The sequence below is a fragment of the Podarcis tiliguerta genome (genome assembly GCF_965153285.1).
Source record: "Podarcis tiliguerta genome assembly, chromosome: 7".
NCBI lineage: Eukaryota > Metazoa > Chordata > Lepidosauria > Squamata > Lacertidae > Podarcis > Podarcis tiliguerta.
This window is the reverse complement of record NC_139540.1, coordinates 85,249,772-85,301,990: the sequence shown is the minus strand read 5'-3', so window position 1 is coordinate 85,301,990 and position 52,219 is coordinate 85,249,772. Positions and strand designations below refer to the sequence as shown.

Sequence of the window (52,219 nt, the reverse complement as noted above, 5' to 3'; positions counted from 1 at the left end):
CAGCCTTGTCGTACTCCTTTCCCAATTTTGAACCAATCAGTTGTTCCATATCCAGTTCTAACTGTAGCTTCTTGTCCCACATAGAGATTTCTCAGGAGACAGATGAGGTGATCAGGCACTCCCATTTCTTTAAGAACTTGCCATAGTTTGCTGTGGTCGACACAGTCAAAGGCTTTTGCATAGTCAATGAAGCAGAAGTAGATGTCTTTCTGGAACTCTCTAGCTTTCTCCATAATCCAGCGCATGTTTGCAATTTGGTCTCTGGTTCCTCTGCCTCTTCTAAATCCAGCTTGCACTTCTGGGAGTTCTCGGTCCACATACTGCTTGAGCCTTCCTTGTAGAATTTTAAGCATAACTATAATATATTAAGCAGTATAAAAATCAATCAATAATGGCACAGAAGCACATGACAGAACTGATAAGTGTTCCCCTCTATAGTTCTCAATTTACTTTTCACTGAACCTCCAGGAGACCTCATTAAAACTGTTTGCACAGTCTCTGAAGGTTGGCTTCTTCTCAGATATTTAGGGTTTTGAAATCCAGAATCCCCAAATTTGGACAACTTAGGCAGCTGTTTGCTTATATTTGCATTCCACCCAGGCACAATTTCATAAGATGACACAATGTGTATAGAGAAATGTTACATTTTAGGCTTTTGTTGTCGTTGTCCTTCTACACCATGCATGCTGGCTTCTTGGCTTTTCAAAAGAGATGAAGAGTTAACTTCATGCCATTCAGACTTAGCAGAGTCGAACCTATGTGCAGTGATTGATCTGAATTGCTCTCTATCCCAAATCCAGTTGGTATCTCCGTAGCTGTGTCTACATATAACACAAAGATAAGCTCCCCAGAAGGAGATTGCAGTTATTTTGCTTCCCCCTGGTCCTTACAACTGAAAAATGATCTAAACTCTATGTACACATCTACATGCGCCCCATTATATTTTAAACTTAGAGAGGCCTATGAACATACATCTTATTTTAATGAATTGTCTTTTGTGCAACTTCAGAAGCTTTTACAGAGTTACGATTAAATTCAATAAACTCTGCTTATGGAGATAGGAGACACAGAGGCAAACCAACAAATGAACGTGTTTGCATTAGGGAATGTCCTGAAATAGAGGACCTTATGCATTATATATTGTGCTGCCCCTTATATAATGAAGCAAGAGAAAGATTTTTAGCACCTATAATGACAAGGTCCCCTGGCCAGAACCCCTCCAACATGATTTTATATCTCCTCGCAGACACAGATAAGTATGTGACCTGGCGTGTAGCACTCTTTGCAGCTGCCGCTAGGAAAATTAGAGCAAATTATATAGCCATGGTAGCCACCAACCATAAAAGAGATGAATTTATTTGACCCTATCTACATCAAGCTATATTCTATCTTTATCACCAAACTCCAAATATAATTGCACATTGTATTAATTAACATTTTTTTATATATTAGTGGCCATGTGATAATTTTAGCTTATAAATTTTATTGTTTAATGTCTTAACTTGTATATTAAGGTACTTTTATAGCTCTGTTTAGAGTAGGTATGTCTTGATAATATAAATGTTTTAAGTTTTTTGTATCAATCCAGTATATTTTCTTTTAATTGTTGAATGATTCTGTGTACATTGTGGCAGCCTTTGGCTATGTGCAATAAAACTGACTGACTGGTCCTTACAACTGAGTACAGCAGCCAAGCCATTCAGATGATTAGGCAAAAGAGAGCTCAAGCACAGCACTTTACCTGCTGCACTGCACTAAGCAAAGCAGCTACAATATCTTCTCCAGGATCCAGGACATTTGCACAATCCCAATGCACCATAATTTGGCTTACTGTAACATGTGAACCCATATGAGAAGTCACATTTCAACAAGGACCTTTGCATACTAAGTCCAGGATGTGTAGTTAGAAACAGTGTGATTTTAGAGGGATACAATGGCATGGATGGGGCCTACGCACATTGGACCCTGGGCTCCTTTTCGTTTGGGGGCTCTAATTCTTTTTAAAATGGGGAGGGGTGTTGCCCCCCTGCCCTACACAAGTAGGATAGCCAGTAAGAATTGTTGGGGGCTGGGGGGGGTGTCCAGCAACTTTATAATAGTTAACAGTGGGAAGAATGAAGCGCAGATGGGCTGATTTAAAGGGAGTGATAAAGAGAATGTTGCTGTTCTCTAGGTAGAAGCAGTGGCCCAGTCCTTCCTGCTAGGGTGCTCAGAGACAGTGAGCAGGAGAGAGGAGCAAGGAGCCAGTGGCGTAGCGTGAGTTGTCAGCACCCGGGGCAAGGCAAGTAATTTGCGCCCCCTAACCCGTGGAGCCAGGTAGGGGCAGAGAGCTGCGAGTGCGAGCGCCCCCCCCAGATGTTGCGCCCGGTGCGGCCAGCCCCCCCTGCACCCCCCACGCTACGCCACTGCTAGGAGCAGAAGCAGTAGACCTCAGAACAGCTGCTGCTGTGAGGAGGGTCTCCCCCTGCCTTTCCAACTTCTGCTGTGGGGAAGAGGAAGAGAGGTGAAATTGCTATTTACTGCTCATTGTATGGTTGGCTTCTTTTCCTCAAAACAAAAAATTACGCTTAAGTAATCTGTAGTGTAGTTTGACCCCTAGTATTTCCTTCCAACCAAACTACATGGGATGAAGATGTTGCAGTTCAACGCGGCCTGGAGCATCCCTCTTTATTCAAGATGGCAGAGGAAGAAGGCTCAAAGAATGGAATGGAATGTGAGTAACAGCTCTGAATAATGTCAAAGAATATATTGTGCTCCTAAGTACTTTTTCAGTGTTCTGGTTGTATTTTCCATCACTGAGAAAGACATATATACAAAAAAAAAGTGTTATTGAAAGCTCTGTGTATATGAGCACTACAAATATTCCAGTTGTGATGACCTTTCCACATTATAAGCAAATGTGGGAAATGTGAAAATGTGGATTCTTCGCATTTATCTTCACTGTGAAGATGTAGGGCAGATTCCTTTTCCTAAGCTTGAGTTTTTCAGCAAGGGGGTCTGAGGAACTGAGGTATACAATAGTGACAAGAGATGAAATTCTAGCCCTTACTGACAAACTAAAAAATAAGTAAATATCAACCCAAACGTAAAATTGATGTTTTAACAGAACTATGTAACTTCTCCCTAAGATCAGCCTCAGAGGACTGGAAAGGAACCAACATTAACACCAATTTTTAAAAAGGTGTTCAGGGGAAATTAAGGAAATTACACATCTGTCCTGGGTAAAATGATGGAAAGATAAGATGACATTATGAAGCATATTCAAGAACAAGTCTTGCTGAAGAAGAATCAAGATGGCTTCCACCAGGGTAAGTCCTGCTTCACTAACCATTTAGAGTTTTTTGAGAACACCAATAAGCATGTGGATTGGGGTGATCTGGTGATCTGATTGGGGTGACCTGGAGGGCTCCTGACAAGAGACCCTGGGAGCGTTGGGGGCGCGTGCAAATAATCACCCACAAAAAGCTCAACAACTCATGGTGATCGCTTGAAAGAAGCTCAACAACTTTTGGAGCGGTCTCCCCACAAAAGCTGCTGATCGCCCGGATTTTTACTTCTTGAAATATGGCAATCTTATTATAAAGGATCTTGAGTTTAGGTTGATAAAGGAATCTCTCCAAATGGGATGGATAGGTTAAAATGGTAAATGCAGTTCAGTATAACAAAGTGCAAAGTGATGGAGACTGGAGCAAAAATCCAAACTTTATATATACGCGTATGGGGTCTGAGCTCATGGTGCCTGACCAGGAAATTGATCTCCACGTCATGATGTATAGCTTAGAGAAAGCATAGACCTAGTTTGTGGCTGCTGTGGGAAAAAGGCAAATTCTTTATTTGGGATAATTAGGAAAGGGATTTTTAACAAAGCTTGTCAGTATCCTTTAAAGGTTTTATACAAATCTATGGTTTGACTGAGGTTGTTGATATTTCTTCCAGCAATCTTAATTCCAGTTTGGGATTCATCCAGTCCAGCCTTTCGCATGATGAATTCTGCATATAAGTTGAATAAACAGGGAGATGATATACAGCCTTGCCGTACTCCTTTCCCAGTTTTGAACCAATCAGTTATTCCATATCTAGTTCTAACTGTAGCTTCTTGTCCCACATAGAGATTTCTCAGGAGACAGATGAGGTGATCAGGCACTCCCATTTCTTTAAGAACTTGCCATAGGTTGCTGCGGTCAACACAGTCAAATGCTTTTGTGTAGTCAATGAAGCAGAAGTAGATGTTTTTATGGAACTCTCTAGCTTTCTCCATAATCCAGCGCATGTTTGCAATTTGATCTCTGGTTCCTCTGCCCCTTCGAAATGCAGCTTGCAGTTCTGGGAGCAAGAACCCTTCTCCCCTTCATGCATTTCAAATGTGCCATCTGTAGTACAGTAAGCATGATTGCTCTGCTCCCTCGTGCTCATTAAACTCCCTACATTTTGCATTTCTTCAGAATATAGAACCTTCTTTCTCATCTTGAAGGATAATTGTGTTCCAAGGGCTCATCAGAGACAGCAGCACACAAATTGGTCATATCCACACGGTGGTTAAACTGCAGGAGGGCCCCAGCCCTGGTCATGGGTCCTTGTTGACATAAAGGGCAAACATATACAGCAGAACTTGCCTACTGCCCTGTGTGGAAGCCCCCAGAAACCGCTTCAGTGGCAGTGCTCCATGTGCTGGGCATAACCTTTGTACTGAACGCCGTTGTACATGTGAGTCGATTCAAGTACATGTTCTCTCTGATAGCCAGTTCTGGCATGGAGATTCCAGTCATTTGGCCTGACTCACGATATGCTCATCGCGTGTGACTCTAGAGGAGCGTTTGGTGGCCTCCACATGGGATGAGGAACAAAGAAATGAGCGCTTAGGTACCACAGGAAAGAACAGGAGCGAGACTTCTCATCCTGCCATAGGTAGCTTAGCTAAACATATGCAGGAGGAGTAAGTGGGAATGTTTTGTCGTAAGCAATGTACCAAAGCTTCCCAATAATTCCTGAAATAAAGTTGCATATATGAAAATATTAAACAAAAAAGAAAAAGATATCAGCAGTTTTCCCTGAGTAATTCCTAAGAAGCCAGCCTTCCACTCCCCCCCCCCCCCGCCCAAAGAATCTTCATTGTCTTTGTACTAAAATCCTAGATCACAGTTAAGGCACAAACTAATCAGCTCTGTTTAAAACTAGGTCAGCGCTGCCTATAAGTGAAAAATGAAGAGGAATTTAAAGGGGCTCTAGGCTAGTCAAGGACCTAAGACAGCTAGCACATATTATTGTCTCTATCTGCCTTTTCCTTTTAGCAAAGGTGCTTTCCAGTTTTTCGTACCTTCTTGCACTTACTGTGGTGGAGGCCAGGGATTCCTTTCACCCTCCTCAGAAGGTTTTTGGCTCTTTTTGCCATGTTCACAATCTGCGGAGCATAAATTTTAAGTCAAATCTTAGACTACTGCAGACCCCGGAAGATGATGAATAACCACTGATCTGCAATCTCAACATTCTCCTTGTTAGAGATGGCAGATTTTTCAACAGAAGTCCAGACTGCAATTTTATCCAGTTGTTACACCACACTTTTGTCCCCACGTATTAGCCTCACAAAAGCCCTTTGACATAGGCTAGACTGAGGGAAATTGATTGAATCAAGCTCATGCCGTGCATTTGGCAACTTAATGAGAATTTGAACCTGGGGTTTTCCTATTCAAACTCAAAACACTCTAGATAATGTGTCACACTGGCCTTAAAGAAGAGAGAGTGCAATATAAACTCCACTTTTCACCTTTAGGATAATATCCTGGATAGACTTTGTGTCATAGCCTGTCTGAAAACCCAGCTGACAGGATTCAGTTTGCTCTGCAGCCTTGTCTGGGAAAGGAATATCAGATTTGAGAGAGCAACATACTACAAAATAAGCATCAGGATTTCCTTTTCTGTTATCAGCCACACTGGAAAAGGCATGGGTCCCTGCTTTTTCTGAAAAATGCATGAACTAGCCTGCTGTCTGTCCCCATCAATTTAATTATTCAGGAAGAGCGTCCTGGGCATTCTCCAATGTAGCCATCAGACTAACTATCCTTTGCGACATAACTTATTAAATCGTGTGCCCTCACTTTCCACAAACCACCACCACCAATTATCAGGTGAGTTGTTCTGGCCATTCATGTCCACTTTAAAGGAACTAAACGGAAGATTGACCATTGTGAATTGAAGGTGGGTGGAAAAAGTAATATCTGCTTATATCACTTCATTGCTGCTAAAGTTTTTACAGGTGCTTATAGTGTTTCACCTGGAGAAGGAACTGGCAAACTGCTCCAGTATTTTGCCAAGAAAACTCTTGCCAAGTGAGAGTTTCTAAGGCATGCTCTGGTTCATGGGGTCACGGAGAGTCGAGCACGACTAAGACAACTAAACAACAAAAACAATAGTGTTTCACAGACCTGCAAAAGTGGCCAGAGTTGACCAGAAAAAGGTATGTTTGCACGCTATGAAAAGCAAAGCCTCTCAAGTCAGTTGCAGCTCTCCTTAAAGCTGTTGTCTCTCTCCACCCTTAACGTGTCTTACTGCCTTCTACAAAAGCTGTGGAGGCTTCATGTCCTCTTTTTAGGAGACCTGCTCCATCCAGGCACTTGGAAATCAGACCAGCCAGACAAGCAGAGTTTGGTGGCCTCTCACAGAGAGTAGCAGGTCACTCTGCGCAAGGACTGTGCCATTCTAAGGAAGCCACAGCCACCTTCATGATTTAAATGTGATTATGGTGATGTGGGGGGCGCTTGTATCTCCTGGTTTTTATTGTGGTGAAAATTGAATAAATGTTTTCCAAATGTCATAAAAATATAACTGCATTTTCAGTTACTGGAAAGAGTAAGAATGTTTGTCCCCGGAAGTGGGGTTCTCAGAGGAGAGATGGGAGGCAGCTTGGGCCCTCAGAGAGAAATAACATCAGCAGAAAAAGTGTCATGAGCCCTGGCCAAGTTTTTCTCAGAGTAGACCCATTGAAATGAACATGACAAACTTAGGTTCATTTGTTTCAATAGGTCTACCCTGAGTAAAACCTACTTGAATGTCACCCATTGTCTTATGAGGGGGTAGGTGGTAGGTGGATTTTCATATGAAGGATATTAATAAAATTAATTGAGCTATAATTAACATATGTCAGCAGCATGCTGAAATCAGCAAACAAAGCAAAAACCCACCCAAACCTCTTTCCTTGTTCTTTGGAGAGAATGAATTTGTTATAATACTTTTATTCTTGCCCTTCCAAACCAAAAAAAAGAGAGGAAACATCACACCCATCTCCTATATGGTCTCTACTCTTTTTTGCTGCATTTATGGTGCATTTTTATGGTCAGTGTGTCGGGCTGCTGGCAAGAAAGTTGGTGGTTCAAGCCCACCCAGGGACAGCTGTGGGCAGGATACCTCCTGCGTTGCAGAAGGTTGGGCTAGGTGACTCTCAGAATCCCTGGCCGCAGCTGAAGACTTTGGGCAGGATTCAGCTCATGAGCCCCGACAGTGGAGCTTCACGGAAGGTCTTCCACTCTCCCTGTAGTGTGTTCAGTTCAGAAACAGAAAGAAGAGGAAGATTTAAAATCTGCCACCAACCCAAAATGTGCTACTTCAACACTCCCATTATCACCACCACAAAGGCTTAATTTAGTAAAATGTGACTCTGGGAAAAAGCCATAGAATCCAAAGTGGATGGTCCAGCAACTAAGGCAGCCGTTGCCTCTACTGTTATTTATTTTTTGTAAAGGCTTTTCTCTAAGTGTATGAACATCACGCTCTGTGGAGGTGCAAAAAGTAAACATGAACGTACTACTAGAAATGGTTTGTACAACAGACTCAAACGGAAGTGTATAATAGCTTGTAAATATATGAATTGACCCATACCCAAACCCACACAATAATGACGATGACAGTGAATAGATTTAACCTTGCATTGAAGGTTTTATGTTTTTGGTGTTTTTTTAAAAAAATATTATATTGTTTTTTGAAGATCAAATGTTACTCGTTTCGAACAGTTCTGTTTCCTCTGTTACACAAACACACACACAAGTATAATTAAATATTTGGAACTATATAAAAATAGCAAGAATCAAAACTTACACCATTAATAGGTTAAAAGGTAAAGGTAAAGGTACCCCTGCCCGTACGGGCCAGTCGTGTCCGACTCTAGGGTTGTGCACCTATCTCGCTTAAGAGGCCGGGGGCCAGCGCTGTCCAGAGACACTTCCGGGTCACATGGCCAGCGTGACGAAGCTGCTCTGGCGAGCCAGCACCAGCGCAGCACACGGAAACGCCGTTTACCTTCCCGCTATAAAGCGGTGCCTATTTATCTACTTGCACTTAAGGGTGCTTTCGAACTGCTAGGTGGGCAGGAGCTGGGACTGAAAGACGGGAGCTCACCCCGCCGTGGGGATTCGAACCACCGACCATGCGATCGGCAAATCCTAGGCGCTGAGGTTTTACCCACAGCGCCACCCGTGTCCCAATATTAATAGGTTACCCTGACACAAAGAAACAAATAGGCTTTTATTTAATTAGACAAGTTCAATGCAGTGCTAAACGACAAAGAATTCTGTAGTGGCTCCCCGTTTGTGGGATGTTCTGCCTAGGGAGATTTACCTGGCGCCTTCATTAGACACCCCTATGTGCCAGGCAAAAAAACTCCTCTTTAGCCAGGCCTTTGACTGATGGACATCTAACATCCTTTTAAAGTGTGTTGGGGAGGGGGCGGGTTATTAGGTTATTTTTTGTTTTTTTTAATGTATTTGGTGTTTATGTTGTAACTGCCCTGAGACCTGTGGGTATAGGGTGGTATACAAATAAGAAGACGACTAGGAAAACATCATAGGTAATACCTGAAACACAATGATGGTAAGTGTATACCAGTTTTTCTATGCTCAGACTGCAGTTATGTCATCCTTAATAGGACTTTTCTCTCTCTCTCTTTCTCTCTCCCCCTCTATTCCTTGGTTTATATTGCTTTCTGTACAACCTCCCCATTACTCTGCCTCCATCACCTCTCTCAGATTCGGATGTTCTGGCTTCGGATGTTCTAGCCTGAGGGAGGCTAGTCTTTTAGGGCACGTCATTTTAAGGGGTGAAACTTAATTTTTGCAAACTTCTTCAGTGACGGTTCTTTAAAATATGTTTTTGGGTGTGAGGAATTAAAATCTGCTATTAGTTTTGTATTTGGACAACATTTAGCTTCGTGAGTCTGTTTGATAAAGAAGCACATAAACTGCTTTCGGAAAACCAATTTTGATTTTATCATCTGGGTTTTAATTTTACCATCTGAAAATGCCAGTTAATGCTAAATAATAAAAATAAAAATAAATAAATAAATTTTATTAGTACATAATATGACTGCAAGTACTTGGCAAATACTTTTAATGATTTCTATGTAATTTCACACACAGCTTACATACGAAGCAAAACTAAATCATATTAATTTAACCATAATATCTTTTGGAACCCCCAAGTCATGTTACAACATTTTAGCGCCTCTCATTTTTAAAATTTGAAAGTTGAAAAATTCAAATGTCCTACTGGCCTGTGGTCTAAAAACTCACAAATTCTCTTCACAAGTTAATCTAAAAAAATAAAAAGATATACAAATCCAATTACGATATATATACCTTATCGATTTTGGCCACTGTCTCCAAGGAGTCTGTTACTGGTTAGGCAGCCTTTTATAACATAGAATAATCTCCTGTGAGCATATAAGAATGTAATGTCAGAAACACGATGACTGCTTTAATTTGTTTACATATTATTTCCTCCAGTGGAAAGGTGATTTCGCCCCATTTTGTAAGAACAAAAACACATCCACTCCACTTTGTAACAAAACTTTTCCAGTGTCTGTTCCAGTATCTGCATGCAGACTAACAACCAGTGACTTTGTTGTTTTCAGTTTGTTCTTCTTGTAATAGGTTAAAGATTAGAGAGTGAGGCTCACCCAAGAAGGGGGCGATGTTCCAAGCCAAGGAGCAAATAGGATAAGGAATGTGACCCAGACTTGTTATATTACTGTAAACAGGCCAAAAGAATGAAATCAAAGTTGGTGAAAAGATACAAGAGGAGCTGCTACAAATCCAAGCCTAGAAGAAGAAGATGGAACATTCTGGCAGCATCTATCCCAGCAGCTGAAGAAGACAAACTGTGAGTGCGCATCTGTGTCTACAAAACAAGGACCAAGGCCAAACTCACCTTTCCAGTTACCCTTTAACGTCTGTTGAGATTGACACCTGAAGTAATCCATAATTCATCCAGGAAGATTCCTTCAGCATTTCTGAGGACACACACAAACTGCCCCTGATCCTGAACATACAAAATAAGGATGGTCAGGTGAAGGAGAAGGGGCTGTTGAAAGTGTATTGCAATCTAAGGGCCAAAAATACAAAGTGTTCGGCAACACATAAAATGATCTTGTCTTGCACTTATGGCAAAAAGGCTCACTATGAATGATTGTGGTGGGGGACAGAAGGCAGAGAGTGAGCCCTGGTTCTCACATAACTGACCTCCACACTCTTTCCCCTCCAAAAATGCTTGAACCTCTTACATAATGGTTCATACGGAGGCCCCACCCATGCAATTTAATTCTCTCCGTCAAGTGTTGCAAACAAAATCAGGTGATCAGACAGAAGTACTGTTCTGGGGGGACTCCCTGGTCCTGAATGGGGTAACTGTGCCCCTGAAGAACCAGGTGCGCAGCCTGGGAGTCGTTTTGGACTCACAGCTGTCCATGGAGGCGCAGGTCAATTCTGTGTCCAGGGCAGATGTATACCAGCTCCATCTGGTACGCAGCATGAGACCCTATCTGCCCACAGACTGTCTCCCCAGAGTGGGGCATGCTCTAGTTATCTCTCGCTTGGACTACTACGATGCGCTCTATGTGGGGCTACCTTTGAAGGTGACCCGGAAACTACAACTAATCCAGAATGCGGCAGCTAGACTGGTGACTGAGAGCGGCTGCCAAGACCACATAACACCAGCCTTGAAAGTCCTACACTGGCTCCCAGTACGTTTCCAAGCACAATTCAAACTGTTGGTGCTGACCTTTAAAGCCCTAAACGGCCTCGGCCCAGTATATCTGAAGGAGCATCTCCACCCCCATTGTTCAGCCCAGACACTGAGATCCAGCGCCGAGGGCCTTCTGGCGGTTCCCTCATTGCAAAAAGTGAGGTTACAGGGAACCATACAGAGGGCCTTCTCGGTAGTGGCGCCCTCCCTGTGGAACGCCCTCCCACCAGATGTCAAGAAAATAAGCAGCTATCTTATCTTTAAAAGACATCTGAAGGCAGCCCTGTTTAGGGCTTTTTAATATTTAATACTGTATTGTTTTTAACACTTGATTGGGAGCCGCCCAGAATGGCTGGGGAAACTCAGCCAGATGGGTGGGGTATAAATAAATAAATTATTATTACTACTACTACTACTACTACTACTACTACTACTACTGCTACTATTATCCTACAGGTGCCTGGCTCACTTATTCTTCCAGGCACATGGCAAGGAGGGGGGCACCCACCTCCTCCTCTGTTTTTTGAAGGCCCCACCAATTAGCAGAAGCCAGCAAGAGTTTTTGTGCCCTGAGGATGGGGGAGGAAGTTGACTCCAGTCTGCCGATGGGGCTTCCATGGATCAAAATTCACCAGCCAAACGTTGTCTACAGGTCTCAAAGTGTAACACGTACAGAACTAACAATGCAAAACATTTGGTTTGTCATACAGTAAAGTGTTACATTACCTCTGGCCCAAGGAGAATGAAATTCTGGAAAGCAGTTTTTTGTTTTTAACTCTTTTTTTACTGATAATGTTATTGTTTTAGTCTCTTTGTAAACCACTTTAAGGTGATGGTTGTTTTTCAGTCAAGCAACATATAAATTTTATGAAATAAATACATTCCTTCCTCACTCCCATCCGTGTCACAGTTTGCGTGCCAAAACGTAGCTAAAAATCTGGGCAAAGACAAAAATGTTGAACATAAAAACTTATAAAGCAGGCTTGCAAAACTTCTTGCCTAGCACACTCAACACGACCCCCTTGCAGACCCTCCAAGTGTCCCCATTTTCCAGGGACGTCCCTGATTCAGAGAAGCCGTTCCAGTTTCTGATTTGGATAAATAGGTACCGCTCTGGCGGGAAGGTAAACGGCATTTCTGTGCGCTGCTCTGGTTCGCCAGAAGCGGCTTAGTCATGCTGGCCACATGACCCGGAAGCTGTATGCCGGCTCCCTCGGCCAAAAAAGCGAGATGAGCACCGCAACCCCAGAGTCGGTCACGACTGGACCGAACAGTCAGGGTTCCCTTTACCTTTATATACGAAATAATTTTACTTCAATTTGTATCATGTGCCCACCTGCTCCCAATCCACAGAGCCAGTCCCATTTTACCAAAACCTGCTGAGAGGTTGAGGAGGATCAACAGGCTCACTCTCCCATCTCTCAACAGAAACCATCCATGAGGGAAACCAAGATCCGATTCACATTAAGGATCGCTTGGAGTGGTTGTTTTTCCTTTCCTTTTTTTGCAGTATTGCCGCTTCCTGGTTGTTCATGGTATGGATCACATGACAAATTCACCAACCCCAACTTATTCCACTACTTCTGCTTTGTCATTCCAGAATTTTTCAGAATCGCTTTTTTGTTTGGGTTGTCCTGGCAACTGTTGATTTCCATGTGTGCCAACGACTTGTTAATATTACTGTTTTCAGTGGAAATAACTTCAGTTCTGCAGAACTGGATGGGCACCTTTTCCCCTCACCTTTCTCCCCCCTACCTGAACCTGAATTTGTGTGGCAGGAAGACAGTTTGATCCTCATTTTATGCTCCATGACCAGTCGTGATAATTTCCTTTTGGATACCACTTCTCCATGCAGCTGTGGGAGAGGAGAGCAGGTGGGCAAGATGCCACTCTTTAAAAAATGGAATGGAATGCATTCCAGATATTTCTTTTCTGTCTCAGAATTTGGAGCTTTCTTACAAACTTTGACATTTTGTATTCCAAACTTGTAATGTTATCTGAATAGTGAGATACTTGTTTCCTTGGACAATCATACAAGTGCTGACTTTTCTCTCTCTCACGTAAGCAAACTGAGATTTTAGAGGGATTTTTCGTAGTATGGTTTGCTCTTTGTAACAATCCTTCCTTTTTCTCTAACACTAAGTTTTGATAGCCAACCAGAAGTATATTTATTCTACTTGTTTGTTTTTATAGTCCATTATGCAAAATAGTTTCCTAACATCAAACATCTCCATTGAAGGGATATTTTGCCACAAATAATTGCAACATCTCACAAGAATGTGCTTGTAAGGGGAGCTCATCCTGGTTTGCCTCCGGCTTCAGAGAACACCTTGGCCTTTAGCCCAACTCTAGGATGCTAATTGCTTCATACTTAGGATAAATGAGATGCTTGGGATGCAATTGCTGATTTGAGTACCTTTTTGGCTGCTAAGAAGTACTATAGATTTTTTTAAAATCATCTGTTGAAAAAGTTGTATGTTTGGGTTTTTTTTGTGTCAAGGGGCAATAAGCACCACCTGGAAACTCAGAAATGTATCTGGTGCATTAATGGCTTTCAAATATTGCTGCAAAACCAAAGGGAGGCAACTGACAATTGGATGATATGTTCCTGGTTTGTCTTCACTACTGAGGATTGTCTTTTTTTAGGGGTGGGGCTGCAATAGATGAGAATGTAAGGGCCTTATAGAGACAATCCCCAGGCTAAGTCAAAAGAAACTGTACTTCTTCCTTGCCCAAGCCTTCAGATGCATTTTCCGTCATCTTGAGATTATTTAAATTAAATAAATGTTTGTCTAAATTTAAAAGAAAAAATAGACTAAAAAGCAATGGTAATGTGTACATTGCAGTTCATTTCCCTCATCCATTAAAAGTGTATGCACATCTCTTGTGGAATAAGACCCTGTTTAAAATTCAGAGCAAAGGTGCATATCATGGACTTTGCTGGCACGACACAGCTATAGGGGCTATTTTCAAGGCTGAGAACATCAGATCAACCCAGTGATCAAACTGCTGTCATCTGAGCAATAGAAGCAGTCAATGTGGAGGCAGCAGAAAAAACACAGCAACTCTTCTAGGTCAGCCAAGTTTCCCTGATTGCAGCTAAAATCCAAGCACTGCTACTTAATTTTCTTTTTTCTAAAAACAGTGATTTTGAGGACCCAACGGTGTAAGAATAGAAAAATGTGGTGGCAAGATAAAAAGAAATAAGAGGCATGAACTTTAAGCATCCAGGCTAGCAATAACTGCATTTTCTTTCTTTCTTTCTTGTTGTTGTTTAGTTGTTTAGTCGTGTCCGACTCTTCGTGACCCCCTGGACCAGAGCACGCCAGGCACTCCTGTCTTCCACTGCCTCCTGCAGTTTGGTCAGGCTCATGTCAGTAGCTTCGAAAACACTGTCCAACCATCTCGTCCTCTGTCGTCCCCTTCTCCTTGTGCCCTCCATCTTTCCCAACATCAGGGTCTTTTCCAGGGAGTCTTTTCTTCTCATGAGGTGGCCAAAGTATTGGAGCCTCAGCTTCAGGATCTGTCCTTCCAGTGAGCACTCAGGGCTGATTTCCTTAAGAATGGCTAGGTTTGATCTTTTTGCTGTCCATGGGACTCTCAAGAGTCTCCTCCAGCACCATAATTCAAAAGCATCAATTCTTCGGCGATCAGCCTTCTTGATGGTCCAGCTCTCACTTCCATACATCACTACTGGGAAAACCATGGCTTTCACTATACGGACCTTTGTTGGCAAGGTGATGTCTCTGCTTTTTAAGATGCTGTCTAGGTTTGCCATCGCATTTTCTTTCTTATTTGTCCACAAATATTCCTGCTCAACAGATTTGCTGTCTGCATTAGGACAATGTTTTCCAAACTTCTGATAACTGAGATGCATCTTTTTACCACTCAATTTAGGGTTGTTGCCAGTTAAGAAACTGTATTGCACAATGCAATCAGGCTGAGCTTCCCCCAAAAGCAACTTCCACTTTTGGTTTTAAAAGCCATCCATTTATGACTGATTTACATACTGTGGTACAGCCTTCTTTGCAGGTAGAACTAGAGAGGGCACTGCCACCTTGTGGCCATTTCCTCTCTCCACAACCACCTGAAAGCAAGCAGGAAAAAATGGGAGCGCTTTGGGAGAGTCCATACTCCTGCCTAACAATGTTGTAATATAATGAAGCCTGGGAGTTGTAATCCATCAACATCCAGGGACCTAAGGTGGAGAAAAGCAGATCTAAACTCTCATATCCCAGCTCAGTCACTGAGATCATCTGTAGGAGTGTTGCTGGTTGTCCTCTGAATTGGTGGGGCTCATATGACATCAACACGAAATAGAGCCTTTTGTGTCATCACCCCAGTCTTGTGGAATGCTGTGCCAATAGAGATTTATCAGGTGCCTTCTGTTTGAACTTTTAAACACCTGCTGAAAACTTTTTTTTATTCTGCCAGCTCCATGCAGGAAATTAAGAATGCATCTTTCCATAATAGTTCATTGGTGGTCTCTCATTTTAAATTTGTAGTGTGTTTTTATTATGTATATAAATTATTGTAAACAGCTTTGATATTTTTTATGATATAGCATAATTTTAAACATAAATGAATGAATGTTGGGGAAAGACCTCAAGCGCTGATTTCTACCTGTTTTGCAAAAAGTAGTGCCTGGAAGTGGGCACACAAGCTAAATTTGAATCCAGCCAAGATGGAGGTGAAGCTACTGAGATATTCCAATGGTCTTGGAGTTCTGAATTTGCCTGCTGCCGTTGGCTGTGTGACCAGATGCAAAAGAGGGCCAAGCTCCTGCACCTTATAGTTATCCAGAAGAGGAAATTTCTGCAGGTGTGGCTCGCAGAAGTTTGCAACACCCAAGATAGGAACGGGTTTTCAAAAGCGTCTAAAGTGTTATAGTCCCAAAGAATCTTTAGATTCTGTAATCTGAGCCCCAAATGCCCACCCAAACCCTGCCTCCTGCACCTTTTTCATGTTTTGGCAGCTTCTTTGTAACACTCTTTGATTAGAGGGAACTTGCTTGCTACTCGAACCATCTGCGCTGCAGAAATAAACACATCAACAGTGCAATGATGGGGGAGAAATAAGAGTCAGCTCCCATTTACTCTACCAAATCCAAACATTCCACAACAATACAAGAACTGAAAACACAGCCAGCCTTCAAGATTTAGGATGACCCAAACTTTGTTTCGCTGTTGTCATGGTCCGTAAGGAAGAAGCACCCGCCTGATAGTTAACTCATTATCAGGAAGAGAAACACTTACAGCAGTTTCCGCGGTGCTCACACACACGCTTTGAGCCTGTGCAGCTGTCCACAGGTCTGGGCCCTATGAAGGAATTGCAGCAACCTCTTCCAGCTTAAATACCCTTCTCTGACAGGTTGCATGTCCAGAATCTGAGACTTCTGCTGCACAAAAATGGCCTCTGCTCTTCCCTTTTCAAGCCCCTCCTGGTTCTAAGAGACAGTGGTGCGGGGGGGGGGGGAGATGGGGGATTTCCTTCATCTGACCCATCCTTTCTTCCTCTGCCACATCCTGCTGCAGGGCAGGAGTCGGGAGCAGGTCAGGAATAACTCAAAAGGTGTCAGTGAAGTTGACTCTTTATTCAAAGGAACAAACCAGCTCAGGCCTAGTGAGCACAGCAACTCTTCCCAATAGATCTTGCCCCAATGCGGCAGCTGTGAGACTGAAGGTCCCCTGCCTTTCCACAGCTCCCTGTCTTCTCCTTCCCCTGGGTCCTTCCCACGCAATCTGAGATTCCTGGCGCCTTGTCTGTCTCTGCTCTGCCCTCTTCATTCCTCTACAGGTTCTGGGAGACCAGTGGGGAGGGCAGCTGGTCACAGCAGGAGTGGGAGATCCCCTGGCGTCCTCACCAGCCTGACTCATTTCTGCCTCTAGCCCACCTCCTCTCCAGCCTCTGCCTCAGCCTCTGATCCTAAACTGCTCTCTGCCACAGATTATTCCTGGTCACTAAGCCCTGTTACATCTTCAGCTTCTGACACCTCCCCCCCCCCAGTCTTCTCTCTCTGACCACTCCTCAGGCTCTGAGTCTTCTTCCCTTGGGGGTTCCCCAGCTGGTGCCTGCCACCACTCCACCCCTACACACCTTTCTCTGCCTTGGACTGCCCTGCCTCCCCCTCCTCAACTGGCTCCTGCCTTGTGGGTTGCGCCACACCCCATAAATCGCTGGTCCCCTCTAGTCACTCCCCTAGTCCTCTGCTTCAGGCTGATAGGCAGGGCAGCCTGTGTGAAGCACTTGCCCCTCCCTCCCGGCCACTGGGAGTCTCTTGCTCCCTCACCTTACGTCTCTGGGCAAGTGAGCCAAAGCCTTTGCGCATCTGCCACCTCTCTTTGACTCACCCAATCCCTACCCAGAGTGGCAGGGTCTTAAGTGTAATGGTTTTAACTGACACAGAAATGAACAACAGCTAAAGGTATATTGCAGAGGTTTAACATGGGTTTTTTCCATGGGGCACTTGAAGTTCTTGCTAAGTTAATGATTAACTAACTGATTGGGACGCGGGTGGCGCTGTGGGTTAAAGCCTCAGTGCCTAGGGCTTGCCGATCAAAAGGTCGGCGGTTCGAATCCCCGCGGCGGGGTGCGCTCCCGCTGTTCGGTCCCAGCGCCTGCCAACCTAGCAGTTCGAAAGCACCCCCGGGTGCAAGTAGATAAATAGGGACCGCTTACTAGCGGGAAGGTAAACGGCGTTTCCGTGTACGGCTCTGGCTCGCCAGAGCAGCGATGTCACGCTGGCCACGTGACCCGGAAGTGTCTTCGGACAGCGCTGGCCTTTGGCCTCTTTGAGTGAGATGGGCGCACAACCCTAGAGTCTGTCAAGACTGGCCCGTACGGGCAGGGGTACCTTTACCTTTAACTGATTGTTGTTCTCTGAGTGTTGTAACCTTAGATCATGCGAGAGGTATTGGGTTGCAAAATCTCCATTTTGGAGGGAGTTGCCTTTGAGTCTTTGTCTCCCAGGCTCAATGGAGTGAAGATGTAAAAGAAGCTATCCTTAAGGGAGAGCAAACAGTCTGTGGAGAGAAACCTTTGCTTATAGGTCTGTTTGGATTATTTCGTGTTTTGTAAGATGCTGAGCCTGATGCTGGACAGCACAAGATATTGTATGGATATTTTAGGCGTATCATTTGATGTATTCTGTTTTATTTTAAAGAGTTCTATCAGTAAAAGTTTGAACAATATTTTCATGGGTCTGGACAATGATTTATTCCAAAAGGAGTCAGTTCCCATGCTTCCAGTCACTTCAAACTGCGCAATATTAATATCTGCAACACAGGTCAGGGGAAGGAGAGGAGGAGGTGACAGCTCTGGTCACTAGCATGCCTGCAACCCCCCCTCCCAAGTGCTGGTGGAGTGGGGTCCTCCCTGCTGTGCCATCCAGAAAGTAAGCAGGCAGAGGCAGCACCTCTGTCCATTCCCGCTGGGCAGTGCCATGGGGTCCAGTCTCCCTCCCGCCCTGCTTTACAGGGCTAACTGAGGACAGGGAGATTGGGAGCTCTCCATCTTGGGCGGCAGGATGTAGAAGAGGACAAGGCTTGTTCACCTACCTCACAGGGTTGTTGTAAGGAAAAAATGTTCAAGGGAAGGGATCGTGTATTACACCTTCAACAGATAAATGGAATGAAATAAGAGTTTAGCTGTAAGCTGACTTGAGTCAGGGAAAAAGGCAGGATGAGATGATGAGAATTAATGGAAACTGTGAGAAGGATCAATAAAATATCAGAGAGTAAATCTTATTGAACTCAGTTGGACTTAGTTCTGAGAAAAAATGCTCAGGATTGCAGTGTAAGGTTGCACAGTTACCTGGGAGTAAGCTCCATGGAATCCAGTGGGACTTACTTCTGAGTAGACATGTAAAGGCTTGCAGTGTAAGACTCCATTTACAACAAAGGAATCGACCTTCCCTGTCTTTCTTAGGAAATGGCTGGGCTGCTGAAGCATTGCAATTAAAGAATTGAAAACGGACTGGTGAGCTTTTCCTTTCAAAATTATAGGAAGGACGTCCTATGCCAGGGTGACCGTTTCCTTCATTTGGTGCAGGTATTTTATTTTCAGGTTAAACGGACTCTCTTTTTGCACCCACACCCCTTTTAATTGTTCTCCAAGACATGGAGGTGAGGAAAAAGGAAAACTAGAAATCAAATCAGAAAGCAGGATGGCTTCTGGAATTCTGGGACTGTTCCTGGAAAATTGGGGCCCTTGCGGGGGGGTCTGCACTGCAGGGAGTTGGACTAGATGACCCTTGGGATCCCTTCAAACTCAATAATGCAGTGGATCTTAAGGGGTGTGGCAGGAGAGGATGGCAAGTGTGGTGGGAAGGTTCAAGGACAATCCAAGAAACAGTTAAACATTTCAGGATAGTATAGTATAAAATATTTTTATCTGCCGCATATGGGTGATAAAATGAGCTTCCTTGCCTCGAATTAAACCTAATATAAATGAGATCACCCCGCAAAAGAGAGTTCACAAGCTTCACTGAGTTTGTATAATACCTAAGAGGCTCGATTACAGTTATATTTTGGAAGTGATTCATGTTCTTATGTAGCTGCGTTGTTTTCTACTTTCCGGATGTCCCATGATCATGATCTAAAGTTGTTGTGCTCTGAGTTATAAATCAAGCCCTGTTCGAAGTCACTTCCTTTTGCTTTCCGATGTATTTCTTTGCAATGTATTGGCAAATCTGGCGCGGCGCGAGCGCGCGACTTTTCCTTCTGAAAGCGAGGACCAGAGCGACCAGGGTTGCTCTTCTGCGCGTGCTCGCGGCGGCGGCGGCCGCGCGCCTGGTGTGACGCAGCAGCAGCCCCCGCCCTCCTGGGCGGTCGGGTGACTTCGCGGGGGCGCGCACAGACTCTGCGGCTTTAGAGGCGCTGCTGCCCATCGCGCGCCCACTTGCCGTCGAGCGAAGCAGCAGCAGCAGCAGCAGCACCCGGAGGCAGCGGCGGACGAGCCTTTGCGCGGCGCAGGTATGGCGGCGTCGGGGAGGCGCGGGGGGCCCGGCCACTGCTCTGCTCGGGGCGCCGCTCTTGGAGACCCTCGGCGTCCCTGGCCCTCGGACTCCCCGGGCGGGCGGGCGCTGCTGGCGGCGGCGGAGCCTCCTCGAGGGCAGCCGCGCTCCGCCAAGCCGAGGGTTGGACGGGGCTGGCGGGCGCCGAGCGAGCCCTGCTCCGGGGCGCCTTGTCGGGAAGGTGGGCGGGTTTGGGGGGCGCGCCTTGGCGCAGGCCCGCGACGGGGAGGCGGACGCCGCCCCCTGTCCGAGCCGGGCGCCCCCAGACGCGCTCGCCTCTCGCCCCCGGTTCCCGGCAGGTGCATCTCCTGCTCTTGGCTCGGGGTCCCTTTGGCTCCGCCGGGCGATCCTAGCCCGCCCCCGCCTTTGTTTCTTAGGGGCTTAGGAGACGGTGGCAAAGGGGGGCGAGGATATTCAAAGCAGGCTGGCAGGTGGCTCCCAGAAACGCAGGGCTTAGCCAGTGCTCGCCTTAAGCTGGGGGTTTTTTAAGGGACGGGTGCAGAGAAAATCTGTCCCCACATTATAGCTCTGCTATGAAGCTCCCTGGGTCATCTTGGCCTGGTCAAGCCCTCTCAGTCCTCATGACCCCCCTGTATGGGAGTTTGGGCTGAGAGGAGGAGGAGGAGGAGGAGGAGGAGGAGGAGGAGGACTTGGAAACCTATATGTTGCCCTGAGGTCTCTGGGTTGGAAAAAATGCACACAGTTTTATTCAAACTAGACCTCTCATTGCAGCATATTAATTGATGTCTTGCTAACTTGGCAGTAGTAGGACAGTTTTTTTGTAGCAATAAATTAACATTTCAAGAATGTCTTAGAATCTACTGTGGGAAAGTCCCGATTCATTATCATGATTATATGACCTGTCTGAAAGTATGAAGCTTGTTGCAAACATGTAGCCCATAGAATAGAGGCAGGTTCTTGTATTTAAAGGCCATTTTGCATTTGCTCCTCTGTCTCCATTCCTTTTCCAGTATTGGGCTGTAGTTTATTTTTTCCTCCCCACATGCTCTTGAAATTTATTTTATTTTGTGTTTATATCCCACCTTTCTTCTGATGAGCTGAAGTGCCTCCCTCACCCCATTTTATCCTTGCATCAACCCTCTGAGAGGTGGTCACCCAGTGAGGATTCAGAGCCTGGTCTCCCAGGCCCTAGGCTAGCACTCTCACCACAGCTGCACGCTGGCTCTCATTAGGCAGTTTCACATTAGCTTTGACGTCACATACAGTTTCTGATTGATCAAGATTGTCTGACACCTTCTTTCCCATTAACTCCTGAGTAAAGTTTCACTTCCTGAATTTTCACCTCGTACCCAATACCCTGCATACGTCATGGGCCATGTGGAAGATGCTCACTTGTTAGAGTGTTTTAGGTGCTTCCATGATTTGCAGTAATTGTGTGAGTAATCTATGAGTGCTCCATCCCTGCCTCTCTTAACCCACTTAAAGGTTTTTGTAGGCAGCTGCACTGAAACTTTTCCACTGTAATTGAGTCGAGAGGCACATTGCTGCTTTGCATTATCACATGCCACAGTTGTCACACTGTGAACCTTCCCCTTCTGAAGGGGGCAGAGTGCTTCCTCTTCCCTTCCTTCCAGTTTCTCCAGTTCATTTCAAAAAGTTTGTGCAGGAGACATCACTTATTTCCAGCATTTATTGCCGTTTCGCTTTCTGTCTTGCTTTTCAGCCGTTTCGCTTTCTGTCTGGTTCACAGTAAGATAAAACAATCAAATTACAGCAGTTAAATAACACATTTAAAACCACATGGAATATGAAATAAGGCCATGGATAAAAATAGTATATTCAGCAATATATAAAATAGAACAGTATAAAACAGCAGGAGCAAAATAAAGCAGAGCTACTATCCATGACAAATAGAAAGGTGTTCACTTGGTATTTATGCAGTGGCTGCTGGTGCAATTGAGATATGTGGTGTTTTTTCCACCTTGGGCACCAAAATGTGCCCTGGTGACTTTCAGGATTGGAGCAAAAGTGTATGAAAACAATATACAGTGGTACCTCGCAAGACGAAAAACTCGCAAGACGAAAGAGTTTTTCGTTTTCTGAGTTGCTTCGCAAGACGGATTTCCCTATGGGCTTGCTTCGCAAGACGAAAACGTCTTGCGCCTTTTTTTTTAAACTGCCAATGCATTCCTATGGGAAATTGTCAATTCACAGTGGTGCTTCACAAGACAAAAAAATTCACAAGACGAAAAAACTCGCAGAACGAATTAATTTCGTCTCGCGAGGCACCACTGTAAGTGCAGTATGGCTAGAGGCCTAGTTGGGCATTCAACCATCATGTGGGGGTGGGGAGTGTGTAGGGAGTGTGCTAGACTTGCCTTCAAAGTCCCCTCCCACCCCACCTGGAATAGGAGGGTCTGGGAGAGGCTGCTAGGTGTGTTTAGACTGTTGTGCTGATAAGGCAGGGGGTTTGCCAGTACATGAAGACTGAATTCATTTAGAATCCCCCTTTGCAAACCTTCCTGTTGAATGTGGGAAGGTCTCCTGGCACGGCTGCCCCAGCCCATGTTTCCTTGGAACTGCCTGAAGAAGGTTTGGTTGTTCCGTAGTTTTATTTGGGCCCTCTTTCAGCTTACTCTTCAGAATCTCCTTAGCAATGTGCTTATCTGCAGGTTGATAGCTGCTGAAATGACACAGAACCAAGTCTGATCAGATTACCACTGTAAGCAAGTGAGGTCATCTTATTTTCAGGAGAATTCTGAATGACTAAGAAGTTTCCTGTTGTGCACAAAACTAAAGATTAAGGCCCAGCGTGGAGGCAATATGAAATGCTTCCTGGAAAAGTGCAAAGGATACTTAGAATCATAGAGTTGGAAGAGACCACAAGGGCCATCGAGTCCAACCCCCTGCCAAGCAGGAAACTAACTTGAGTTTGGAAAGTTCAGCCTCGGGAAATACTGTAAGAAGAAAAAGAATATTGGCTGACTTGAAAAAGGAAAATGGCTGAGTGTTCATGATGGATATAGTTCTGTCTTCATGGCATAAGACTTCACATATTAATGTGTGTGCAGGGATTGAATGATGCTGCCACCTATTTAACATAATATTTAACACTAATGTTATTTGTGACTCTTGACTCTAATGGGCTTGAACAAATGACTTAGAACTTGCTTACTGTAACCTGAATTCCATAGGCCTTGTGGAACCCGTCTAGAGCCACAGCCCGTCTAGTCCAGCAGTGCTGGGGGTATTACCTGGTAATGTGGGGAATAGGGCTGGGCAACGTCAGCTTTTCAACATTGCGATGTATCACCAGCCCAACATTGTGATCTGGCAGTAATACACTGCAGTGTTGAAACGGAAAGTGGAACAAGCTGTATTGGCCATGAGCTGAGGTCAGCACAGCTTCTTCCTCCCACAGGATGTTGGGGTCAGAGGGAGCCAGCCAGGCTGTGGTAGCCAAGCGCAGAGTCTGTCAGGCTCTGTTTGCAAGGATGCCTCCACCTTTGCTTGGCGGGGCAGGCAGAGAGAAAGAGGTAGCCCGCCCAACACACTCCCATGCCAAGGTGGTGGCGGATGAGACAAGCGCATGTGGGCTTGCCTCAGCCGCCACTGCCTTGGCACAGATGGGGGGAAAGTCTAACTGAGCCCCACCATCTCTGCTTTGCTTGAGCTGGAGGTGAGGGGCTCTGTTAGACTTCTCCATTGAGGGGCAGGCAGCTGTTCACCCCTCAACAGTGGAATTTAAATGAGCTGCCTGCCCTGCCCGGCCGATGTAGCTTAGAATCATAGAATCATAGAGTTGGAAGCGACCACAAGGGCCATCGAGTCCAACCCCCTGCCAAGCAGGAAACACCATCAGAGCACTCCTGACATATGGTTGTCAAGCCTCTGCTTAAAGACCTCCAAAGAAGGAGACTCCACCACACTCCTTGGCAGCAAATTCCACTGTCAAACAGCTCTTACTGTCAGGAAGTTCTTCCTAATGTTTAGGTGGAATCTTCTTTCTTGTAGTTTGGATCCATTGCTCCGTGTCCGCTTCTCTGGAGCAGCAGAAAACAACCTTTCTCCCTCCTCTATGTGACATCCTTTTATATATTTGAACATGGCTATCATATCACCCCTTAACCTCCTCTTCTCCAGGCTAAACATGCCCAGCTCCCTTAGCCGTTCCTCATAAGGCTGGATTATTCTTACTAATCAGAGTTTAAACAAACCATTGTTCCTAAATTCAGACATCAACTGGGAACTGTTGTTGGCTACATTCCTTCATGGATAACCTTCCAGGGACCTCCTGATGCTAGGGAAGATCAAATGTGAAAGCGACTTCAGCAATGGATGCCTCTCTTACTGTTGTACAGTAGGCTACACTGGGTATTGATATCTGCCTCTCTGTCCAGGCAAGCAAGCAGGCAGTATCACAGTGCAATGGCCTGTTTTAGCCCTGCAAAAGCACTCAGGCAGGTCTGGTGAGGGGCATGGCCTGGTGTGGGTCCGGCGGGCTAGTAGCCATGCTTAAGCTATGCACTGAAGGTTCCCACCCCTGCTCTAGGCATGTAATAATGGCAGTGAATTGGAGAAGTCCTGTGTTGCGGTTTCCCCTTAGCTCTGGGTTAGACTCACTCCCTCTTTTCTCCTTAGAGCCTTTGTGAGGTTGGCTTCCCAACCAAGTTGACTTTTCCTCACAGCCGTTGATGTGTAATGGATGCCACAGGGGGATTAGGGTTGCACAGTGGTCAAAGGCCTGCAGACAGGTGGCCATCCAGAGCTAGCCCCAGTGCTTCCCCAGCAAGGTAACTGAGGACATTTTGGGCTTCCGCTCCCATCGTTGCTTACCACTGACCATGCTGCCTGGGACTGGTGGGAGTGGTACTCCAGAACATCTGGTGGGCACCAGGCTGATCTCCAGTGGGATAGGGATAGAGGTGAAAGCTATTTCCTGGTTCTGCTGAATCTCTCGACGACTTTCGATACCGTCAATGAAGGTATCCTTCTGGACTGTCTAGAAGAGCTGGGAGTTGGGGGCACTGTTATACAGTGGTTCTGCTCGTTCCTCCTGCGTCGTGCCCCCAAAGTAGTGGTGGGGGATGAGTGCTTAGACCCCTGGGTGCTCACTTGTGGGGTGCCTATGGGCTTCATCCTCCACCTCTTCATATAGATGCTTTTTAACATCTATATGAAACCTCTAGGAGAGATCATCAGGGAGACTGGGTTTTCACCAATATGCAGATGATACTGAGCTCTTCCTATCATTTAAATCAGAACCAGGAAGGCAGCAAATGTGGGTGTCTGGATACTTTTTTGGGGGGTGGATGGTGGTCAACAAATTGAGGTTGAATCCTGACAAACTCTGATAAACTATTACAAATCCTGATAAACTCTTACAAATCCTGATAAACTCTTACAGGCCTGAACAGGTCAATTTCCTCTCTCTCCTCTGACCCCCATTTTCCTTGGGGGTGGGGGGCTTGTTTTCAAGCGACCTCTTCAGCTCCATGTCTCCATTGCCCAAGTTCTCATTCTTTTCAACTCCTTTCTCTCCCCCACACCATAGAGATAGGAAACGCTTATAGAAAACATTAGATTTTAGTTCTCCCATGACTGGGTAGCAGCAAGTCTCTTCCCTGCCTCCCTGAACACATAGATGACGGTTGCTCCTATCTCTGACATCCCCTTGTATTAGGTAAGCCCTCAAGACTTTTCCTGTTGCACATTGACTCTGAAGTAACACGTCAGTGTGTCTAGCATTGTAGCCATTCCTCCTCTTTTTCTCCCAGTTTAGTTTCTGGCTGTCTTACACCTCTCTTGCTTCCTTTCCCATATTTTGTGCTTCTGTCTTGCCTCATTCCCATTCCTTCCCCTCCCACAGCCTGACCTTACGCATTGCTACTTGGAAGTAAGTCCTAGTAGGTGGGACTGGTACTCAAATAAGTCTGCATGGTAGCAGTGTGGGGACTGGGGGGCGGGGAGTTCACACTTAATTTTATATTGATTGTGATTATCTTTCCACTTTGTCCTTTCACGGGGCTGCCTCTCCAATTTTCTGCTGTTAGAGCAGTGCTCTTGTCTTCCCTACAGAATAATAACAGGCATCTGGGATTCCTTGTGTTGTGGTTACCAAATGCCAAGAGAAAGGCACTCTGCATGTGCTTGGGTATAAACATGACCTAGATGCCTCCCTCTTTGCCACTAATACTAGCAGGTGGTTAAAGGGAGCTAACAGGACACCACACCTTGGAAGCTCAAGAGGAAAACTGAGCAGAAATTCATACTTTCTAATGGGAATGGGGAATGCTTGCCGTTGATAACAAATGGTGTGGGAAAGACAAGCTATCGCTGTTTAGAGGCACCACTTTTATTTTCATTCCAGCCTTTCTCAACCTGTGGGTCCCCGGATGTTGTTGGACTACAACTCCCATCATCCCTGAGCTCTGGCCTTGCTAGCTAGGCGTGATGGGAGTTGTAGTTCAGCAACATCTGGGGACCCACAGGTTGAGAAAGGCTGGAACTTCAGGCCATGCTCATTGAGAATACCAGACACACCTGAGAAGGCAGCAGCAACTCATAGCACAGCAGGCACCAAAAATAATTGCTGGCAACCAAGCCTAGTCACAGCTTGTCCAACTCTGTTTCTGCCAGGGGTTAGCAACTGGTCCAAATCAGGCCCTCAGAGGGGTTCTTCCTAGCCCCACACCCCAACTAATGATGAAATGTGGATGGATGGGAGAAATGGCACAGATGGAGCACAGCTGTGGCTCTTGCCACCTGGGAAATCTCACTGTGGTCACCTGCCTGTGGAATGTCCTCTTGGAGGTTCTCCTTATTGAGTTCTCAATAGCATCCTAAAACGCATCTCTTCGCACAGGTTTTGGGTTTGTTTTTTTAAAGGTAAAGTGCCTAGGATCTTAACCAGTGAAGGATGGTTTGAATATAATAAAGTATTGCTCTGGCAAAACTAGTTTATTAGTTGAGGCAATACCTGTTGTATAAAGCAGGGTGATTTAGTTTCAGTTCAAATTAAGTGGGGCAGGCAAAGCTGGGATCCAGTGGCTGCTGAATTAAGTGGCAGCATCTTTCCACAGCACTAACGTCAGTAACAAAAATTCCTATGAGGTTATTAGGGAAGGTATGGCTTGTGGACAGCACTTCTTCCTGGAATGCGTTCTGGTCAATGGAGATGCTACTCCCATAAGTTGCTAAATATAATACGTGTGTAGGAGACTCAGTGGTTGCGCTTAAGCTACTCTATTGCAACACGTTTTAAGGAAATACAACACGGAGAGATAAAAGTAACTCGGCACGCCATAAGTATACTGTACAAGCATTTCTGTTCTTCAGCTTTTAATTTGATAAGGAAGGGAGGTAGAAATTTTACGTATGTGTAGAGAGCAGCCCTGATAATGGGCCATTCACAAAGCAGCAAATGGTCTGTACGTTTTATGAAGTGCTTGGTAGTCTTCACAGCAGGGTGGATAAAAATCAATGATTTTAAAATATATATATTAAAAAATCAGATTTTTAAAATTTGTATTGGATTTTTACAATAAAATGCTTTTGGAGGAAACATCTTTCAAAAGATAGTTTTCTATTTAAGTTACATTATAGTCCAAAGGCTATTCATCAGGAAATAAGGATTTGTTTTAAGTTTTTCATGTGTGCTAAAACACAGTCTTGAGTCTATTTTTTTAAAAAAATCCGTTTAACCACATCAGTTAACAAACATGGATGCATATGCTATAATGTTATTGTTTTAGTTAAATAAATTGATTAAATTGTTATTAAGGAAATGACTATTTTTCTCTTTCCAATAAAGTACAGCAGAAACAGTTAACTTTTTAAACCTCACAATAATTTCATAATTACCTGTCTGTGTATTTCTAACAGTATGACCAAATCTGTTATTTTTTATATACTGTAACTGTAAAAACTACTTTGAAAATTTATTATTCCTGAGAATTTATTATTCCAAAAATGAAACCTTCATCTGGTTGTATATTAAGATTATACCAGCAAGAATGAGTCTTTCTGTAAAAAAAAATTATTTAAATCAAGTCTTACTGACTAGCAATTTAAATTGTGATTTAAATCGTGATTTAATTTGATTTGATTTAAATCCACCCTGGTTCACAGCATGTCTCATCTTGATGTTTTCTAAAATGCAGCACCTCATCCTTGTGTTTGGGGCTGGCCACATACTCCGTTTCTTCCTGTGCCTTTTCCTGCAGCTTGATCCCTATAGCTGAACATTAATGTTTCTGGAAGAGGGCCAAAATTTGTTTTTGCCGGGAACTCATTCTTCCTCTCAAACTACTTCCCATTTAGCCACTCCCTTATTCAACGAGGACCATTTTAAAAGCTTGGCTAGAGGCTTCAAAAACTAAAAGCTGTGTTCCTGGTCTTGTATCTGCCAGCAGTTCTCATGGGGTTGGACATATATTAGTAGCTGAAATTTCTGGAAGAAAATGTGCAATGCCTGAAGGACCTTGCGGTCATCTGAGGCCCTTCTTCCTGTGCCTCCTCCACGAGAGGCCCTGAGGGTGGCAACATGAGAACGGGCCTTTTCTGTGGTGGCTCCCCATGTGTAGAATAGTCTCCCCAGGGAGGTTTGCATGGCGAAAACATTCCTCTTCACCTTTGGCTGATTTGCAGTCTATGCCCTTTTAGATGTGTGGAGGAAGGGGGGTTATTGGTTTGTTTTGTTCTTGTTTTTATTATGTCTTTTGTGTTTTTATATTGTAGTTTTATGCTGTGAACTGCCCTGAAAGCTATGGGTGAAGGGCAGAATACAAAATTAATAAATAATAATGCTAATAGTAAAAGTAGCTCAAGGGTGAGTTGAGAAATACCGTATTTTTTGCACCATAACACTCACTTTTTTCCTCCTAAAAAGTAAGGGGAAATGTCTGTGCGTGTTATGGAGGGAATGCCTACAGGTGGCATGCCTACGGATTTTCCTCCTCTAAAAACTACATGCGTGTTATGGTCGGGTGCGTGTTATAGAGCGAAAAATACGGTAAATTTCCTTGTTCACATCTTATGCCAGTTGTGACCTCACTTGAGAGCCCTCAGGCAAGAGAAGAGAAAGCTCAGCTCATGAATATAGGAAGGTCCATCTATTGTCCATCTATTGTCCAAGCTGACTCCCCATGGGGCTCCAGGGTTTCCGGCAGGGAGCTGTCTCGGCCCCACCTGGAGATGCCGGGAATTGACCATGCTCTTGTCCCTGAACTAAGGCTACCTGCTGCCAAGCTGACAGGAGATGGAACCAGGCAGCTTCTTGCCAAAATCTCCGTCTCCCTGTAACAGCCGTGTAACATGGCCTGTGTAGCTTTCCTGCCCCAGCCAGTGAGGTAGAGTGGAGAAATGGCCAACATGTGCAACACACAACACCTTGGCACAGGTTTGCAGTCTTCCTCAACATGGATGGGAGAAGGGGGAAATGCCACACTGGGATGAGCTCCTGTTGATGGTTAATCAATCAATCAACTTCAGTCTACTTGAACGCTCCCTGGCCTCTTGGCTACTGCAATTGTGATGTCTTGGCTTGTTTTTAATAGCACGTTGAAATATCTTGTATTGAATTGTTTCATTGTACATTGTCTTGGTATTGTTGTCATTAGGTGGTCTATCAATATTTTAAATAAATAGATAAATTTGATGCTGCAGCCCCATATAGAGTCTATGACTAATGCTGCTCTTGGAAGTTCTTGTGAAATATTCCTGAAGAGTGTTCCTGTTTGAAAGGGGTCAGACTCAGTTATTATTTCTGTCACTTTCAGCCAGGCTCTGCCTCTCTTGTCTATTCCTAATATTAATTTGTTACAGGGATCTCGGTACAAGTGGAGAGCAACTGCATTCCTTTAATGTTGTGCCCCTGTTTTGTTTTGTTTTTGTGTAAGCCACAACTCAGTTGGCCTGTCTGCTTTTACACTGCATTGGTGTTGGATGGATTAAAGTCTCTCTGCCTGGGAAGGATGGAGCCAGAATTTATTTGTGGCTGAGTGTGGCAATTGCTTCAGGTTCTGGGGCTTTTGAGAAAATCAGATTAGCAAAGTGTCACGAACACCAGCAGGAGGCATGTGGAAAAATCACCTCATACTGATGACTAGCTAAGCCAGGTTGACATGTAAATAAGCAGAGGAACCATGGATTGCACCTTGGGGGATGACACAAGCACATCCTCTCGAGATGTTGAACTGAAGAGTGTGTAAACAAAGCCACTGAGAAGGCCTTTTTTAGCACATAGAAGTGGGAGGCCAAAGCTCACTAGTGGAGAAGGCAGAAAAGAGGGTTCTGGCGACTCTTGGACAGAAATGGGGAAGGGGCCCTGGAGTTCTTCTGTCTCTGATATTCCACTTGACCTGTACCATCCTGCAACTTGTTCTTTCAGGAGGTTGACCATGCCTTAGAAGGGGCACTGGGCCAAGTGGCCTTGGAGACCCCTACAGTTATATCATGTCTAAAAAGAAACACGGGACCTGGAAAACTGCCTGCTCCCTTTTTTTCAATGGCAGTGACTTTTCTGGGAATGCTGAAATGGCCCAGCGTAGTCGTGAAGCTGCCTTGCAGCTAACTGTAGGGAGCCAGTCTCAAGCGGCATAGGCTCCCGCTGTCCCTGTCAGCTGAGGGTGCCTGAAGACAGCGATTCCCTTAGGCTGTGTGGCCACTTTTGTGACATGCAGCCGGACAAACACGCCTGACTGCTTTGGATATAATCAGGCTTAAAGATCACATAGTCACAAGAGTGACGTGGATACACAGGGCTGCAGGCTGGCTTACTAAAGGGATCTACTGCGTTCTGGGCTGGTGTGGGCCTGGTATCTCTTGTTCAGAAACCGAGAGCCAGCCTTATCCTGCCCTGTCTGTCCTTGGATCATTAGCTCTCCTCAACAGCTGATTAGCATCTGGGATGGTAAACAGGTTTGTTGTGTTAAGGCTAATCAGGAACAAAACTGGTTCAAGGCAACTGTTTTATCTAGAGAGGTGAAAAAAGAGGGTGTTTTTTTTAAAAAAAAACAGCAGCAACTGAGGGGTGCAGAATGGTTTGGGGAGCTGAAGATGCCCTCCTTACAGGGGTCTAGTGGCACATTTTCTAAGTGCAGGAGCACATTTTGACAGCCCTCATAGCTGGAATCCAAAATATGAAGGCAGATATGTTGATCCGCTATGTAGCTATATAATAAATATCCCCCCCAAGCAGCTTTACATAGCCTTTTGATCAGGGTGGTGGTAATAGAATAGTGAGTAGCAGAGGTGATCTAGTAGTCAGCCTTTGGGGAATTTGACTGGGGAGATTGGGGGGGGGGTCCCCATCCCTGATCAGACATGTGTTGTCCCTGCAGTTCTGCACATACTGTTGAGGGAGGGGGCGCCACTGAACTTAGTGGTTCTTGCTTCTGACCACATCACTTCAGCTTGTAAATATTTCAGCCAGCTGAAATGCAGCCTTTCAAAACTAGAAGTGCAAACAATCGTTCAAAGGTTTTATCTGCTAACGTGAAGCAGCAACCCTGCCATCAGAGAAAAGCAGCTTCTGCTTAAACATTTTCCTCCTGTGCTCATTTGCCACGCAGAGAAATACTAAAAACGGGTTGCCTGCTTCTGCCTTAATAGCCTCTTGATCCTGAGGTTTGCATTGCATGCAGCACAAACAGTCACGCCCAGCCCTGGATCGCTTATCAAAGTCCAGTTCCAAATCCATGCAGCTCAGCTCGGTGTTTGCTCAAAAGCGATACCCACATAGTCCAGGCACACGGTGACCATTTGCAAGGCTGCGTTCAGAGAGGACGCAGAGCCCTTGCAAGAGCAGGGAAGAAGCAGCTTTCCAGGAGGCCGCCTGGCCCCTGTGCATGATGCCATTCATCCTAGGGGAGTAGATCTGGCCGGCTAGATGGTGCCTTGGGGAATTGCAGTCCGACAGGCATGAACCAGGACGCGCTGCACTCTCTGCTCTTCTCTATGACTTGACAGGCGAGAGGACGAGGGAGGGTCCTGGGCTGAGAATGACAGTCAGCTGAAGGCTGGATTAAGTTATAATGCTTCCCATTTTGAAACTCAGGTTTTCTGAGCAGGCAGGAATATCCTAACTTTGCTGCAATGGAAAAATGCTGGTTCATATAACAAAAGAGATGGCTTATACAACCTTGGAACATAGTCCACCAGTACTGCAGAATTTTGTTGCTTAGAGACAAGACACCGATTTCTGCTTGTTTTCTGGTAGGGATGCTGTCGTGTACAATTAGTTGAAAGCATTTTATTTGTTTGTGGGCTGGTCAAATGGGGGTGGAGGCCTGGAATGTAAATAGTGCTTGTTTGCTTAACTGCATTCCTGTTCATAAATATATTTAAAGCAATTCCCATTGATCAAAAAGCTGAGTTTAGTCCTAAGCAAACATGCGAAGGATCATGCTCAAGTGTTCAGAAATGTCCACAAGCAAGGGCTGTTAGCCACCAGGCAAAATAGTGTTTCTCCATGAGATGAAATGTAAATGCTTGTGCTGACAGTTTAGTTATTCATAATTTGCAAACTGAACATATTGCAGAGCTTGGAGGCTTTTAAATAGTATGCAGTCATCTTCACAGCTGTGTGGATGATCCTGGGTAGCATCTTCTAGATCAGGCATAGGCAAACTCGGCCCTCCAGATGTTTTGGGACAACAATTCCCATCATCCCTGACCACTGGTTCTGTTAGCTAGGGATGATGGGAGTTGTAGTCCCAAAACATCTCGAGGGCCGAGTTTGCCTTTGCCTGTTCTGGATCCTTGCTGATCTCTGCATCCACTAGAAAAACGTAAGAAGTATTTGACTTATTTATATTGGTGGGGGGGCATATCTTCCCATGTCCATGATGTGTGTATGTATATTTGTATAAAGATGTATACTTGTTGATTTAATTATGTATAGCTTTGGGTTGCTGCTTTGAAATCAAACTGGAATATTTCCTGAAAGAGTGCTAGCATTTAAAACACAGATCTAATGGCTCCTGGAGTCGGGCATAGTTTAGGGTGTGTAAGTTTTGTGCTTTATCATAATACTCAAAATCCTGTGCTTGACAAAGCTTAATTCTGTGACTTCTATGTATCAGGAAAACAGCAGTATTTACTTTCTGCAAAGTCACGGAAGGGTTGCAGAATTCTGTACAAAGCATTCATGCGCTACATCTGATCACTGGACACATGAGTCCTTGTCAGTCATGGTCTGAATATTTTCTGAGCCCTGTTTGTACAACGTTAATGGGTAGGAATTTGCTCTAATTTAAAAAGAAAAGCAGAGACCCTCTGCATGCCTTCTTCTGTGTGCATAACCCTGGGCATCAATCATGCATGGATGTTGTGTGTCTCTCTAGACATTTGCATGCCTAAGCCACAGCTCTGCTTGGGGAGATTTACTGTGTAAAACCTATGGCTGACTAGACTGACTTAGAGAGCCTTATGGTGGGAGATCAGTTTGTGAGGGACATCATGATTAAGTATTTTGTAAACAAAAGTTGCTGTTGAAATGGCTGGTGGTAACGCGTGTTCCTTATGTACGTCAAAGTAAAATCTGTCTCTGTCCTTAGGAAACACTTGGCATTCTACATGAACTACGAAAACCCTCCGCCATATCCTGGCCCGGGCCCAACTGCCCCATACCCACCTTACACCCATCAACCAGGTGGACCACCTGTTCCTGGTCCCTACCCTGGCTATGCGCCAGAGCCCGCAGGGCCATATCCAGTAGGACAGCCAGGCTACCAAGGCTACCCAGCCTATGGATGGCAGAATGCTCCTCCACCTCCGGGACCAGTCTATGCAGATGGACCTAAGAATACAGGTAATATTGTCTGCTGTACGCATGGAGCTGCGCTGCTTCATGGTTTTTCATGAAGCTTTCCCCCTTCTGTTACAGATCTGAAGCAATGTGTATGTTTGTTCCAGTCCTCTGAATAAAGGGGCTTGGTAACAACGTCAACTTGGGAGGAGGGTACTTATTAATATTCCATGTGCTCTGCTCCATCTTGTTTGTTCTTTTGAAAGAGGAAGAGATTTCTGTTATGGTTCTCCATCTTGGAGAATAAGTTGGTGGCCACTGGCTTCACTTTGCCTGTAGTTGAATATATGAAGATTAGGCAACTTTTAAAATTAGTTCATGTGACTTGCAAATGCTACACAAGTCTTTCCTGAAACAATGGAGGCCACGTAATATTGGGACTTCCAGGGTTGTGTCATCCCTCAGCTGAGGGTGTTTTGCATATAGAGGTAAATAGTCACTCACCTGTGTGAAATCCCAGGTAGCCATTACTGTCACTTCATATGTCAGGCTTGAAGAAAAGGCTCCTCCCTTCTCAGGGGGGGGGCTCCTTGGGGCTCCTTCCTAGGCCTGTTCTCCGCATTGTCTCTTCTCTGATGAGCTGAGGACGCCCAATACTACCTCTCTAAGCCAGACACTCCTGCTGTTCCTCTCTCATCATGCATTACCTTGACTTCTGCAACCTTCTCCGCTGGCTTCCTGTGTCCCCACCTAGATCTTTTCACACCTATCTCAAACTCTGCTGGCAAAGCTGTTGACTTCTTCTGCACTCTGTCTCCACGGAACCCTTTCATTCATATCCAGCATAAACCTCTTGTTCTTTGAACATGGTCCTGCCTTTTCCCACTCTTTTCTGTCTTCTGAATGTGTCCTGCTCTTCCAGACATCTCTCAGAGTTATTTCTCTGAGCAGAAGTGTGATTCTTTCTTCCATCCATCTTTATAAAACTCTTTTAACTCACCTTCTCAAGAACGCAGCACACCTTTAAAGCACATCCTTTCCCTCAAGGAATTCTGGGCACTGTCGTTGGTTAGGGGTTGCTTGGAATTGTAACTGCAGGGGCAAACTACAGTGTCCAGAATTCTTTGAGAGAAATGATGAGCTTTAAAGGTATAGTGTGTGCACAGGCTTTTTATCACCTAATCCTCATGCCAAGCCTGAGAATGTGTAATTGCATTTGCTTGCATGTGCAAACTGCCCTTATTTATCCCTTCTCCTCCCTCTGTCTTTCCTGCTGTCAAAATGCAGGTTGTCAACACCTGGGAGAGCAACATGCTTGTTTTTATCACATCCTTTCCCCCACTGCTATGTTTCTGTTACTGCTGTGTATGTTGATGGCATTTCATCAATCTTCCCTCTAAATTTTGTGGAGGGGGGGGTGGAGGTGGCTGCTGGCACGACAAAGTGCCTGAACTTGGGCAGTGCATCAAAAAATGTGCCCAGGCACTGTGTTGAATGCAAAAATGAGCATTTTCTTTTCAGTGGGTGGCTGCCTGCTCTGCTTGTCATCTTCCAGCCCCACTTTCTTCCCCCATACTGCACATTCTGTCTCTGTCTGTAGGTCTGGACTCTTGACTTCTCCCTTCTCTGCAGCTGAATGTTTACCTGAGACAGTCCTGTCCTTAAGGTTCCACTGTAAAAATCTGCTGGGCTCTCTTTACTTCCCTTTCATTCTAAAAAGAGCAATGTGCTCCTCAAAGTTCCCAGAATGAAAGCCACATATTCCTGCAGCTGCACCACCCCCACCCCGGGTAACTAGGCAAGGAGAAAGGTTCAGGAGAAGAGTGTAGAGAACACAGAGGAGGCTACTGTCTAAATACCAGTTGCAGCATCAGGTCTTGGCCTGCATGTGTGAAAAAAGCAGAGTCAGACAGCGCACAGAGCCATAGACTGTTCGCACACTGAAGTGTTAATGAGGATATGGCTTGCACAGTTCCAGTGTTTCCAGCGCAGTGTGTGTGTGTGTGTTGCATGTTCATCCACACATGAGGGCTATCAATCGAAAACTGTCTCAGTGTTTCCCATCCACACTAGTGGGCAATTATTGATGGGATGTATTAATATTGTGTATTGCTGTCCCCTCACCTCAATTACTTCCTCCACACCCTCCCTGTGTTCCAGATGCCTGAAGTCCATTGTGTCATCTGCCAGCTGTGGCCCAGTGGCAAAACCTGCAGTTGTCCAATGTCTTTATAAATAACTTGAATGTAGAAATTGAGAGGATGCTCATCAGATTTGCAGATGGCACTAAACTGGGAGAGGTAGCCAAAATCGCCAAATACAGAACCAGCATTCAAGATGACCATAACTGATTGGAGAACTAGGCCCAAACTAACAAAATGAATTTCAGTAGGGACAAATGTAAGATTCTACACTTGGGCAGGAAGGACCAACTGCACAAATGTAAGATGGGGGACACCTGGCTTACTAGTAGTACATATGAAAAGGATCTAGGGGTCTTGGTGGAACACAAGCTTAACATGAGTGAACAATGTGATGCAGCAGCAAAAAAGGCTAATGCTATTCTAGGCTGCATCAAGTATAGTGTCCAGATCAAGGGAAGTAATAGTACCACTCTATTCCATCTTCCATTCACAAGTGGTGCCGCCAGTAGGAAAAGAGTTCAATTGGGGCAGAGCTAGTGAGGGGCCCATTGGAGCCCCTGGGGCCCTTGGCCGGGGCCCAGCCTGGATGACCGCTTGCACAGGACCTGACAGAATGGACTCCTTTTCCTTTCTATATCTATGTGGCATTAAGTGAAGGATTCCAGTATTTCAGGGATTATTAATTACAAAATTATATGTGTAATGCTAGCTATTACAGCAACACATTCCGAAGCCTCTCTGTTCCACATGTCCTTAAAGCTCATTTTCATTTTATTGCAGTCTCAGGTTATAAACTGAGTGCAAGGAAACGAGAGGTTCAATAATTCATAGGAAGATAATCTTCCTGCGGTGACAAAGAAGGGGTGGAGTTGGGGTGAAGTTTGCAAATATATTGGCACAACAATTTCTCATAGTAGAAAGTCATATAAGATGTTAGAGCAACTTTTTAAATTTAGAAAACAGTTCAGGATTGGGGCTAGTTAAAGGTGTTGTGCCTAAGGATGAATAGTCATGCTTAAAATGCTTTTGTATTGTTTAACGGGTTTGGTATCTTTTGGATCGCCCTATTTTATTCTGTGTTTTAATCAATGAGAATAGATTGATGTGGCAGAAATATGATCAGGTGGAAGAGAATGGGTGTCCCATTTACACTTTTGATTGTCTGCTGGTAGCGTCATGGTTTTGCTTGGTAGTAATCCTAATTTCATTAACTTTGCTCTATTATTGTCATGTCTTTGTCATTTTAGCAGCTTTGGAATAGAAAAGCAGGACAGAAGTAATTTGAAATGTACAGACCTTGTGATTCACGAGGTATCAGAGGCCAGCGCTTCATCTTTATTTGACACCCCGTGAGTCACAATAGGGATGCACAATAGGGATTCATGAAAGGTTTTGGAAATTTGCAAAGTAAATTTAAATCAGTTGAAAACAGATCCCCCCCCCCCGCCCACCCCGGAAATCCTATATATCTCTTACTTTTTGAATTTATGCAGCAACTAATTAGGGAAGTAATGAACTCTCCTACGCTGATGTTTTTTGGGGGGAGTTATGTAAAATAGCTGAAATTCTAGTTATTAAATGTATATTGAAGTAAGAGAAAAATGGACAACAAATATAGTATAAAATTCTATTGAACACTGAGTTTATTTAGTATGATGTAAGTTATTTAATAGTGTTTCTGTATTAAAATAATTTTAAATATGCATACAAGCAGTCAGTGAATAAGGGGAATGTTGTCTTGGCATTGTCTAATCCAGTGGCTGCCAAATTGGTTCTCACTGGTCCCAGGGCACCCAGGATTTCCTTCTCTAATGCCCTGAGCGAAGGTCCTGGACTCTGAACTTGCACAGAGAAAGCAGGCTCCCAGATCTCCTAAGGAGAAATGGATGGAGCAAAATGTGCAGGTTCCAGGCTTTCTAAGTGTTTTCTGTGAAGTGAGTCAACCTAAGTGAGTGAGCCAGTCAATGATTGATAAGTAAGTTGTTTGAACACCAAGCCAAAGGAATCCCTGGGGTGGGTTCTGTTTCACCCTGTCCTTTAGCGTAATTTCCCCGCATCTGCCTTACTTCTCTGTTGCTTGCCTTTCCTTTTTCCCTGTTAACCAGGATGCTTCTTTCCTGTGGTGGGTTCATTTGAAAATAGGTACTCTCTAGATACTTTCTGTAAATAATACTGCACAATAAGTCTTGGTGAATTTTAAATAATTCCCCCAACCTCCAAAAATATGAAAATTTTGTAGAGAAATTTAAGCACTCATTGAGAATTCACATGGCATACCTATCAACTCAGAATTAAGTATTTTTTGTATTTAATGGGCATTTAAAGGGTATAGGATGACAGCCTAGGCTTTGATTTAGGATTGGTGTTGTGGGAAAACAGAGTTCCTGGACGTGGCAGACATAAATTCAACAGGTCAATTCTGTCATTGTATGAGAATACACTTATGGGAAAAGCTTGTAGTTACAATGATCCTTGCTTTCCAGATGGGAATAGGCCACATCATGTTTTTTATCGAGCCTTGGAAGAGCTAGTTTAATTAGGCACGTGGGCTGTGTTTTTTTAAAACAACAACAACATGTGCATCTCTTCTTAGAAAGGAAAAGGTTCTGGCTGTCTGCACTCCGTGCTGGCTTCATACAGGTTGCATTTTAAGTGACATTTGTGTGGTCAAAGGGGCACAGAGAGATTAAGGCACCTGGGATTGCAGTCTCTCCTCCCCTGCCCCTTCAACCTGCTGTATTTTTCAGTTTCGTGAAACAGTAACCTAATCTGTATAACATTTTTACTGGCTCCAACCAGATTATGCAATAAAGGAATTATGCAATCCTGGATTGATCTCAAGCTTAAAGGAAAACAATTGCTGGCAATTCAGCACTCCTAGTTCTCTACTCTGCCTTTTCCAACAAGAAACAGAGACCAATCAGTCGGTGAGAAACTGAGATAGAAAAGCTCTTTGCCACATGGCTCCTGGAACCCGGGTTACAGGTGCAAAAACGGAATGGCTAGTTGCCTCTCTCCCCCCCACCCCCCCCCCATGCAGTTGCACTTTCTATTTATTTTTCCAAAATACGTGAACTAATGCACAATTCACATCAGTGGCACATTGATAATATCACATTTTTAATAGCAATTCGTAATTGGACAGCACAAACATAAATGTGGCACAGCCCTGCAGTTGTCACCAAAGCTAGACATCATTTGAATAATAAATATTAACAAATACCAGAATGTGTGTGTGTGTGTGTGTGTATAAACACATGTGTAATGTAAAGTATTGTGCTAGATTTACACTCTCCCTGAAAGAACAAGTTCAGAGCTGCTTGTTTCCTGGATATGTTTTTGTGCTGGAGGCACAGGTTGGTTTTTGCCACTTTAGGCCAAGACAATCTCGCACTGGGCAACTCACAGGTGTGGGGGTAGTTTACTATTGTTGACTTTTTTCTTGTAGAATCTTGCACAAAACAACTTGTAAGGTTGCTCTGTCATCATTCACACTGTGTTTGTAAGTTTTCTATCTCGCTAAGCCAAATAAGATACTTTTATAATTGAGAAGTACCTCCACTCTTGTCGTATATTTGGTTTTTCCTTATAATAATGTGCATGCCATTTTGCCTTTAACGAGTCAGCTGAAATAATCAGTCATTACAAAACTAGAAATAACCAAGTTGACATGGGTGATCCCCAGCACATTTCATGCAATAAATGTTTGATCTGTTAGGCTGCTAGAGGAAACAGAAATCTTGAACAGTGCAGGCAGCAGTCATTTTAGGCGTGTCTGATATGTGTACGACCAGGAGCATGGGCATTGCACCAAACCTGGAAGTGACCCCAAAATGTCAGAAAAGGGGAACGGGGTGTTTGCAAGCTTCTTCAATGGTGTTTCAGATATACATGATTTCACTTAAATGTGCGGTGCCTTGGAATGTATCTCCTGTGTAAATTGGAAGTTGCTTGTATGTAACATATGTATCTTTATTAACCAGCAAATAACAGGTTTTCTTGCTATAGTTCAAGAAGGAAACTGTCTAAAAAATCTTTCAAAAACCTGTTCCTAGGGGAATTATACATTCCAGGGGGAATATAAACTGTAGCTACAAATGCATAAATTCATTGTATTTCCCCTCCAAATATATTTGCCTCATTCAGCCACATTTTCTCTTCAACTATGGTTAAATATTGAACATGCCTCTCCGCTGCCCTCTGCGTGCCCTTTTGGTTTCTCACCCTCCTGGTGCAGCTGAAGGGAGCCGTAGTAGGTCTTGCCATCCATCCATAGACCTGAGTCTGCCAGAAGTAAAACGAGAACAAACCTTTGCAAGTGGCAGAAGCCGCATGACCTGGGCAAGGCATGGTCAGGATTAAGCCATGGTTTAAGACAAACCAAGTTGTGCTGTGTGAACCAGACCACTGTGGGCATAGCATGGAAGCTCAAAGCTGTGGATGCTTTCCTTTTAGCACCAATAGATAATTCAGAAAAGTAATCTGGAAGACCATGATCAGATTCAGTACATGAAAGAAATGGTGGAAAAGATATAGTTTGAAGATAACATCTAGTTAACAGAAGATCCCCCCTCCCTTTAATACCCATTTGTAGCTATAGGGGTAACAACCCTCAGAACATCTGAAATCAGGACATACGTGTAAGGAAGGGTTTCACATTTATTACCCCAACTTTATAAATCAGCCCCAAATAGCATTCGGGGGCAACTGTGTGTGCCATATGCCAAATCCCTTGCTCTTCCTTTCTAAAGGTAAAGGGACCCCTGACCGTTAGGTCCAGTTGTGGACGACTCTCGGGTTGCGGTGCTCATCTCGCTTTACTGGCCGAGGGAGCCGGCGTACAGCATGTGGCCAGCATGACTAAGCTGCTTCTGGCAAACCAGAGCAGCGCATGGAAACGTTTTACCTTCTCGCCGGAGCGGTACCTATTTATCTACTTGCACTTTGATATGCTTTCAAACTGCTAGGTTGGAAGGAGCAGGGACCGAGCAACAGGAGCTCACCCCGTCGCGGGGATTTGAACTGCCAACCTTCTGATTGGCAAGTCCTAGGCTCTGTGGTTTAACCCATAGCACCACCCGCGTCCATGCTCTTCCTTTCTACCTTTATATTTTAAGTGAACTTGAGCAGCCCCCACTTCCCGTTAGAGGACTGTCCTCTGTAAAATAGGGCACATGGCCCCACTTTGCTGTAATTTCAACCAGTACAGAAGCAAGGCAGTTTGCACCCTGGACAGTACTGGAGAAAACACAGCTTCATATCTCCTGGTGGCAATTGGAGTCCCACATGGTAGGTTCAAGAGTGACCCAAGAATGGAATGGTGCATTTATAAAGAAAATCCCTGGAGTGTGTGCCTGTTAAACAGGTGTCTGTTGATAGAGGAGACACTAATCTGCACACACACACACACACACACACACCCGCTTACGTTATTATTTTCTGGTATCTAAGGGGGAACTTTGACTCCCCATTGAGCCTTGCCTTGCTTAGAAGGAGGAGCTTGGTGAGTAAAAAGGCTTAGTAATGTGAGTGTTCCTTCCCAAGAGTTTTCTCCTGTAGGTAAACAAAGCAGATGTTCAGTGCCAGTCCTATAATTAGGCTGCCCCATAAAGTTGGGAATTAATTTATTTTTTATTTTATTCGGCCAAATGGCTATTTCCTGTTTTAGGTAAGTCGGTGGTTTTGTTCCAAGAGCCTCTTTTCTTGCTACTTGCATTGGCTAAGCTGACCCAGCTTCCCAGGAATCTCACTTTTCACAGTACAAGGGAACATTTCTAAAAATCAGTTTTCTTAGGTTAATCATTAGCTAATCATCCAGTATGGGCAGAAACCAAATGTGTGTACCCAAGATAAAGGTCTCTGCAGTAAGACAAAGGTAATGCAGTTTTTAAAATAAAAAACACACACCCGTGAATATTGTTTACATTGTGTGGACTGGTACCTGGTGTATGTCTCAACACCCAGAGATGATGAAGCATAGCTCTCTTTTCTCTGCAGCTGATTAGATAATGAACTTACAAGGTGGTGGGAGTGGCAGTGGTTCGGATTCAGAAGTGTTTTTTCTGCCTTTAGGACTCCAGGTAGGAAGTTTTTAACTATATCCGCTGCCATAAGTGGCTGGGCGAGTTTCTAGGAAGAATCTGCTTTATTGGTTTTAGGAAAGTAACTGATTCTAGAGTGGTAGTTCTGAGCTTTGGGCATGGCTACAAAGGGCTGCATGGCTTGCAAATTTCAGTTCTCAGGATTCTCACAGCTCGGGTGAGATCCTTCTGATATGCAGACCTGAGTGCCTTCCACTTTCATGGAGGTAGTGTTTTTGCCTTGGGCCTGGTCCAAAATGTGAACAAATATGTTACTTTTATAATTAAAAATATTCATGAGTATTTCTTGACTGCCTCATCCTGAATTCTCTAGATAATATACAATCTCAATAAAACAAAGTTTAAAACATAACCATAATGTTATCAAAATCCATATTAAATCCAAAGTAGCACAGAAGAATTAAACAATTGCCAACACAAAGATGTGCTTAACACATTCGATGTAGAAACTGCCTCAAATTAAAACCCAGCCTAAGGTACACCAGAAGCTGGCACAAAGCAAGCCAGTGTAACGTTACACCAGATCTGAACTCTGTTCATCCCCAGGGCTACTACTCATCTTGCTATAGGATTGCTCCCCCAAAATACTAACATCAATCATATTAAGACAATAAATACTAAGGAGTCTTCAGTTGATATTAAAATGATGTTAAGAGCAATTAAAAGCAAGGTTGTGAACTGAAATTCAGTCTTGCAAGATTCTGCACATAATCAGTGAAGTTATTACAACTGTTGTGTTAGTAGCTTCACATCTGCAGCACAAACTTCAGCCAAATGAAGAGTTTTTGTTCCTCAGCCTTTTTCCAACTTTTCCCACATTTCTGTCAATAGTGAGTGACACCAGCCAACAAAAAGCCTCCTCCTTTGTGTTTGGTCTATAGTTAAAGAGATCCCTTTCCCAGTTCTGTCAGTTGCCTGGGGTCTCCTTTGCGTGGGGAGAGAGTTGCAATAGGCTCCTGCACCTTGTTTGTCCTGCTACAGATGCCCCAAATGCCTGCTCTCCCTCCTAGCTGGGCTAGTTGCAGCTTCTGGGCTTTGTCTCCACATAAGGAAAATATGTAGAACCTAAATAGTTTAAGGGAGGAGCCAACTCCAGGCTTGCCTTGTGTGCTGGGCCAAGGGTGGGTGGTGGCGGCAGCAGACTCTGCATCTTCAGACATGCATCTGCTGCAACAACATCCAGAGTGTGTTTGTGGGGGGCTGCAATTTGCCCCAAGTAGAAGGGTGCTGAACCCTCTTGGCACGCTGCTTTCTCTTCTGCAGCTCTCCTGCCTTCCAGGCTGGCACACTGTGGGGACCTAGCTGGGAGTGGGCAGGAGGGGAGAAGGATGCACTACAGGCTAATGTGAGACGTTTCAGGGTCTGTCCCCCCCTCTACTGGGGCAGTCAGTAGGCATTGTGCACATCTCTGGCTTCTGGTAGACATGATGGGGCAGATGTGCATCTTGCTGATACAGGTCTCTCACTGCTGCATATATTTTAGGGTTGGGGGCTTAAGAGGCTTTCATCACATTCCCTAGGAAAGTCATCTGTACAGAGAAAGGCACATAGCAGTGTTAGGTGGGCAATGTGCTAATGTGATATAAAAAGGTAAGCTGTAATAATGCTATTCCGTAGCCTGAAACCCTGGCCCTGTGATGGAGTAGGGAGTCTGGCTGCAAAGGGTAGGGGCATACCGTAACCACTTCCGACAGGGTGGTACAAACCCAAAAACACACCAGTTTGGATGGATCTGGGAATCAGAATTCAACTAAAGCAGCCCATAATGTGAGTTGGGTTCATTGTGCAAAAATGCACCTGCATGACCCAGGCATGTCCACGGTGAGGTTTTGGTGATAACTGTACTCTTGGATTATGTCATGCTGCTTCTATAGGAAGAAAAAAAACCCTTACAGTCCCAAGAAAATTCTGGAGGCGTTACACTTTTCAGAATCGGAATTCTCAAAACTGCTAGCACATTTGCAAAGCTAAGCAGAGTCTGCTATGGTTTCAAATTGGATGGGGGACCATGTGTTGAGATTCTTGCGTTGCAGGGAGTTGAACTAGATGACCCTTGTGATCCCTTCCAACTCTGCAATTAAATGATTCCATTAAAACCCTTGTTGATTGATCCAGAACAATGAAAATACCTACTTGCTGAGTCCTCTTTCTGGCTAGTGGCCCATCTGTCTGCATGGACAGGAGGGGTCCAGAGCCCAGGCACCCTGACATGACCCAGATCTGATTTCTTGAGAGGCCTTGGCTGAGTTGCCACCTTGCTTCCTTCTCTTACGAGGGCCAAATACAGCCAGTCAAAAGTGAAGTTCTATTGCTTTTAGCTCACCCTGTGGCTTTTTCAGCCTCCCAAAATGATCTTTGCCTTGGTTACCTCTGCCTGCCAACCTACCCCTTCTCTTTCCAGGGTCTGTTTTCCTGTAGCCCAGATTAAGCAGTCTTGAAGATTACAACTGCCTGGCCCAATAGGTGGGGTGTTGTGTTGAAAGATCTTTAGTCTATTCCATAGTTTAAAAGGGGGTGGGGACCAGGTAGGGTCTTGATACTGGGCAAGAACCTTTGCAGATGGACCAGAGGGACAATGCGGATGGTGGCAGTTGGAGAATATGGTTGGAACGATCTATGCAATATATATTTTTGACCTATGCAAAGCAACAGCTCTCCTTCTCCAAATGTCCTCAAGTTGTTTTGGAGCATGCGAGCGGAGCTCTTGTTACAGTGGCTGTTGGCACAGGATCAGGTTTCGCTTGCCTCCAGCTTCAGGGGCTGAGCCACACGCACTGCCTTTTTATTTCAGGGCTGCGGCAAGTGTAAAGTTTTTGACAGGGCTTTGGAGCAGAATTAGCTGCAGGTGAGAGGCCTTGCAAGTTTTATCAACAACTTTTGGCCAGCAAAGTGCGTGCTCAAAAGTCTTGCTTTTGTGCATTTTAACAACTTATTAGTTCACTTGTTGGCTTCTGCTACTATTTTAATATATTGGTGTGGTGAGATGGTTTGGAACAGGTGTGCCATACAATTTAACTCTGGATGTTTATTTTAGTGCAATTGGTGCAATTGTTTTAGAGTCTGTGTTAGTAATGAGTATTTGTGTTTCTTTTTGCAATCGTTTTTATGCTTGTAAACAGCTTAGAATCCACTTTGGCAATTAAACAGTATATAAACTGATAACAATTGGGAAGGGTGGAGAAGAAGGCACCCGAATAAGTGATTTTAGGTGGGGGGAGAGGTCAAAATGGGGCAAGAGCAGGTGTTGAGCTACCAGGTGAAGGAAAGGGCAGATCAGACACTTGATGCCTGTTCTGTCTTCTGGACTTGCCCTCAGCCACAGTATCCCGGAGTTCTACCAGCTTCTAAGGTCAGCTGGTGGTGCTATTAAATGCCGGGTCATTCCATAATGAGATCTTGCTCGCACGTACTTTAATCCAAGACCACCCCATCCCACCAGGTGTAACCAGCTTGCGTTACTGAGACCTGGGCACGTGGGCTGGGACATGTGGGCCACTCTTTCTGGGCCAAGTGGTCCGGTGGTCATCCAGAGGGAGCCCATCTTTGCTCTCCAGCATCCCTGCCTACCTTGTGATGGATACTTGTGGCGGATTGTGGGTTCCGATGGTGAACCTTCCTCCCCTGCTACTGAGCAGGTTTCCTCCCTTACCTGACTGGGATAGTCCCAGAATTTATGTTGAGGATTTTAGTAGTAAAGGCTCTGGGAGGCCTCAGCATTCCTGTCTCAACCAGAGGGTATCAATACTTCATAGTTGTCATGGCAACCGTTAGGTGCTCAAATTGTCTCGAAACCATTGGAGTGAGGTCGTCCAAAGATTCGAGCTATGAGAGTCAGTATGCCAGTGACACCCAGGTTTATCTCTAGTAAGTGGGGGGTCGGCAAGGTAAGACTAAGGAGAAGAAATGCACAGAAGGGAGAAATGGCTCGGGGGGGCAGCCTATCAAAATGTTTTTTTTGTGGGTCTTTCATTTTTGTTTCATATTTAAGATGCAATTTCTTAAATGTTCACTCAGATTAAGAAAAACTGTTCCCTCTCAGGAACCTCTAACCGATGGTTACTGTATGTTTCTCCAGCCCCCACCTCATCTGATGGGGCAAATAGCGAATTTGGGAGTGCTGACTTGCACCCTGAGGAATTTTGAAGTAACAAAAAAAGTCTGGAAATCTTGGAGTTCCCACCACCGTCTGTCACTTGGCCCACATGCTTTGGTTGCCATCAGCTCCAGCAATCAATGCAGGTGGCACTGTGGGTTAAACCACAGAGCCTAGGACTTGCCAATTAGAAGGTCGGCAGTTCGAATCCCTGCGACAGGGTGAGCTCCCTGCTCCTGCCAACCTAGCAGTTCAAAAGCACATCAAAGTGCAAATAGATAAATAGGTAACGCTCCGGTGGGAAGGTAAACGGCTTTTCCGTGCGCTGCTCTGGTTCGCCAGAAGCGGCTTAGTCATGCTGGCCACTTGACCTGGAAGCTGTACGCTAACTCCCTCGGATAATAAAGCGAGATGAGCGCTGCAACCCCAGAGTCGGCCACGACTGGACCTAATGGTCATGGGTCCCCTTTACCTTACCAGCAAGCATGGCCAATGCTGTGGATGAACACAAGTTGGGCACAGCAGCATTGAGGGGGCCCAAGCATCTCCCCCTCCCCCAGTAACCCCTGGGCTCCTTGAATCCTTTCAGATTTTCCACCTGCTTTACAGGAGAGTGAAACATTTGTTTGCATCTGGTTCCACGACACTTAAAGTGGCAGCTTACACTCTGAGCCCAGAGTGACACGGTTTCAGCAGAGCACTTGGGCAGAGAGAGAGGAGATCTTGCAGAACGCTCCCATTGGAAACAGAGCTGGCTATCAGCTTGTTTTCTGCAATGAAGTTTTACTGCCTGTTGTATCTAGGAATCCTTCAGCCTCCCAGCCTCAGATCAAAGATCTCTCTAAGCTGTTATTGTCTTTGTGCAATGTTTGAATCTCCTGACTGCCTTCCCGGCCCCTGCTGACTTTACAAAGATCAAAATGCTGTAGACCCACCCAACATACTTTTTTCCAATCCGGAATGCTCCCTTACTTATTTCTAAATGGAGTTGCGTCTAATTGTGGAACTAGTTAGTCACACTTTGAGGCTATTTTTATCTTCTTTCTCCCCTAAGAGCCAAGAGGCAGCCAGAGTGTCCAGGATGCCTGTTCTTCCTCTGGTCAGAGAGGCACTTAAATGAGCACAAGTGCTGCCCTAGAATTGCAATTTTTATTTCCCACCCTCTTTTCTTTGCCCAAGTGCAAGCACTGAGAAGCCCAGGACTGTGCGTCTTCCCCACATTCGTGGCTGTGTTCCCCCCAGTCTCCTCATTCAGCTTGTGTGCCGTCACACACACTCCATAGTGAGCAGTTGTGCCATATGGGGTGGGGATTTTACCATAGGAAGTTGGAAAGGGATGGCCCCCTTCATCTTTAGGGAGAAAACAGCTGTTCTGTAAATGTATTTCCATATCTCAAAGCTTGCTTCCGTTATTCCAAATTGGAGATTACTTTATTTAATAAATATTAATTTCCCGCAATGTCCAGGACAGCTTCCAAAATTGTTTGAAGTGTGCAAAACCACTCGGGGACAATTATGAGGTTCTTTTTGCTGTGGTGAGTGAATGAGGTGGTAACAAGGCTTTCAAGTTTTACCTTTGTAAGGGATTAGCCTTCAAAGTTATTAAGATAAGAGGAAGCCAAGCAGTCACGGAGAATGTTTGCTCAGTTACCTTATCTATGCTAATCAATTGGCGCAAGGCAAGAGCCCAGTTTAAAATCAAGGATGAGGGGGTGGAGTTTGATTGTCTTTGCAACCCTTGCAGTTCCCGAGAGACATTAGGAAAGCTTTTCTTCAATTCCAACTGTGAGGAACTAAATAGCAAAGATGGTCAAAGCAGGATGGGGCTGTGGGCTGCAGTATTCAAGAAGCAGCATTTTAAAGCCTTAAAAAATATTTTTGTGTCCTACGTTGTTAACAAAAACACGAACATTTGTTTCTGTATTAAATTTGTTTAATAATGGACTATATTAAAACTATTGTGTATTTAATGATATATATTTAATTAAATACATTGATTGTGGATATTAAATAATAATAAACATATTGCAAAGACTTTTAATTTACGATATGGAAATTCGATCCAGCAGTTTAAATGGTACTTCTTTGCGAGATGATTTGCATTTCTAATGTGAAACTTCTCAGCTAAGATTGTCAAAGCTTGCTGAAAAAGAGGCATTTTACCCAGTTGTGGGGAGTGGGGGCCGCCAAGTCTCACTTGACTTAGAGTTTGATAGTCTGAGTGTGGCCACAGATAAAGTCCTCTCCCAGAGACTCCCTTGCAGCTCCCAATGAACTGGCAAACTCAGTTGGGGGGTAGCAGAGCTGTAGCTATGCGGGGAATAGCCAGGTTTTTTGTCCTGGGTGAAGCCTCCAGTGGGGCATCAGTGAGGCTCCCAGCCTGTGTGTGCCTGTGCAAATGCATGGGGGGGTGTGCCAAACTGGGTTTTGTACCCATGCAGGCCTCAAACACCTGTGCCCGCCCCTGTGTCATTGGGCCTCTGGCACAAGGGAGGGGGGAGAGGCATGTTGGGATGGACTGGGGGAAGCTTTGAACCCCAAGTCCTCTTGTTCCATGACACTCCTTCAGGTTGGGGGGGCAGAGCACACCCATCTATGTGGAAGATGCGGCCCCATCCCTCCTGCCCAGTTGGCACCAGCCTGGCTGTGTGTTGTGCAGTGTAGCTCCTCTATCTTGAGTTCTCCCTCCCCTGCCCCTTTGCCTTTCTTTGCCCAATGTACTTCTGAAAGGCCTAGGAACAGGGAGCGGCAAACTTTTTCATCAGGGGGCCGGTCCACTGTCCCTCGGACCTTGTGGGGGGCCGGACAATATTTTGAAAAATATAAATACCCTGCAAGCCATTCCCGCAGCTGCCTCCGGACCTGGAGGAGGAATGCACTTTGCACGCGCTCATGAGCACGTCTCAGCACCGCCGTTGTTGACGAGCAGCAGCTGCTCCATCCGCCTGTCGTCCGAGGCCAGGTTGGCAGGCAGGCCACGCACGTGGAGTGTCGGGCAGGCGGTGGGCAGCTCACCCTCCCGCACCAAGCTGGGCGCCAGGCGCAGGGCCAGTAGGCGCACCAAGCTCCGGCTGAAGATCCACAATGCCAATGGCGCGGCCCAGGCCTGCCCACCTCTCTGTCCATGGCCGCGCCAGATTTACCTCAGTGTGCGGGCAGCGAGGCTTCAGATTGGCTGCAGGAGCTTCCTGCAGGCAATCCGAAGCCGCGCCAGCGTCACCAGCCTCCCAGAAGCCGTGCCGGCATCGCGGAAGTCAGTGTGGCGAGGCGTCCGCAGCGCACGGTGACTGACCGAGCGGGCAGCAGGGTCCGCGGGCTGGATTTATAAGCAAGGGTGCATCCAGCCCCCAGGCTTTATCTTGCCGACCCCCGGCCTAGGAGGGTAAAAAGTCCTTTGCTCTTCACCTGGCACCCAAAGGATATTAAACATAGCTGCTGGATGAGCCCCCCTGGGAAGCGCTTTCTGTAATCTAGGAGCTGTCTTGGGAAAGACCCTCTCTGCCCAGGGGACGTGAAGAAGGGTATATACCGTATTTTTTGCTCCATAAGACTCACTTTTTCCCTCCTAAAAAGTAAGGGGAAATGTGTGTGCGTCTTATGGAGCGAATGCAGGCTGTCCAGCTATCCCAGAAGCCAGAACAGCAAGAGGGATCGCTGCTTTCACTGCGCAGCGATCCCTCTTGCTGTTCTGGCTTCTGAGAGTCAGAATATTTTTTTTCTTGTTTCCCTCCTCCAAAAACTAAGTGTGTCTTGTGGTCTGGTGTGTCTTATAGAGTGAAAAATACGGTACATCAAATCCTTCAGATAACTGGTCCCAAGTTTAAAGATGTTGCACATCTTTAAAGATGTTGTGAAATAGCTTCCACTCACAGATGGGGAGAGAGAAGGGGGGTGGATATTCTTTCGCACACCCAAGGAATGTCCTACAGTAACACTGAGGTGTCAGTGGCCGTGTGGGCAAGAAGCAATGGGGGTGTCGAGAATGGAGCCATTGTCGGTCCAGCTGATGCTGGAGCCTAGCAAAACAGTGTGTTCTCTGTGTGCAGACAAACACAAACGGCATTTGCTAGACTCTCCTCTTCCATTCAGGCTAGCAACACAAAGCAAGGTCCAGATAGATTTCAAGACAAACCTGTTTGGTTAGTTTCAGCCTGCGCTGATCGAGATCGCCTTCCTCCAGGCGTTTGCCAGATTCAAGAAGGCCCCACAAGGACAAAGGCAGAAATGTTTTTTGGGAAATGATCCTTAGCGCAAAAGGGTGATCAACACAGAATAAAAAATCTAAGTGCAGGTAGTTTTATGTTAAATTGTTTATTATTTGCATTAGTTTTAGTGGAACCTATTTTAAGAATACACAGGTGCCTCTCAGTCATCCCAGCACATTTTGCTTTCATTGTTTATAATTCTGGAACGCAAGAGAAGGGTTACTTTCTGCTATTTAATTGGGTAGAGTACCACCTTTCTAGGGATGCAGGTGGTGCTGTGGTCTAAACCACAGAGCCTTGGGCTTCTCGATCAGAAGGTTGGCGGTTTGAATCCCCGCGATGGGGTGAGATCCCATTATTCGGTCCCAGCTCCTGCCCACCTAGTAGTTCGAAAGCACATCAAAGTGCAAGTAGATAAATAGGTACCGCTCCGGCGGGAAGGTAAATGGTGTTTCCTTGCACTGCTCTGGTTCGCCAGAAGCGGCTTAGTCATGCTGGCCACATGACCCGGAAGCTGTCTGCAGACAAACAGCCTATAGAGTGAGATGAATACGCAACCCCTGAGTCGTCCGCGACTGGACCTAACAGTCAGGGGTACCTTTACCTTTCTACATTAGTAAAGGAGTGAGATACTTAATTTTTTAAATGTGCAAGATGAACATTCAAGAACCTTTTAGGCTTCTTTGTGTATATATCTCTCTCCACATGTTACCTGCAAGCAGCATGTCAAATTCATGTTGGGCAAAACTGAGCCCCACGACCCTCTGAGCATCATTAGCCATGGGAGAACAGTTGTGTAAATAAAGTCTTAAGTTGGCCACAGGCCTCTTCTTGGGTTGTGGGTGATGCATCACAGCTGGGTGCAGCCCCTCTGACATGTGTTTTTCTCTTCTTCCCAGTGTATGTTGTGGAAGAGCAGCGAAGGGATAACTCTGCCGAAAGTACCTGCCTGACAGCGTGTTGGACTGCGCTGTGCTGCTGCTGCCTTTGGGACATGCTGACCTGAGTGCCCTGAGAAGCCAAGCCTCAGTACCTCTGACTTGGAGTGCTATGCATTCTTCTTCTTCTTCTTCTTCTCCTCCTCCTCCTCCTCCTCTTCCTCCTCCTCTTCCTTCTCCCCTCTCAACTGCTTTTTTAGTACTGTAATGAAAAATCTGCTTTGCACAGGCGACAGTAACACCTGCCTGCCTTAGAGATAGCACCGTGACGTTGGTTATGCACTTTTTAGTTTTAGTGGAGGAAAACCTCCCTCCCCCCCCCCCACGTCTTTATAGCATTGTTTCTACAACTTTGTGGTTCTTTAAAGAATGTGCTAAATATTTTTTTTGGCAAAAAGGCTTTTACTACAAATTATGTATTTATAATTTTTACCATTCTTAGAAATGGAATAATATGCAATAATTTAAGCCAATCATTTTGTTTTTCTTACTTGCTTCCACTTCTGGTTTAACAAATTGGGCTCAATAAAGATTTGGGTCCAGTAATATGAAGAGTATTGGTCAGTTTTTGTTATTCTGTGTGTGTTTAGAGGGCACCCGAAGATAGAAATGCCCAATAGTTAGTTGCCTGTTTGTTCCCCAAAAGCTCTTTTGGACCTAGCCTCTGCTTAAGCTGCTTCAGATGTATTTAACTGAATAGCAGGGCTACATACTGTGAAGAACTTAGCACCTTTTTCCTACCTTAAGCTTGCTGGAAAAATATTTGATGAGCTTGTGCTGAATCTACCAAAGGCTCAAGGAAGATTCCTTTCCTTCTCCCAGTTTAAACTTCCTTGCCAAATACATTCTCAAGTCCAATGGACCTTAAATGTTTTTGCTGTCAAGCTGCAATCTTGCAGATTCATTTTTCTAAGCCCTCAAAAATTACTAGCCTGCAGAAAATGTTCCGAAGCCTGCTGTGGGCTAGAGGAGGAGAGGGTGTCCTTCCCATGGCAGCTGGCTTACCTTTT

The 52,219-nt window shown here is 45.0% G+C and overlaps 1 protein-coding gene across 3 annotated transcripts; it reads left to right on the top strand.

Annotated features, from left to right (window-relative positions):
* The first annotated feature begins 19,863 nt into the window (after positions 1 to 19,863).
* On the top strand, positions 19,864 to 51,755 carry CYSTM1 (cysteine rich transmembrane module containing 1). Of its 3 annotated transcripts, none has more exons than XM_083448868.1 (3): positions 19,864 to 19,976; positions 33,538 to 33,791; positions 51,171 to 51,755. In XM_083448868.1, exons 2-3 carry the CDS (start codon positions 33,557 to 33,559, stop codon positions 51,275 to 51,277), a joined length of 342 nt encoding a protein of 113 aa, XP_083304994.1. In that variant the 5' UTR covers positions 19,864 to 19,976; positions 33,538 to 33,556; the 3' UTR covers positions 51,278 to 51,755. The 3 variants fall into 3 exon arrangements, with proteins under 3 accessions (XP_083304994.1, XP_083304995.1, XP_083304996.1); XM_083448869.1 differs by lacking the exon at positions 19,864 to 19,976 and adding an exon at positions 25,568 to 25,661; XM_083448870.1 differs by lacking the exon at positions 19,864 to 19,976 and adding an exon at positions 32,063 to 32,194.
* Positions 51,756 to 52,219: the final 464 nt, after the last annotated feature.

What these genes read in the sequence shown, in the direction of transcription:
- CYSTM1 (XM_083448868.1), top strand. Translation starts at nt 33,557, where the DNA reads ATGAACTACGAAAACCCTCCGCCATATCCTGGCCCGGGCCCAACTGCC. An exon ending in AGATGGACCTAAGAATACAG is followed by an intron (nt 33,792 to 51,170) that starts GTAATATTGTCT and finishes TCTTCTTCCCAG; the next exon opens with TGTATGTTGTGGAAGAGCAG.